At 37.3% G+C, this 72089-nt stretch overlaps 1 protein-coding gene across 1 annotated transcript; it reads left to right on the top strand.

Annotated features, from left to right (window-relative positions):
• The first annotated feature begins 44496 nt into the window (after positions 1 to 44496).
• On the top strand, positions 44497 to 69834 carry LOC113080951 (ephrin type-A receptor 7-like). Its single transcript, XM_026253023.1, has 5 exons — positions 44497 to 44685; positions 46078 to 46142; positions 47480 to 48149; positions 60653 to 60808; positions 69324 to 69834. Exons 1-5 carry the CDS (start codon positions 44592 to 44594, stop codon positions 69701 to 69703), a joined length of 1365 nt encoding a protein of 454 aa, XP_026108808.1. The 5' UTR covers positions 44497 to 44591; the 3' UTR covers positions 69704 to 69834.
• Positions 69835 to 72089: the final 2255 nt, after the last annotated feature.

Here is a 72089-nt window from a genome sequence, read left to right as displayed (position 1 = left end):
GTGGCTCAGGCATCAGTAAGCAGAGCTGACAGGCAGCTTGGATGGACTCTAACGGATCTCTCTCCTATCACCTCCCCTCCATGAAGTCCGGCCAAAAGAGAGGTGCCAGACCTCTGCTACTTATTCGAATGAAGTCACAGCCCTCGGTGAGGCCCAGGCAGAGGACAAAAGACATGCGGGCCGGCAGCGTGAAAAGAGATTAGCATTTCACAGATCGAGACTCAGAGCAGAGCCTCTGCTTTTGTCTTTAAACACTGGATGGAGTTTGTTTGTTTATTTGCCTGTTTCAATGGCAGTTAGAACAATAAGGGTAGCCTCTTTCCCGTTGCGGAGTGCAAGTGGAAAAAGCTGATTTTGTTACTTTTGTGTTTTGTTTTGTTTGTCTTTGGATAGCATGTCAATCGAGAAATGTGAAATCTGATGTTTGTTAATTTTGTCTTCAGCTGCCATCAAAATCTTTGAATAATCAGATGTTTGTCACAGGAGTTTTTATGAAGGGAGTTAAATTTTTGGTTTTTGGAGAGGACTGACATAGTTAAGATATGATGGCCATTAGGATTTATTTATTTATTTGATTATTTTTAATAATATGGGCAATTAAACTGCTGTATGAGTGCTGATTTCTATACAGCCCAAAAGGTTAGAAGATTTAAGGTTAAAATTAAAAGGTAATTGTGACTTCACCATTGGTGCTTTATGTCACATAATTAACTTTTTATGTCATAATTGTGAGTTTATCTCACAATGTGGCTTACCAAAGTACCAAATACACTTCAACGAGGATGTTGTTCCATATTTTAAACTTTACTATAAAAATATTTATTTATTTAGTGATTTATTTTTTCTCTGAAGTGGAAATATTCTTCTATATTCTAATTTCCTGTGTTGATGTATTTAATATTGAGACAGTAAATTTGGACAGACATCGAAGGGCTTCTCCATTTTTATTTTAAAACTAGATGATGTTACTAAAGCTAAACTAGCTGCTTTCAGTGGTTTAAGGGTGGGGCATTCTCATTCTAGAGAGAATCTGATTGGACAAAAACCTGATTAGTACAGGATTTTATTCACAACAAATCGGCATATTATAATGATTTCTGAAGGATCATGTGACACTGATTATATTTACATGGACATCAGTAATCTAATTATTTACCTTATTCTGAATAAGACAATATTTATAATAGTTACTTTTAGAATATGCCTTTCACGTTCCTGTTTTATATGTCATAGTACATGGAATCGATTAATGGCTCACATCAGTACGTTCCCACATGATCCCATCAGACGTTCCCTCCAGAATTTCACATATCAACATACAGTTTATCTTCGGTACTGACAGTTTAGGGTATATGGTGTTTCATTTTAAATTTTATGAATTTGACGAAAATGATTTCGAATTTTATGAAAGCTTCAAGTGCAGTTAATTATCAAGATGACAAAGGATAAAAATGGGCCTTCTTGTTTGAAGTCATGCTCTTTTTTTTTTTTTTTTTTTGCCGTCAGATGGTTGACCACTGCTGTGTGCTGTAATACTGTGATTAAGGTGTGTACATGTCTATTCTGCACGTCAATAATGCGACTAAAACAGGAATACTCCACATTTCTTCATTTGATTTGTGTTTACTTCATGTATGACTTTTTGCCGGATTAAGGTAATAGAAAATCTCTGTTTACTTTCTTATATGGTATAGTATTGTCTTAATCATGTTAATATTGGAATATTGTTATCTATGTTAACGTGCTCACTGTAGACTGAACTTGATTGGAATATAAATTGCATGAAATTGTATAAATTATGACCCCAAACTTCTGAATGTGTATAACTTGTAAAAGTGAATTTTGTCAACACTTTAAGGTCTTTCAACTGCCCTTGGAGATTTTACAAGTGGTGGATGATTTCCAACACAAGAAATTTTCTTTTCAATAATGAGTAGACATCAGACAGCTCTGTTAAACTATTGAAATCTACACTCAGACTGAATTAATGTTTTCAAACTGCTCTGTGGAGACTCTGAATGACACACTTTAAGATCCAACAATAACAAATCTGCTCATGATTTCCCCGGTGACTTTCTTTCACCTCAGATAACCTCCTCTAGGAGGAAGTTCAGGAGATGAGCTGTGACTGAGGGTCTATTCCCTCTCTTCCCACATCACTGCTCTGTTATATTTATGTATGTTATATATATACTGTATATATGTATGTATGAACTAATTCATATGTATGAGGACCATGATGTAAATATGAATCAGCTGTGTTTACATAATTCTTGAATCTTAAACTGTAGTCCTTTCTCATCTCTTTTATGAATCTGATGTAGAGATACAGTAACTCTTTAAAACCTACAGGCCTAGAGACTCATCTCGTCTGTCACTCTCAGTGGGTTTTTCCTTTCGATCGCACAAGGCTAATTTGCAACCACAGCATCACTCTTCCAGCACAATGAGAGAGAGAGATAGAGAGAGAGAGAGAGCAGCCAGGCCAAACGGTTTGTGTTTGCTGGCCAAAGCTTTTGATGGCTGTCTTCACACACACTGACCCGTGTCCAAAGCTGGTGACTTTGTTAATCAACAGAACACATTAAACTGCTATTTATATAAACACTGCTGATTTATTCATCTTTACCAGTTTGTTTTTGTCTTTGACCTCCTAGTCTACTTTTTCCAAGGTAGAAATTGGAATATATACTTTTGTTCATAGGCTGTGAATAAAACACATGCATAGGTTGTGTCATGCTCTATCGTAGGTTAAGTTAAATGTCCAATAAAACAAACATTTAGTTTCTCTAGCAGTTGTTTTGTATGCTGGTTTCAAATATCCTCTATATATAGTTCAAAACCCTCTACAACTAGAACAATTATATATTTTTTGTATGTAAATCTTATGTACATACAGTAAATGGTAAACAAGTGAACACAATACAATTGATTATTTTAAATTGAGAATTTAATTGTGTTGTCTTATTTGGCCAAACTGTCACATGTGCTTTAAATACATTCAATACTTAATTTAATTAAAATTAATTTTATCAAATATTTGTTGGCCAAAACAGTGTTTTGATGATTGTAATATTTGAATTTGACCCGAAATAATGTGTTATCATGTCCCATTACAATTCCAAACTCTAATATAATATTGCCTAAGAAAGGGGTCACCAGCTTCGGTCCTAGAGGGCCGGTCTCCTGCAAAGTTTAGCTCCAAGCCTAATCAAACACTCCTGAACAGAGCTAATCAAGGACTTAGGTATACTTGTAACTTCCAGGCAGGTGTGTTGAAGCAAGTTGGAGTTAAACAATGCAGGGACTGAGTTTGGTGACCCCTGTCTTGGGCGATTTGGGAATTTGGTACCTATTTTACCATTTATTTTATTAATTTGGTTGTTTAAAAAAAAATATATATATCTTTTCCTTGTTCTAATTAAAAAGGTTTGATACTTGTGACGTTCATGTTAAAGGTTTTTTTTTTTTTTGGTACAGGATCACAGTGCTGGCCCCAGGGTGGGATGTGGACTTTGTACAAGCATATGGGGTTAATTAAGAGGGACTTTGCTCCTGGACAAGATTGAGTTGATCCACAATGGAGACCGTCAGAATTGGTGGTCTGTGGTCATTTGGCAAGGCCAGATTAGCCAAGATGTAGGGCTGATAAATGTATCAGGTATTGGCCAGCAAATGATCAAGAACAGAAGAAACAGTGAGACCAGACTGGTTGGTCAAGCTTTCAGTCACCAGAGGATCCTTTGTTTTTTTACTGTGAAACACAAAAAGAGAAATGTAAATGTATGGTTAGTTAGTCACTCTTTTCATACAATTGAATGGAAAAAGAGATTTCCAAGGTTAAAAAAGAACACAAAAGTACAAATAAAATTATCATACAATGGATCACATGACTTGTGTACTTACATCTTCTGAAATTGATGGCATAATGTGGGAAACAGACCAAAGTTGGGTAATTATTGACTGAAATCTTGATATCCGTGCTAGCTCAAGAAAGAAGTTAAATTCTTGAAAGAATAATTAATTTGAGTTCTTTTAAATGATTCAGTGGATCAGGTCTCAATGGTTTCTTTTACACCAATTTTGATTCCCTTCTCAAACTTAACGATCCAGTCACAAAGGTTGACATCACACTGGAGGGGAAGATTTTCAGTTAATAAATTACCTAAATTGAATTCTATATGATTGTATGACTGTAAGACATGGGACAAAAAATTGACAACTTTTATGATACTTCCTTGCCACTTTTACATGATTTTCAGGTCTTGAAAGGCCCCCAAAAAAATTTGTTTCAGGTGAACTTTTCCTTTATGGCCAGACTTTGCAAAACATGTCAGGTCTTGCTGATGCTGTACAGTTAAATGTTCCCCCCACCCCACCCCATCCCCCGGTGACCCTTTTATTAATTCAACCAGGCTACAGATATTTGCAGTCTTCTTTGTGAGGTCCCCACAGGGAAAGGTCTGCGCAGAATAACTAAAAACATCCCCAGTAGCAGTAAATGTAATTTTTTTCCCCATTTGTGGTGAGCTAAATTCTTTAATCAAAACTCCAAGCTCTAGTCAAACGACCCTACATAATATTCTGCACATGCTAAAAGATCTAGCTCTGGCCTACAAGAGTTGCATTTGAGGTAAACCTAATATATAGTAAAATAGAATAATGTATTCCATGAGACGGTAGTAGAGGATGAGAGCATATTTTTGGACAGGGATCAGTTGGGTGACTGCGGATTGAAATCAAATGCACGGCCGCATGCCATGCTGTATGTAAATATTGCCTTCCACTGAAATGCGCCAGCATCTTTCCAAGTTCACGCAAACAAGGGACTCATGGTCTCTGTGAGTGTGGCATTCTCTTACAGAATTGTTTAAGAAACAAAACTAATTCAAGAACGACGTGCCACTCGATGAACTGCCAAGCCAAGGGGTCCCCTTTTACAGCTCACTGTCTCCTTGCCAACAAACTGTCAGCGAGACAAAAAAAGAAATAAAAGACTAAATAAAATTACCATTCTCTCTCGCTCGTGTTGTGACAAAAAGACCTTTATTTATTTATCTACTTTTTTTTTGCAGCGGTGACCTTTCTCTTCCTCATGCATCTTTCATGCTCCCGCTGAAAACACCTTTGAGGGAAAAAGGGCTTGGGAAGGAAGGAGAGGAAAAGAAAATGTCCCACAGTGTACAGTATTTTCATTATGTGTCCGTTACACCATGTGTGTGCTTGAAAAGAACAGAGCCGCATACATATTTGTGTGTCGGAGGCTTCCGCTGGATCAGGTACAGCTGTCCCTTTCAAGCTTCCGCCATTTATGTCGCTTCTGGTCTCCTGTCATCCCAACCCGACCCAGAAAAACGCAATATCCCGTAAAAGAATAATGAAAAAGTGGCCCAGCACATGCAGGTAGAGGTGGACCAGAGAGATATTCTGCTGGACTCGGTGACAATCCCGCAGGCTTACATTCTGGGTAATGTCTCCACTTCCACCCCCACCATCCGCCACGGGCAGCTTTGTCTCAGGATCACACTCTGTTCTAGGTGACCGCTCAGGAGATGCAGGGGAGCGGAAGGCACTGCACTTCCCTGCTGACATTTAGATCTCTTTATTTTCCTCCGGTTTCAGTCCACCAACAACAACTGGCCACAGCAAAGTGGGAAATGCCAGGGAGTCTGGCCTGGACATGGAGGGGGAGGAGGTTCTCGCTTTCTCATAGGGGGTTAGAGTGACAGAAAGTGCAAGAAGTTCCTGGTATATGCTTGTTTGAGCATGTGTTCATCAGTGTCTGTACATAAGTGGCGATGGGAGGGAGCATATGATGCTTGAGTTGGACGCAGTGTCCTCATTTTAGGAATATTTTCAGTTCAGAATGTAACAGCTATTCCTGTTAAGTTCTCTTTTGCTGTTGTTATGCTGGCTCATGGACAGGCAGCACACAGGGGTATTTATTTCTATTCCTTTCTTTGCCCTCATCAGAACAATCCTGAACTGTAAATAATGCCGCTCTTATGATCTGCAGCTGTGCCTTCCAGACCAGGACAACTAGGACGAAGAGCAACATCCTGCTCAAAACAAAAGATATACACTGACAGCTATTATGATTTTGTATTAAAAGTAGGGATGTCAATTTAATGTGTTAATGTAGTTAATTAATAGTATAAACAATGCACTCATGCCCTGTGACCCGTAAACAAATTCTGTAATAATGAATTTTCCTACAAGTATACTGTAAGTTGACCTCAGAGATTGATTGCAAAACGGATCATTGTGGACTGTCGCCAGTAATAGGCTTATGTTCAATGAAATGGAGATAAACCAAAAATATATTGACTTTTAAAGCCAGTTTTTGTCTGTTCAATGATTTACTCATCTGCTGAATTAATGTAATGTCTTTATCTTCATTTGAGGGTTTTTCTCAGCAAATGCAGCAATATATGTCAGGGTAACCAAAGAAAAACACCCTTAAAACCCTCAAAAGTATCAAGTTTCACAGAAATGTCTCAAATGAGAAAATGTCATTAGAACAAAAAAGTAAGCCGGGTTAATCAGCATACTATCAAATTAATTTAATTACATTTTAGCCAATTGACAGCAACAATCACAATATTTTACCTCATGCACTGGGTTTAATAAGCAAAATGGATCATTGTGAACTGGCGACCAGCAATAGAATTATTTACAATGAAATGGAAACAAAACAAAACATAATGTGTTTTTGTTTATTTGATGAACTCATCTGCTTTAATAATGTCATATCTTTGAATTATCTTCATTTGAAGGCTTTTCTCACCAACTGTATTAGTATGACTCATTTTGATTATTTTGACAGAACATTATGCTAACGTTTTCATGAACGCTAGCAACCAAAGAAAATATTCTTAAAATAAATAAATAAATGAACACAGAACTGTCTCAAATAACGTAATGGGAATGGTAAGAAAATGTAATTAGAAAATAACATTTTAAGCTGGGTTAGTCAGCATTTGATCAAATTAATTTAATTCAAAACAATTTTGTACAGATTGTGTAGCTTTTTATCCAACTCATATCTTCAGTAAGGACAATAGTGCCAAGACACACAGCATTTTCCTGATAGAACTCTGGTATTAGTATAGAATGTTCTGAAATTGGCCATAATTAATAACCAGATGTGTTGATTCATCGCTAATGAATGGAAAGTACACAGATGTGATCTTTCATTCCCACATCCATCGCATACTTGTCTTGATGTTGGCTAAGGATTTTACACACAGTCTCTCTCTTTCTCACATAATTTCACACACAAAAAATATTGAGGATTTATGCAATAGATACCTAGAGACTTGTTCTGAAGAACTGCAGTATGAAGATTAAACTAAACACAAACAAATGAGTAAAAGGAGGGAAGAAAACGCCATAAAAACGAACAAGCTGGAAATACCTCATATCCCTTGCCAAATACACAACATTCAATAAGAATTAAATCATATATATCTTATCTATGGTGACACTTATATCTACATGTATAACTCAAAGAAAGACAATAAAATACATTTTCTTAATGCGTTAATGTAAAACATATCTGTGAGATTTAAATCTTCTGCAGTATTTACAGTTGTGAGCTTCTCAACCCTGTTCCTCCAGGTCCACCCACACAATCCCTCAGACAGAGAAATGAATATGAAACAGACATGAGAGTAACCATAGTCTGAGTGCATTCAAATGAACCAAGCATCGAATTGCACCTCTCTTCTGCTTCGAGGGCAGCTCGGTTGACACAATGGCCTCCCAGGAATGCCTGCCATCTTGAGTGCTATGCTGACTGCCGGATTAGTTCATTCTATGTTTAATGTAAGCGCTGATGGAGCGCCCATTCACATTATCACATGAATCCTTCTCTCCACATATATAGCTGTGTTGATGCTCTACAAGTCATTCTGTTATTTCAGTTGATCAATAAGGAGAAAAATATTTTGATATTTTATAAATATTTTAACATTTTGTACGTTTTATGCTTACAAGAAGAAAAAAGTATTTGCCAACAGAGTAAAAAAAAAGAAGAAGAAAAAAAAAAAATAATATTTAACTAAATTCAATTTATATTTTCGGAAAACACAATGCTCCTCAAGTAAATATATCCTTTAAATATATAAATAAATACATTAGTAAGATATTTTTAATGGAAAACAAGAAAAAAAATCTGAATGAAAATTCCTGAGAATCCTGAAATAAAGATATTATAATTTCCACAAAAATATTAAGCAGCTGCTGCTTGATTTTTGTGGAAACCACACAACTGTTTTTTTTATTGATGATAATAAAGAAATGTTTCTTCAGCACCAAATCTGCATTTAAGATTCTTTAAGAAAAAAATATTACAAAATATTTCTGACTGAAAACTTTTGAACAACAGTGCATTATGACAGAGCAGAGCACAATATAGTATGGTATAGTAGGCTATGTTATGGCATAACATAAATGGTAAATGGACAGCATTTATGTAGCGCTTTCAACAGACCACATGGCCATCCAAAGCACTTTACAATTTGCCTCACATTCACCCATTCACACACCAACTGCGGTGTCAGCCATTCAAGACACCATCCAGCTCGTCGGGAACAGCTGCTCAAAGACACCTCGACACTTGGAGCCGGGGATTGAACCAACAACCTGCCAGTTTGTAGACAACCTACATGAACCACTGAGCCACTACTGCCCCACAACATAACGTAGCAAAATACAGTACAATATAGTAGTATAGACAAAACTGTTATTACAAATGCTTATTTATAATTAGATGATCAAATATCCACTCCGCCTTTACATATAAAGTATTATTATACAGAATTAAAATCATGTTAACTATAAAGGTTAAATTGACCATATAAATGGAGTTACAGCTACTGTTAATCATATGGAGAATTAACCGTACAGTTTTTTTTTTTCAAGGACAAAATGTAAGAGAAATCATGTGGAGTTTCTGTATTGGAAACTAAGACAGAATGATGCTCTTGAGGATGACAAGCAGGAATGTGCATAGCTGAAAAGAACTTATACATCTCAATTGCCATCAGCCTGATAAGGCCCCATTTCACGGCCTGTTGAATGTGTGTGCAAAGCAGTAAGCATATCTGTGTGTGTCCAATGTACATAGGTGCTTATTTGTGTGTGTGTGTGTGTGTGTGTGTGTGTATCCACTGCTCTCCTCTTTCAGAGCAAAGAAACAGAGCAACTTTTCTGTGGACAGACCCGTGGAGCTGCCGAATGGAGTCTGGTGATAGGATTGGTTTACCTTCACAAGCCTGCCTTTGTTATCCAATCTGCAGCACGCAGGGAGACGAAGCAGAGTCAACCCCACTTTAATTCACACAAGATGTCCAATCAGCACCATCCGTCATTATTATGTTCTTGTGTCCCTGTGTCCTGGTCCCTCAATAGCCCTAGATGAGAAGGGATCCGGTTCTCCTTAGAGGAACGTCTGGTCCTGGCTTTATTTCTGCAAGTAAACACACACACATACATAGACACATCAGCTTTGTTAAATGTTTCCCTCGAGCGTAAAGAGCAGCGACAGCATGGGCCAGGCTTGGAGGAAGGTGATATCTGCCATTTGTCTATGCCAAGGCTCGCAGTGCTGAGGCTGTTGAAGAAAGTGAAGATTTTCACTCTGCAGAAGAGGCTCCTTTGTGTCTTTCCCTGCCTTGCCGTCCCTCTTCATTTTCTCTCTTTCTGCATTCCCCTCTCCCTGGAGGCTGAGTTGTAATGATTGAAATGTGTGTGGATTCTCAGCATGCTCAGCGCTCATTATCAGACTGGATTCATCAGCGTCCACTCAGCAGACCCACTCGAGTGAAACAGCTGGCCCTCATATATACCTAATAAGTCCACAAATATTCAGCTCAGTCCAAAATTTCGAAGTTCTGCTGTAATCCCGAGAGATGAATACTGGGAGATGAATTTAAAAACGTGTTTCATGAATATTCATTGAATAGTTAAATATAAAAGTCTTAAATATCACATCAAGGCCAGTAAGAAAGATCTTTATAAAATCAAAGACACCACTGACAACTTTTTTCGTTATAAAATAATGAATCTTCCTCTTAAATCTTAAAGCAAGCAAGTTATTGTTTTAAAGTGATTAGGTAAACTGACTGAATGGGATTAAATATGTTCTGTGTTATTCTCTTCTAAAGTAAATTTTAAAAGATGCAAATTAATTTTAAAAAGGGAAATTAACATTAATTAATTGAGCAGCAAATTCAATCATGAAAAAAAAAAAAAAAAAATCAGTTTTACAAATTTTTAGATCTCCCACTTTAATTATTCAGCTATGAATTGTGATTACATAAAAAAACAAAAAAAAAAACAAACAAAAAAAACAATTATAGCTCAGTTTTTCTTAATAGGAAGCAGGCTTGATGAAACAATGAGGATAGTTAGATAGATAGATAGATGGATGGATGGATGGATGCACACACACTGAACACTTCCACATCAATAAAAAGTGTGTACCACTCTCAGTACACGAGTGCATAAATAACTGGAGTGCATTTCACTGCGAATGAGCCAGATAATATGACACAGTAGCCAACCAAAAAAGGAAAATGACAAAATCACAGGAAGAATAGTGAGCAGTGGAGGGAGGGTGTGCAAATTAACGAAAGAATCAATCACAAACCCACATCTGATTATGTGAAGCAGACCATCAACACAGCTCATGATCTCTCTCTGTCAACTCCATGGCCACATTAATCACGTCAGGCATTGCCAAGCCAAACACGAGAATACTAATGATATTGGATTAGGGTTCAGAGACCGGGTGCCTAGCAGGCTTGATTTCATTCATTGTACGAGAGGGGAAATATAGCGAGACAGAGCCCTGGGCTGGTGCAAGGTTATCCCCTCCTCTCTTCCCTCTGAGTTCCCCCCGGTCTTCTAATTCGGCTAATACCGCGAGTTTCCAGGGATGTTATTAATCAATACAGTCCCTAATGAGACAAACAGCCTGGGGGAAGTCTACACCAGGGGGCCCCACCGCGACCCATCTATTGTGTTTGAACTTCTTTCGTAAGCACTTTTTTTGACACTTTTTTTTTTTTGGCTCTCTAATCCACAAATCATTTTTTTTCTCTCATTGGTAAAATTTGAGCCTCTATGCTTTGCTGAGAAGCTCCTGATTACTTTGACTCTCAATTTACATGTACATCTCACCGCAACGATCCGCTTACTGGCATCCTCGCTTCCCTGATTGCTGTTTGCTGGCAGCCACATGACGATTGTGTGCAATGAGTGCTAACGGCCCCCTCAATCCCTTCGTAACGGTGCAATATGTGTTTATTTGATGCCGTGCGGAACATGAAGAACGGCACCTGCAGTTCAAGGAGATACAGTTGCACTTGTGGTTGTATCGGACGTGGGGGAGACGCGCGTGTTCTCTGATGTAGTGGGAGGGCTGAACATTTTCAGAGGGGTTCAAAAGAATAAAGCCCTTTAATGTTAGGAACACAGCTGTGTTTACGTAAATGCCATTAGAGGAAAAAGAGAGAGGGTTAGAGAAAGACAGAAAAAACGATGTGGATGGGATGATGTAATGAGCCTGGGGAAGAAATGCTGGGTGACCTTTGACATCTCAGCTCTTTTCTTGTTAGCACTGTCCTCATAGCCGTGCAGCATACCTTGAAACTTGGCACACCTGAGCAGGTGAATGAGGTGATGTGAAGTTCAGGTACTCGCTTGTGTACTGTGGATGACGCTGAGGAGATGGAGGGGGACAGAGAGAATAAGCTGGAGGATTTTGACATTGTGTCCAACTGGGGAACAGGAAATATTTCCTCTGGTGTCAGTGCAATCCAGGTATACTGCAACCAAATGTACAGTGCAGATGCTTTTTTGCAGAGATGAAAATGTATGCAAAAATTACTGGTTGCTTAATAGTGAAACATCAGTTACAGCAGGCAAACAACACTGACTATTGTGAATAAGTGAATCTATAATAAGCCTAATTTACATAAAAGGAGGCGTGATTGCTCTGAAAAATTGTAGCGGCTTAACTATTTAAATACCCATGGCACAGTACTAGTTCAGCGCATTTAAAGCATTTGAAACTAGATTATGCCTGCTTATTGAGTAAAACTGAAATATTACATGCAAAAGTAGTTCATTTGCAAAAAAAAAAAAAAAAAACATGGTAGGTGCATAAAATTACAAAGTATTTAAAAAAAAAAAATCTATACCTATGAACATGAAGCCATGGGGGCAAAAAAACTAAACAAAACAAAACAAACGTGCAAAGCAACTTAATAATCTGTTCCCTCATTTAAGGTAAATAGTGGTAATAGGCTAGTTTTAATATTGTGGCCATGATTTAACTAAATTAAATCAAGAGAACAAATTAGTACAACACTGACATAGTTTCACTAAAATAAGAAAACAAGTTAAAGGGTTAGTTCAGCCAAAAATGAAAATTAAGCCATAAATTACTATTCTCCTGAAGTCATCCTAGGTGTTCCTGACTTTCTTCTTTCAGACGATTTCGGTTGGAGTTATTTAAATAATTGTCGGTTGGATGCTGACATCATACGTCATGCTCCCTGAGCTGCTTCCGTTTTACAACTGTGGGCACAAGCTAGATTAAAGTGATTATTATATTTTGAATATGGATATTTTTCTTACAAAAACTCATCGATGCACTACAGAAGGCCTTTGTTCACCCCCCAGAGCCATGTGAGACACTTTTTTTCAATGGATGTGCTTTATATTAAACTCATCATGGGCCGATGGAGTGCAACACCCGCTGAGCTTGAAAGATCAAAGACAATTTTTAAAGAAACTCCAACCGAATTCTCTGAAAGATGAAAGTCATCAAGACACCTAGGAAGACATCAGGGTAATTTTATGGCTAATTTCCTTTTTGTCTGAACTAACCCTTTAATAAGACATTGCCACTAATTAATAAGTCATGGGAACAAAGTCTTATTTATTTATTTTATTATATATATATATATATATATATATATATATATATATATATATATTATCTATATTTTTTTCCTCAAACTGAAGATATGAACTCACAAAAATAGCAATTTTGCAAAGACATTTTTCATCCATTTGAGGGAAATAGTAATATCACAAAATGATTTCGCCTGTTTGTAATTCACAGGTCATTTCACAATTCATAGGTCTTATGGTTAGTTATAAAATTTTTAGTAGGCATAAAAAAACATCTGCACATAAACTTCCACACAGACAGACAGATGACAGTAATTCAATAAAGGACAGCGAGGGCTTTTAAAGATTTTACTGAGGGACCATTATTCTTCTTGGAGAACACAGAGAGAGCACAGGAGAGAGAGAGAGGGAAAAACAGACAGGGACAGAAAGAAAGAGGGAGCTTAAGTCTGGACAAATAGGTAGACTAGAAGGCAAGCGGGTTAGAATCAATAAAAGAGAGAGAGAGAGAGAGAGAAAAGATGAATCTAGGGAGTCTGTAACATGGGCTAAATGATGTGAAGGAATGTTGTTTCAATAAGAAGGACAGAGAAAGAGAGCAAGAATGGATTAAAATAATAGTTGTGTTAACGTGTACGCCGATGCTTATTTTCTGTAGCCCTGTGTTTATTATCTATCCATTATGTCTTGCTGTGTTTGCACTGCTGAACTAAACAGCTTGACCGTCCCCCTGCTGTCTATTGTACTGCTGAGACCACAGTAACCCCCGACCACACACACACACACACACACGCGCACACATGCACACACAAACAAACACAAAAATGCACGCATGTACACACACACACACACACACACACACACACACACCCAGTGCAGGTGCAATGAAAGACCCTAACAAACAGACTGATCTCTCATCTCTTCTATCTGTAGCCCATTCCAGCGGTGAGTGTGTGCCTTCATGTGTTAAATTGGCCGTACACTGTCCTCCCTTTCCTCCCAGAGATCCTGATAAGGCGAATTAACTCACATAAAGGGGGAGACACACCGTTTGATCCACACACACACACTCACAATGCCACTGTGATGTCATATACAGTATGCGCCAAACGACATCTATATTAATGTACTCCAACCTGCACCCACCTTCATTTTATTCGTATTTTTTATTTCTAAGGAAACTTTTGGTTTTTTTGGTTGAATTTACTTTTTTAGTGTTATTTATAATAATAATAATAATCGAACATTAAACCAACATCGCAAATAAATATGTCTGAAAACCTATAGGCCAAGGCTCCAAGGTTCCTTTTTATTATTATTATTATTTTTATTTAATTTATTTATTTTGGGGACATTGTGTCATTTTAAGATGGAAAACACAGGAAACAGGAAAACATGAGATGAAGAATTTTAAAATTCTTCATCTCATAGGAATAGGAAATGATAAGGTGAAATACAAAGTCACATTTTCCATATGAGCACACACTCATCATCTTCTTTTTTTGGCTGTTGTTTCACTTTTATTTATAACAACCGCAAAGAGAAGATAAGAAATGATTAGAGAAAACAACAGATTCCAGTTCACAATTCCTGCATGTGCTCTGTATTTCATTAAGATACTGTGTCCATTTTTGTTCTATTGTTTATCACATTTTTAGCCATTGTGTGACTTTTATTAGTAAGGACAGTAGAGAAAACACAGGAAATAATGAGCAAGGAAAGTCAGATTCGAAAGAAGATTCCTACATAAGCTTAAGCATAAACCAATAGGCCACCGCTCTAATGTTTTGTTTGCAGGTGTATGTATTACATAGCTCCGGACAAATAACCAGCCATATACAAAACGGAACACACCACAAATCTCACTATCTCAAAAATATTTTACTCCTCTGCTCAGTCAAGCACTGACAGCATCTTCCAAACACCTTGATTGTTAGATATCTCTACACTATTATGTCACACATGTACACAAATCTCACACACAGACAGGCCTCTCACTCAAGGTCGGACTATGGTACTCATCTGTCTAGTTCACATATTTCTTTCGGTTTCTGGAGCTTCCAGTCGAGGCAGACGGCTCGGCGAGGGGCTGAAGTCTCTCCAGTCTGTCTGGGTGTATTTTTAGAGCCTCAGCACCAGAAATTCTCAGAGACTTGACAGTTTGAATGTGCACACAGGCTTTCAGAAAATGTTTATAAATTTCTCTAACAATTTGGCAAGAACGACAGGACGTGACCATGTAGCAAGTCAGAATAAAGAAAGAAATAATCCCTCACAAAGCCAGGAACTCCAGACTGTTTCAGAACAGAGTAAAGATTTTCACACTTTGAGCATATAAAGCGCTCTCTGGGGACGGATAACATTAATATTTTAGATTTCATTGGGGAAAACTGATTTTCTGTTTAGATCTATATAATATCCTTAACCCAGGAACACTTTTTTCAAAATTGCATCAGTAAGCAAAGACGTCCAGGTAACGTTTATCCAAAGAAAGGGCTGAAGATGATGGATTTTTTGTCAGTGGCCAGAGTAAAAATAGTAATAGTAATGTTTAAACTTAGCCTTTCAGCGGTAAACGGCTGGTATGTGCTGCATTGCTTTTCATATGATGTTGAATTGAGACATCATAAACAAAGCGATGCTGTCTGACAGGCCCACAATGGAAGCAGAGAGGCGAAGGATTGGATCAGCAGACTCAAATATTGGCTTTGAGACACATTAGCAAAACCATTCACCCTTGCTCTAAAAAACCTCTAATTTAGGGTCTGTCATTTGGATGACCTTTTCCTAATTTGTATTTAAATCCCCTAATTACAATATCCAACGTGTTTAACCCTCTGCCACACACCACGGCAGATTAAGACATGGCATGGAAAAGATCTGGGTGTCACACAACAGGTCAATAATTGGATATTATTTATTAAAAATTGCCTCTTAAGTGAAATGTAATGCAAAGTTTAATCAAATAAGACCACTTAATCCATCCCAATTTGGAAGAATTTTCTGCTCAAGAAAAATGTATTATTATAAATGTTGAAAACAGTTTTGCTACTTAATATTGTGGAAACCATTACCTTTTTTTTTTTTTTTTTTTTTTAGGATTCTTTGATGAATAGTTCAAAAGAATAGCATTTATTTGAAATAGAAATCTTTTGTAACAATGCAAACATCTTTACTGTCACTTTTTATAATTTTAATGCATACTTGCTGAATAATTCTTTAAAAAAAAAAGAAAATAAAAAAGTAGTATATAATCTAATAATACGTCATTTTTTAAAGCTGTTTTTAATTAAAATTGTTTGCTTAGCACCATATGTCTTTTCTTCTTTTTTATCGAAAAATCTATTTTGTCTCATACAGTACTTTGACTTTTGCCAAAAACAGGGTTGTCCCTGAGACACTAACAGCCGCAGTAAAATGCTGTACTCTCACACTCTGGAATGTCGGAGGCCAGTTCTTTCTGGCAATGAGGAGGGCAGAAAGTCACACTCTCCAGGGGTCCTTCCAAGAATAATTTGGCCACAAGGTTGAGTTTCACTGCAGTGGAATCACGGGAGGTTTGGGTCAAAGGGCTGTCTGAAGGGTAATAATCCATTAGAGCCCAAATCACTCATATCTCACATATTTACAAACAACAAGGGTATCTAAAGTGAACGTGGCAACTCCCGGTATACCTGAGCACTGATATGAAATAGCACACCACGAGTGCTATTCTTCTGGGGAATGAATACGAGCAGGCCGAGTTCACAAAGAGCCGAGGCTGGAAGAGAACAAACAGTAGGCTGCAAAAGAGGCGCTTTTATTATAATTGAGAAATGAGCCTCACCGTCTGGTCTTTACTGCTGGCCTGAGATGACTTACACTCGTGCAGATGTAAAATGGTTTCATTTTGCATGTTTAAATTGCCTCCATTCTAATCTGTTTTCAAAGCCAGTCCCTTTAGCCTATCAGGTGAAATATTAATTGTCTGAGGGGGAGTGTATGCCTATCAGGCTGAAATCAGATCCTGTAGTTACTCCCTTCTGAAACAACAAAGGGTATGGCTTTTTTGCACAAGCGATTGTTAGGGCAGCGTGATTGTGAGACGACAGAGGAAATGAGAGGGGAGAGATTTATGTGTTTATATGAGTTGTCAGTGACGCACCATAATAACACATCATTTCCTCAAAGATCGTATGGACGGTGCCGTTAATTTGATATGTCATTTGTGGAGGTCAGAAATTTTATATTGCGTACGCAGATGATTTAAAAGGTACAGGGCACTGAGCTGTAAACATTCAACCATAAATATCTGACCAATCATAAACACCTCATTAGAGCAAGTCATCAAGCTAGAACATTAAATATGAATCTCTGCAATTATGTTACTATATTAAAAGCACATGTGCAGATTTATACAACTGACAATACATTTAAGATTTAGCCAATAAAGGTCACATCTAGTTTTTTTTTACCCTAAACCTGGTTATTATGGCAATGATTTGTATATTATAATACAATTAGCATGCAAGCAACAGTGAATAGGCCACTTAACAATACTACTCAATTTATGCTATGATGGTGGCTTGGAAATAAACACTACTCATCAAATTATGTACACAAACCATAATTGCAAGACACACACACACACACACACACACAAAAAGCTATTCAATGATTTTGGCATAATTATTTTATTTATTGATTATTATTTTTGTTATACTTAATACTTAAAGCCTTTATATATAATGCATTATAAAAGTAGTTTTAATGCATTAATTATGCCTTATAATGCACCATATGATGCATTGTATGATCTCATGAATAATTGTAATGAAAGTTTAAACACATAATGACCTGCTCATTTAGAAAGTAAAATGACTTATATGTGATCACACACACACACACACACACACACAAGGCTTTTTTAAATTGTTTCAATATTTACAATAGATCAGTGTTTCAATATATATATTTCAAAAATATATCACAATACATACACTGTAGAATATATATTGCAATATTTTTGTCAATGGTTCTGGATTGTAATATTTTAAAAGCTACAGCTGAAGTTATATTCACCATTTGTAACTGAAGTACATGGGCCGTTGTAACTCTTCAAACATAAAATACTCCACAACACATAAATCACAACAAACTAACAAGACAAGCAAAGATACGCTATGAGATGTACATATTATATGCGCGTGTCCCAGCAGATTTGAACTCTATGCCACAACAGATTTTAGAACGGTTCGTGTTTTGCTCTGTCACAACGTGTCTGTAACATCCATTGTTGCAGACTGAAGAAACAGCAGGAATGACAGGAAAGAGCTCGGCGGGGCTTCTCCAAACTTACTGCAGCGTATGAAAAATTTTGTGGATTGCCATTGATCGCTAAAATGTTGTGCCTTAGAAATTACTTGGAGAACATTTCCAGGAAGGCGTCCTCGTGAGCGAATCAATCTCACTCACACAGTGAGCCAACCTGGAGCAGTCAGCTTCAATTTCATTCACAATGCTTACCCGCCAACCTAGCGCTGAGTTCCCTACGCTGGTAATTGAGGAACTTGTGTAAATTGCAAACAAAGTTTGCCCTTTTGTCTTTTCATCAAGAGTGAACATAATGGCCTTATCTGAGCCTTTCCTATATAGAAATTCAAAGGCTTCTTTTTCTACTTTCACAGTCACTTATTAACTCCAGAAACCGGCAGCCATTTGTTTTACTAAACCGTTTTTAACACTGAGATTGACAGGTTTGACACTGTTATTCTGTGTGGACAACAAAAGCCAAAAATGAGATTCCAGCTCATCTTTATTTTGTTGAGCTGACAGTGTGCAGTGAGAACAATCGTTGAATTGCTGTGAAAGAGGTTGTGTGTGTATGTGTGTGTGTGTATGTGTGTGAAAAAAGAGACAGTGATGTTGTGGTGTGCCCCAGGGCCTGGCTAACTGCAAGGGATGAGGCAGTGAAATTGCTGCACGGGAGATCAACCGTATCTGGTGTGAAACATGAACGTGTCTTCCAGGTTAAACTGAGATTTTCATGTTTCCTGTGGCCTGGGCGAGTAACAGACACACATCACATACGCTCTTCTCCCCTTCAGCTATTGTCAATCAAGAGTAAAGGTAGTTGTATAAAAACTGCCTCTGCTCGGGGGAGAATGTAACACAGTTGGTACAACATTAAACAAAATGACAGAAAATGGAAAAGACTTTAAACATCTGTTATTGGAGATCCAGCTACTCCGGGGCGAATTCACTAAATAGTCGTGTCACGGTATTTTGGCACAAAAAAGTACTATAATCCGTAAACACTCACAATCAAGTTTAACCAGATGCTAAACGCACTATAATAGATGTACGCTGGGTATTTACGTCATTATCAATATTATACTGTTTAGTCTAAATAAATGTAAAAAAAAAATAAACATTAAAAACAAAAATCACTGATCAAAACATTTCAAAAGTACAGTATGTATAATACATTTTTGTGGTTTTAATTAGAGGGTAAGTTCACCCAAAAATTAAAATTATGTCTTAATTTACATGTGATTTCAAAATAATTTGACTAAAATAAAATAAAATAAGTGTTACAGTGTTTCTTTCTTTTTTTCTTTTTTTTTTTTTTGATAAAATTACTGAAATTTCAATTTGGAGCAAACTATGACTTGAAATGAATGTTAGATTGATTGTACATGTGCAATTAAATATAAAATATTGATTGATACAGATTAAAAAAAGGTAACAATTACCATGAAGCCAATATTTATAACACATTATAAGATTATTCTTAAGTCATTATAATGACTGCATACTGTATTATAAAAGACCTTATAATATGTTGTATCATCTCATGAGTAATCATAACAATATTTGTAATGCATTATAATATTTACTTACTGTATTTGTGGTTATAGATTTTAGGATTATGATGATTTATAACTTATAAATGTATCACTTCATTTACATTGGATTATATTTCCCATAGTTATAATGCATTATAAGTCTCATATCTTGCCATTGTTAATGTCTAGCTTTACTTAAAGCAGACAAAGACTGATAACACTTTAAAATAAGGTTTCATTAATTAATGTTAGTTAACTACTTTAGTTAACATGAACTAAGCAAGAACATTCCTTCTACAGCATTTATTAATCTTAGTTCATGTTAATTTCAACATTAACCAAGAAAAATAAATGCAGTAATAAATGTACTGTTCATTGCTTGTTCATGAGAATAGCCTAATAATTTGTTATAAAAATGGGCTTCATAGAAAGTGTTACCAAAAAAATCTCTAACATCAGCTGATAACCTATGGTTCTGGTATATTGTGCATCTCTACTGATTTGCATTGCTCCTTTTTTCCGACTATGTGCTCACATTCCTAATGTCTGTTTTTATTTCACAGTGGCTCAGGGGAAGTGTAATGTGACGGAATAGGCGAGTAAACATACTAATCTTTCCATGATCAATACAGAATTCCAGTGTTTCTCTCTCTAAGTTTTTTTTCTCTCTCTCACCCTCTTCATATGTTTTCTTTCTTGTCTTTCTTTCTGTGGAGACCTGCTGCAGTTCAGTGGCCTTGGGGACTGGATGAAGTGCCAGAGGCTCTTCTCTTCCTGACATCCAGAACAGATGCCTTATACTAACAAACACAAGCGCCAGCCTCAGCCTCCCCAGAAGAACACCCTCACACTCTCTCTCACCTCACCAGCGATACTGACACTCCAGGAAGTCCCCTAAAGCCTCTGAATGTGCAGCTGGCACAGTAGGGAGGACTCATCCCAAAGCTAATCTGGACAGGTGACGTGCAAAACAGCACAGCACCTCTGGACATGTTTCTACTTTATGTTGCTCTTTTCTAAATCCCACACTGAACGGCTGTTCTTTAAGTCTCTTGGCAGATATTCAGGGTATCTGCACATGGATGTCACTCAAAAATGTAATGGCTATTTTTGTTTCTCTTTTTTTCTCATTCCTCTCTTTTCAAACAGTACTTTCAAGTGCAAATCGAAATTTTATGTGGGAAGTACAAAGGGGCTACTTGAGTATGTTTAAATATGCTTATCATTAAATTTAGTTGAAAGACCAACGCACACAGCTGATGACTTTGATGTCAATATTTGCAACATGCCGTTTTCTTTTAAGTTGTTTGTCTTTTGTTGTAGTTGTAACTGTTTGACCCTATGTTGTCTTAGAACGTTGCTGGGAGTGTTTACACTTGGGTGCTTTGTGTGTTTTTACTGCTGGGATGCATTCGAGATGGAGAAGACCTCATGAGATGGTTTCGAGACCAGAGAAGCTCAAAATACACTACAGTTCAAAAGATTTGAATGAAATTAAGTCAGCAAAGATGCATTTTGACAGTAAAGACATTTGTTACAAGATTTCTATTTCAGATATTCAGAAGTTTTTATTCATCAAAGGATCCTGTGGAAAAAGTATCACAGTTTCCACACACACACACACACACACACACGTTTGTTTTTGTGAAAAGTGGGGACATCCCATAGGCGTAATGGTTTTTATAATGTAGAAACTGTATATTCTATCGCCCTTCACCAACCCTAACCCTCATAAGAAACTTTGTGCATTTTTACTTTCTCAAAAAAACCTCATTCTGTATGATTTATAAGCAATTTGAAAAATGGGGACATGGGTTATGTCCTCATAAGTCACCCTCTCCGTGTAATACCTCTGTCATACCCATGTCATTATACAAAGTTGTGTCCTGATATGTCACAAAAACATGCCGACACCACACACACACACACACACACACACACACACAAAGAAAAAAAAGCATCTTCATTACCACATAGCTTCATATTATAACGGTTTCTAAAGGATCATATGACACTGAAGAATGGAGTAATAGAAGATGGTAAGTAAAATGCAGATTTGATGAGCAAAACAGATTTCGTAAAAAAAAAAAAAAAGTAAAAAAAAAATTAAAACACCCCTAAACACTATATTTCAGACCCCGAAATATAACATTAGTTATAGAGACTGTTATATTAATGTTAACTTTTTTCACATTAAGATTACAGTATACTATTTTTGTCATCTAAAAAAGTTCAACTTTTAAAACACCAATAAAATAATTAATAACACTTTTAAATTGACTGAATATACATTTTCATAGCCTATAGTTTTGTGATCCCTATATTCACTTGTAGCATTTAAAATGACTTATGTTAGTTTTTACGGTTTTATTTTTTAGATAAAGTAGTATAGAATATTAATGTCAGCTACTTATTCTCACAACAAAAAATATGCTTATTAGCTCATCTGTATCACACAGACAGATTTCAATATGGCTCCATCCCAGCTGGTGACAGATACAAGATGTAACCCAACCAATTGTAAATGCCTCTGATTGTTCACTCAAACAAAACCAGCTCCCCCATGGAAGTTCAGGAACTCAAAGACAACAGGAAAATAAGGCACATAACAGCTGTTGCCTTTGGTAAAGCAATCATCAAAGCAATTTTTGCAATCTTTGCCACCTCCTGTTCTTAGTTTTGTGAGACACATCAGCACAAACATGTCAACAGCCCAAATACTGCTCACCTGATAATTTACACTCAAAGTATAAAACCTTGAATTTATCAGGTTCGGCCAAAGTTCACAGAACCCTCAGAGGCATTAAAAGAAGCCACAAACACATTTAATTAATCTGCCGTGAATGTGTTACATGTATCCTCCTTTAAAGCTGGGTTATTATTTAGTATCTAGCGTTATGGTTAAATTAAGAAGAGAAACAGGCGCAGCTTGTCTGCATTTTAATTATCCCCCTCTGCAGGCAAAACAAACCCACTTCTCATCCTCTGCCAAGTGGTCCATCACCTACAGGAAAGCTGCAATGCTTCAGTTCTGGAGAGAGCTGCTCAGCTCAGCTCAAGCTCCCAGAGTGCCATTGCAAATGTGACCTACAGATGGGCGGGATGGAGTCAGTCGATGGTCCTTGGTGACAGTCGTGATGTTGTTGGCTATCAAAACACACAATGAAAAACACAGAGGATTGAATTAAAGCAGCGAATCACGAATCACCTAAATGAGTATGCAGAGACTTTTTGTGCATGTAATATTAAAATGTACTCCAGCATAGCTACACAGCATCATGTGATACAACAAGCTGAGATTTTTTTGGCAACAGTGGTACGTTTAACAGTATAGGAAGACAAAAACCATTGAGATATCATTAAATGGAAAGCTCAGATTCAAGCCTCTGCATATCAGATGTCTATTCTAAAAAAAACAAAACAAGTAATCTTTCACGTGTCTCCTAGAATACAACTGTTATGGTCTATGAAATAAAGGCAATGAAGATGAAGATAATCCACAAAATGACTTATAATCCACATGAATACAAGTAACTCTGCATAAACACATTCCATTACACCAAATACGCAAAATAATGTTCTTTTTAGCAGTGTTCATATTACCCCTTTAAGTAATGGCAACTACATTTTTTTTTTTTTTGTTTACGTACTATAGTTTCAAGTTCATCAAACATAAACATTGTTGTTTTTAAATTAATATTTGCGAGTTCCTTGAGCCACATATGTTTTATTACTATTATTTTTATTATTATTATTATTAAAAAATTTATTCAATCTGTATTTGCATATTTATAGATTTATATATATATATATATATATATATATATATATATATATATATATATATATATATATATATATATATATATATATATATAAATAAAAAAACTGGGATTCTGTCATAATAACCTTCATGGCTAGAGAAAAATCTGCCCCCTCCCCCTTTACTTCTTTTATAAAGAAATGAGAATTCCCTTCACCTTGTTTGGAGTCTTTTTTTTAATAAGTTATCAATTGACCCAGCTGCCTGCTTGAGCCCGTGAGCTCTTGCACAAACATGCGCCTCGCCATGTCTGAGATTTTCAGGACAAAAGCAGAACTAAAAGGAGCAGCAGAGGTCGGGCCTGAGTACTTGTCTTGTTCTCCTTCTGTTTTAAGCTGATTCACAAGCATTCTAATCAGCTTAAGACCTCAGACTTCTCCCGAAACCTTTGAGAACCAGGCAGGCTCCTTAAATTCCCAGCATCCCTTTACAGATTCTCGGTTCCGCCTGGTTTGATTGAGACGTAAACCCACAAAAGTGTGTGTACGAGTGCTCGTGAGTATCTGCCGTCTGCACTCAGGTCATCAGGTGTCATGTCAAGTTACACGGCTGGTCAAAATGTCTCTCTGCAGCACTTTCAAGAGTGCCGCGACTCGGTGGAGGTTTAATTGTTGGCTAAGAGGAATCACAAAGGGGTGAGAGTCAAAGAGGGTGAATTAAACTATGACTCAGTGCACTGCACAATTATTCCAAATAGCCAACAGTACCACAGTGCTTGAGTATGACCTCGAGCACGAAATATCCAATTCTTGATACTCTGTGAATGAAGTACTGTGACCACAGATGAGCTTTTCACTCACGAGAGTTTATTATCTCATCTTTATTGAATTGAATATCTTAGCGGTTATATCAAAAGATTGTGCTGCTGGTGCTCAGTTATTGCTCAGATAGTGAAAGACTAACAGATTTGTGTGTTCTGTAAAACAGGTCCCATCACTTCCGGTTCAGGTCTTTTATATGTGCTTTGTTAAATATAGAGCTGTTTAACTTGAGATGCCTTCAAAGCATCTACAAGAGATGAGCATGACCGATGTCTATTATTCTTCTCATATTCTTCTAACATTCAAATCTTGAAACTGAATAAAACACTGACAATCAACAAAAAGGTTAGCTGATTATATGAAAAGTCCAGTCAGTTCATACTGCTGTTCAAGTGCCGGATTGCAGTCCTTTTCGATCCCACCCTCCTCTCTCCTCCATGCCATGTCCACGTCCACTTTCCGAATTGTCCCATTTGGAAAAAGGTCAAAATATCCCAAAAATAAACCCACTGAAGACCATAAAAAAATACAACAAGATGATAAAAAGGCAGACAAATGCTATATATATTGCAACCTACTGTATGTGTCAAAAGATGACAGCATTTACTGTAAAACTATTGGTTGTGTTTTTTTTATTATTATACAGTCGTAACTGTGCACAGAGAGCTAATGTACAAAACGTGCTGGATGTTTCTCAAAAACAGCACCAAAAATTTAAATTTAATAGACTGAAAAACACAGAGATATTAATTTTAGAAACTGCTATATAAAAATAAAACTAGGGCTGTCAAAAATAGCGCGTTAACGACGTTAATTAGGTGTTTTGTCGTAAATTACGTCAAATTTTTTTACGCATTTCACGCATGCGCAGTGTGACAAATTATTCAGGTCAGGAAAGTCTCGTCGATCTCTGAATTCTCAAGATAGTAAAAACATCGGCGAGCGCCGCGACGAAAACACCGAAGAAGCTTAAGGTTTTACCCCAGTTACTCTCAAATACATTCATGCCAAGCTCGATAAACAGAGACGACTTTGGTAGTTGATACGCTGGAGCTTCTTCCTGTTATAGCGTCCTGTGTTTCACACTGCGCATGCGCAGAACGCCTACATGTAATGTAGTGAAAATTACAGCTGTTTGGAGAAGCATATGCATTTTTACTTGGTTTTACTGGCACTTGAAACCTTCAGAACGTGAAAATATCGATCCTAAAGTATTGTGGCAGAGCAAATGAATACCTCCCAAAAACAAGAGTGCCCAGAGTGCAGAGGGCGCATGTTTGTGTTTCTGAGTTCATTCTTTCGAGTTTCTCTATGCATAATTTCATAGATATGTGGCTATATTTAACCACTGGTTCACCTAAAACTCTTACACTATCTGTAGTTAAATGGCGTGGTTTGATATAGTGCTCAGGTAAATTTGATCTAAGTAAATGTTAAACTTTTGAAATTCAGAAAAAAAGAACCACATATTGATGAATCAATACATGAAAATTATGTATCTGTGTCCTGTTATTTATCTTTTGGTATGCATTTCAGAAAAAAAAATGGTTAGGATTCAGGTGTAATTGCAAATAGTGATTAATCCTGATTAATCCACTGAAAATTCTGATTAATTTGATGAAAAATTTTAATCATTTGACAGCCCTAAATAAAACCCAAGAATTGTGTGTAAACCAAGGAATGTGCTTGTAAGAAAGAGAAAAAAAAAGAAAAAAAAAAGAAAGAAAGAAAAGTAACTGAAATGACTGTATCTCAAATTTAGGATGTACATTGTGAACCACTGGACCAGCATGTATTAAAGTCATGCATTTTTGGCATTTGTCTATTTATACCCTCTTATTGTGTAATTTACAGCTGTAAATTAAAGAACAGTTGCGTTATATTAATCCTCTGCTATAGTTAGATCTACCTGCTTCAAATTATACAAACATTCAATTGTAATCTTGACTGGGAAAACACAGCTTTCTCATTTCCTCCTTTTCTTTCCACTATCAGTTATATCCGGACAAAGGGATACTTATCATGTTGCAGTGTTTTGACTAATGTTGTGGCTGTTTTTTTAACTGGTCATGCTGATCAATCTGCCATCACGTTTTTTAAAAAAACCAGCTTGACCACTTTACTAGCTGCAAGCTTAATCTAGATTTTCCAGCAGGTGAGGCCTCATTTATTAATTAACACCCTATTGTCGTTGTTTATACACATATCCTCATGTAGGCAGTCTCAGTATTCAAGCCTCGGCCTGCTCAGCAATTTATTCCAGTATTCACTGACAGCACACCTTTAAATTACAGCAAGATCCTCCAGTCTCACACACACCAGCATACGACTATGGAATTCTAAGGTGCACTTCTGAGACAGGAAACAGCACTATGCCATGACAACCACAGGCCCAGTGCTTGATGTGATGTCAGCCACAGTGACAGGTGGGTTTCGAAGCTCTACAGGGTACAGACAGGCCAGCCTCAGCCCCTGACAGGATCTGTCTTTAGGGGAAAAGCCGCTTCTGTCCAGACGGTCTGGCAGCCTGACCTCTGTGCCCTTGTGCACGTTGTTTACCTTCAGAACTTGGCACCCGGACAAACACGGGGCTCTGACTGGTCGGCCAGGGCTAGAGGCTGGAATTGACATGGCAGAAGGGGGTTGGAACACCTCTCTTCAGGTCCCCTCGGGTCTGACAAAAACTGGAGGAGAGAAGTGTAGACTTACTGACCACAGGGTCAGCTCAGACTCACTACTGTGCTGCATTTGAGAATAGCAGAAAATACGTTTGGTCTGACTTTGAGCTGGTGAACGTTTTCACTAATTAGATCCATCCCAATGAACAGAGCTGGCTGAGTTTGTCTCACCGGCTGCATTTACATTGCCAACCAATTCAGACTTTTTTTTTTTTTTATACTGACATTTGGCACAGATCGGTACAGAAGCATGCTTCTGCATCAGAGTAAAAAAACTAAGCAGGTAACTGTGAGATAAAGTAAACAATAAAAAACTATATTGTGACAAAGTGATTCTGAAATATAACCAGATTTTTTCCCCATTCTTAGGTGGAAATAGGGTTCCACTTTTTTATAGCATTAATTTTTTGCCTTAGAATTACGAGTCTGAATCGCTAACCATTAGGCCACGAGTTGCCCGACTTCCCCTCTTAAAAAAATTAAATAAAAATAACACGCAAACCCTCTCTGTTTTATGGGTTTATGATCCATGCTTTAGATTATCATGGGGAACATTAACACATAAATTATTATGCAAAGTTATTCAATAGATCCATTATTATGCAAAGTTATTTCAAATGACATCCAAGTCTTTTGCTTCATGTTCATTGTTTTGCAAATGTGGCTGATGATTCCGTTATCTGTCTCTTGCTTAGCAACACCTGTTAAGTGTAATTAAAACAGACTTTGACATGGGATTTTGACTTGGCAATCAAGACAATCTTAAAGCACACTCAAATCTCGATAATGATGGTGTAATGGCTTCCCTTAGATGAATTTCCAAACATTGCATTTTCAAGCCTCGACAAAGCTTTCATAGCTCCTGCCTCGCAGAGCGAGAGAATGAGCTGTAGAACAATTCACACAACTTTGCTCTAGTTCAGTGATTGAGTCTTGCTTTTACCCGAGGCAGCAAGTTACACAAACTGAACAGTCACAGACAATGAGTCACTGTGAGAATGTTGGATTATGTTGTTTTTAAAGCAAACCTATTGTGATTCACCTTTTTGGCCTTGTCTGGCCATTCTTTGAAAAAGTCAGTGGTAAGTGTTACTGGAATCCAATATTAGTTAGCAAGTCAGAAACTAGCTACAAACATATCTTGATTTTGTCAGTAAAATTATTCATTAACAAAGGGTTTTCTATTATTGTTTTGCAAACAACAAGGATGAGATGAAAATTGTGTATCACATGGAAGCCCATTTCTTCCACAGAATAAAAAAAAAAATGTAATTACGACTTCTCGCGCAATTTATCCTTTTTCTTGCAATTTAATAAATATCTTTTTTTTTAAGTTAAGTGCTACATTTTATCTCACAATCCTGACTTTTCTCCCTTAGAAATACACTCAAGTCTGAATTCTGAGATAAAAGTTTCCTTAAAAATAAATATAATTAAAAATAAAAATTATTATTGTTTTTTTTTTTTTAAACAGACTTCTATTGTATCATAAAAAAGAAATAATTTTAAATAAAACATTTAATCATAATATATTAACCAAGCTCTAACAATGTTGTTTGAAGAATTTGATTAAAATTGTCTTAAAGCAGTGAACATGACATGATGGAACAGAAAAAAAAAATGTTTCTCACAGTGCATTCTGGCACTAAAAAGGCTGGTTTAAATCATATTTATCAAACATGACTTAATATCATACCAGCACACTCCTTTTATTATCATCGGGCATCTGTCTTCATTGCTTTTCAAATCCAGTGCTTTCTAATAATCCTTTTGTCAGCTTGAACAGAGTGAGAAATATGATCAGGGATTGTGCCAGTCCTGTATGAATCAGTTAAATTGGTACTTGGTTAGGGAAATGCTTGATGTCCCTTTAATGAACTGCAGCATTTAAACACTGCTCAAATAGCATGCAACCCCATGAACTTTCTTGGCTCTCTCATTTACTGCAAGCTCCAAATGTAGTCCAAGTGTGAAACAGCATCTTTGAGGGTAAACATCTTTGAGGGATATCTCTTTATAGTTTTCTAAGGATGAAGCACAGTAAGCGAGAACAGAAATAAAGTGAAGTTTGATAATCCCACAGGCTAAACGGTAATGTAAGTTAAATCCGACCTAATAGCTCATGCCCAGCTCTCAAAGGGTCAAAGTCAATAACCTATTACATGGATTAAAGGAAACCCTCCCTCTCACATACTGCTCTTCACCAGCCAACAAATAGCTTTTGATTTTTATTCATTAGTTTCTATCACAGGGAGATAGTTGGTAAAGAATGTGTCAGAATCAATCTATGGTCAGATACAGAGACTCCAAAGCATGCCAGTCCCATGCTGTTCTCTTTAACACCGAATCCTCCACACATGCACAGAGAGGCAGACAGAGCAAGAACTGAATGGAAAGAGCAAGAGAATTTCCATTCAGTTTACTATCTTATGTAACTAAGGACAAACCAGCGGTGAACACAATCCCAAGAAGATCAGGCAGTTGGTGAAATGCTGAAAAACACCTAGAGTTTAAAGGTACAGATCACTCAAAAGTAAAAATAAATAAATAATAAATAAATAAATACGATGACATTTAGTAGAATGTACCAGCTGTTCTTTTCTAAATAATGACTACAGCTGTCCTGGTCCTGATTATATGTCAATGTATGGAAAATAGCAGCTTGCACATAATATTTGATTTTTAAGAAAAAATATATTTTATAAATAATATTCTAAGAAAAATACCCCTATAAATTTTATAAAGCCCTATAAATAATATATATATTAAATTTAACAGATAATTATATCTAATTTTTATAAGTTACTGTTTTCAAACTGATGAAGATGTTTTCTTCATTTGCTGGTGTTTTTTAAGTTTGCATGTGTTTTCTTAAGTTGCAGCGTGTTGAGGTCTCTCGGCCACCGTAGTTTCCCCTGGGAATCAAACCCATGACCTTGGCATTTCTAGTGCCATGTTCTACTGTTGACATCACAAAAAATGTTTGAAAATTATCACATTAAACAAGTTGCATCATTGCTTGTAGGCAGAATCTAAAAAACAGAAAGGCATATCACATATCAACAATTATTGAAAAATGCAGTAACGTATTAAAAATCCCCCCAGTAGGACAGTGATCATCAAGATTGCACACTTGTCATTTTTTGGAGTTTAAGCATCCATAATTACAAAAGCCTCTCAGACACAAACACAATATTGGGCTCCTGTAACTGTTTTATTGCACAAACAATATACTTAATTTGTGCAAACAGTTTATTGTCCACTGGGCTTGTAGTGGCCTATAATTGATTCATGTGAGTGATTTTCTTAAATGACTCACTGCTCTTCTGGGAAAGGTGCTACTATGGGCTAATTAAAGGAGGTGATTATTGCATAGCTACAATGGGATAGTCAGGTTGGGAAAGGGTTGCAGCGCATGCAAAGGTTAATGATTATCTTCTCCAACACTATAATGAGATCACTAATCACCTGAGGCAAGGAGAACTTCAATACGCTCTCACAACTAATATAAGTATGCCTTGCTGAATCCAGATATCTTATCGAACAACTAAACTATCAACATCTTGATGTAAACAAGCTCTTTGTCATTCTAAACTCTAAATTTAGGTGTGTTTACCTTCACGAGGGGATTTCGCTCCATGAGGGGTGTAATATATCCTGACATCCTGTTTACTACTGTCTGATGATTTTTGCGAGATGAGTTGGATTAAAGTTTCAGATGAAAGGAGGAAACATAAAGAAGGAAAGTGTTAGATTCTGCAATGCTCCAAGCAGGAACTTCTTGGCAGAGTTCCGTCCACAGGAAAATGAAATACATTGATGTGCTTGAGTGGGCGCCAGGACTTGTGCCTGAAATAACAATCAAGCTTTGCTGACAGCCATCCACTTTTCTACCTGTAAACATGCACATCAGAGTCCAGATAGAACGAGCAACAGTGGGGTTCAATGTCTTGATATAGTCAAACCGGCACAGAAAGAGGGAGAGAGCAAAAGAGGTCGAGAGAATGCTAATTTTTGAATTCGGTAATGCTCAGAAATTGATTTTCTTTCATAAAATGTCAGCAAAGAGCAGTCGGATTTGGGCAACCATTAGCGGAACTCGAATACTGGCACAGTTTCTCAACCGCACTCGTATGAGCCAAAGGAAATGACAGGCTCCATTCGCCAACATCCCTTATAAATTGACAAGACAAATAAGCTGGAAAATGAGAATGAAAATTCAGAGCTCAGAGCATTACCCAGGGTCTGAGTCAGAGTAAGAGCACAAGATAGGAACCATGGGGTTGGGAGATGGATGTAGACCACTGAATGGGAGAATGTACCTTAGCGATTTGTACCTGCTGGGTCATCTGGCAGGAGGAGCTTTGTTTATGCAGTCCACTTCCTCAACAGCCCCACCATGTCTAGAGCAGCAGGACTCTCTAAACTACCAACGGGTGCACAGATGGAGCATTGTTATGTTCAGCCTCAGTGCTGTGTGTATGGCTACCAGTGGCCTACTATATGGCCTATGGAGCAGGAGAGGGCTGGAAGATGGGATAATGATTATAAGAAAGTGTTAATCATCAGAATAATAATAAAAAGGAATATTGTTTTTATAAACTAGTTTAAAGTAGTACACATGTAGTATAAAGGTGTACACATGTTTTTTTTTTTAACTAGAGTTATGATTTTACAAAAGATTTCCATAGCATGTAAATGCTGTTCTTTTGAACATTATATTCATCAGACACCTAAAAAGTATCAAATTTAATTAATAATAAAAAGAGATTGTTCTAGAGCACCAATTATAATATTACAATAATTTCTGAAGGCACTGAATACTTGATATATAGTAATATTTTAAAATGTGTATTTTAAAATAGAAAACTTGCATTAACTTTTGTAATAACAGTTCATTAATTTTGCTCAAATAATTGCAGTCTTGGTAAGCATAAGATAATTCTTAAAAACAAACAAACAACAACAACAACAACAAAATCTCCCTACCAACCACAAACCTTTGAATAGTAATACAATTAATATTTTACAAAATAAGGAATTCTTAATTCATAATATTTATATTCATAATTCATAATTCATAATAATTAATTCATAATAATTGTATTAATTCATAATAATTATATATGTTATTATTATAATAATTATATATATATATATATATATATATATATATATATATATATATATATATATATATATATATGTATATATATATATATATATATATATGTATATATATATATATATATATATATATATATATATATATATATATATATATATATATACACAGTGTATATAAGCCATGTCATAAAATTTTCAAAATGATCTGAAATTTCATGGACCTTTAAATAAATTCACGAGGATCTGTTTCTGTCCTATATGACATAATTACCTTTTTTCATGTTTTAGAACTTCCACTTTGTCCATTGTAGAAAAGGCAATACATATCAAGTCAGTGCAAGGTAATACATATTCAAGTCAGTGCATGTATAAATTGCTTTATTTATTTATGTAAATAAATGTTTATAGAGAACAAAAATTGAGCGCTGTGTCACTGACCCTGTTACTTTTTTGAAACTGAACTGGTACTTACCAGGCTATTCTGGATTGATTACCTGCTAAATACCCTCTTCTCCTTCCTTTTCAAAACCTTATCAGCGTCAGCACCAGTCACAACCTGAAAAACAGTGGCTACTTTTCAACTGGACAGAGTTTCCGCCAAGCCTGAATTATCTTATTTGCCAAGAGCGCTGCATATTGTTTACTATTTTCATTTGTTTTGCTATAGCCATGTTCTTCAGAGTTTCCAGGGCAAGAAACTAATGAAGAGTTAATAGGTGGGCAACGAATGAGCAGAGTAGACCTTATGCATTGATAAATCTGTGAAGTCTCTCATATCTGTTGGATTGTCGAAACCTTGCCTCCAGCGGTCTGTAATAAAGACACAGGGGAGTGTCATTATAAATAAGATTCTTCCTGACTGCCATATGCCATCACATTTGAGTAGATATAGCTGTTTGGTAGTCAGTGTGCTTTTGTTGTTGTCGCAGAGAAACCCAGCAGGTCATAATTATGTGTTGAACACTTTATTTCCAGGTCTGGAGGTAAGGGCATTATTTTGTTTATAATAAAAATTAAAGGGATACTCCATTGCAAAATAGAAATTTAGTCATTAATCACTTCATCCCCATGACGTTCTATACCCGTAAAAGCTTCATTCGTCTTTGGAACATAATTTAAGATATTTTGGACGGAACCGATAGGCTTGAGATGTAGTGCCATTTTGACAAATCTGAGCAGTACACAGGTGGCGTACGCTCTTCTGTGTCAGCCGCGCTATAAAGGATATGTTTTTTATGTGTATTTACACTTTGGTCTGAATGAAAATCACTCATTGGCCATAATGGCACCACAGAGGAGACACAGAGGAGACAAATTGTTGAATAAAGTCATTATTTTTGTTTCAAAAGTATTCTCGCCGCTTCATAACATTACGGATGAATCACTGATGGCAGATGGACTATTCTGGCAATGCTTTCCATACTTTCCTGGACCTTCACAGTGGTAAAGCCTACTGTTTTTCATCCAAAATATCTTAAATTGTGTTTTAAAGACGAACTAAGCTTTCATAGGTTTGGAACGATATGGGGGTTAGTGATTAATTACAAAATTTTCATTTTGCGGTGGAGTAACCCTTTAACATTTTATACTAATGGTACAGGTCATCATGTGAAATACAACTGGTGAGAATATTTATGGGTGCATGTCTGTGTTTAACTATTAAAAATTCTTAGGATTTTACACTGATTTTATTTTAAATACTGCAGGCCTTATTTCAAAACTGACAGCAAATCAATTTTAAATTTAAAAGTATTTTCTCAGATGGTAAGAGTAAAATGTGACCGTAGAGCATTTTTTTGAAATATTGGTGTGGTGGTATAGCCTTTGAATCTTAATATCAGTCCCACCCCAGTCTGATTTCAAATGTCCTTCACTGTTTTGTGGATCAATGCTGGTTGAAAGGCATACTTTCTACTGTTTATGTAGTTTCACATGCCACAAATTCCATGCTTTCACCTCTCTCTTGCACTCTCTTTACATGATACATCCAATTGTATTTGTTCAAAGCAGCATATCTCCAGTCTCTCAACATCATCATAAATACAGTGATCCGGATTCCTGAAATGACAGCAACAGCAATGGTGATGAGTTGATGTTAAAAAGAATAGTTCAACCAAAAATTCTGTCATCATTTGCTCAGCTTAATGTCACTCCAAACCTGTATGACTTTCTTTGTTCCAATGAATATATATATATATATATATATATATAAAAAAAAAAAAAATTAAGAACATTGGGGTCCGAATATTCATTCTGGAATGACATGGGGGTGAGTAAATTAGGACACAATTTTCATTTTTAGGTGAACTATCCCTTAAAAAAAACGTGTATTATTTTGACTGATAAAGCATGTTTGGTTTAAAACACATGATCTATTGTCACACAGCTTTACAGCGGTTAGTGCAAGTATGTGACTGCAGTGCATCATGGGAAAGAATGAGGTGTCCTCTGGACAGCCTTTGCCTTTTCACAAGCGCAGGCAGAGTAGAGAACACAATGAATGTTGACAGAGATTGCTATCAAGATCTGAAAGAACAGAAAAGAAAATCCGAGAGAAACATTGTTGTTTTATGTTTTCCTTTTTCTTTTTGCATGGCTGCACATAGAACCAGACGCGTGTGAAACTATGCAAACATGAAGAGAACTCTTAAATTGCTTGTTTTCGTAGCAAAACAAAGAACCCAACGATGTAAAATATGACCATGGCTGTATGAGTTTCTAGCATTATTTACAAAGAGTTTTATTCCAAAAAAATTTTATCCGTCCTGTAGTAGTGTGACTTTTGCTAAGATTGAGGTCAGATATTCCACTTCATGTCATCAAACGTATCATTCGCTTACAGATCCAGCTTTGATATAATGTTGTTTAGGGCTCTGTTTCTAAAGCATCCAGGGGAGTAAACACTTATCCAAACAAATCTATTTTCATCCTCTTTTTCCTCACAGCCATCTACAGATAATAACTCAGGGATGCATGGGTGGAAAATGAGGCCTAATACCTGTCTCTGCATGTCAATCAAGTGTCGAGATTTGACAGATAGTGCATTATCCTCCTGGCCTCTGAGGTTCACGATGTCCACGGCCCTAGGACTAAGCTTCCGGAAGGGGAATGGCTGATGAGCTGTGAAAATGACTTATTAAGTTTTCAGATGCCATATCTGTTATGTCAGGGGATCTGAATTTAATAAAAAAAAAGAAGGTATTTTATACCTATTCAGAGGCAAAGTGCAAACTTTGAGGACCTACATAGCCGGCAATGTTGAAGAGCTCTCAGAATAAGGAATAATTGCTAATCTTGCCCTCCATGACAACGAGCTCTCTGATTCCTCTGATGCTAAGTTATCCCTGGGAATTAAAATGATTTTTTTCTTTTTTGAGGCTTTGTGTCTCCCAGAGAGACTAAGTCAGAGATGTTAAGAAGACATAAACCACAATTGTTTCTTGATTTAATTATCTGATATCATTGTGCGGCTGATGCTTCTTCAATTAAATTCATGTTTCAAAGCAGCTTTGCCACTCGCTGCCTAAACCGAAATCATTTTACCATCCCTATAAATCTCTTCGTCCTCAAGGTCCGGCAGATTATTACTTTGCAGTGCCTGTCATTGCATTTCTAGAACATTCTCCTTGTCAGGAAACACAAATCTACTTTTAGATCAGAATCGCACCCAAGGCTAAGCTTTGAACATTTGTGCAATTGGAATGTAAGTTTTAGTATGTTCTACAATGATGTGTTCCAGTACATCACCTGAAGCTCCCTCATGTAAATAGTCAATGTTTGCCTGCATTGCTGCAAGGATAAAAAAAAAACCTATTAATAATTTAGCTGTGCAGCACACTCCACTTGCTACATCTATTATGACTCATCATAACTAACTCTCCTAATATTATAAAGATTTTGAATGATGTGGGGGTTAACACAAGGTTTTAATAATTTAGTTTTATTGACCAAAAGACTCTCTCTTGATTTAACACTGCCCTGTCACTTTGAAAGAACACACACACCTGCTGAATACATTAATTACTGCACACAAATACAGGCCTGGACACCATTTAGAATTTAGGATTCATTTAAAAAATGAATCTTATATATATATATATATATATATATATATATGTTGAAAAATTTCAGAGTAGGTTTAGTAAGCACGGACACTTACTGTACAGTATGTGGTACAGGGTCAACACTGCCTATTTGTACACAGTAGTGTGTTTGGAATACACTTGGGAAAACTAGCTGCCAGCTAACTGGGATGTGGCTCTGGAGTCTTCCTGTCAGCATCAGTATGTTATGCCCCACTGTGATGGAAAGTGGGGTGTAGAGAAGAGCAAACAGTGAAAACAACATGTGAGGTGACAGCAGCAACAAAAACAAGAGAAAGAGTGAAAGAGCACTGCGTTTGGTAATGAGAGAGAAAGTGTGAATGAAAGACTGTCAGAAGGAGAGGAAGAAGGGGTGAGGGAAGAGTGAAATGAAGGAGAAGGACGAAGCGGAAGAGCACAAATGAAAGAGAAAGAGTATTTTCAGCCGGCAGTCAGCGTTTTCACCTCCTCCTTTACCCTACAAAGAATTAACTGAATCAAAAGATGAAACAAGGCAGAGGAACTGGGATGCATGTGCTCCAATCCCCTCAAAGCTTATGTAATCCCTCTTTTCTTTCCCTCAAGGAAATTTCACCTATGCTTAAAGTCAAAAGTCCATGTGGGTGCCTTAATGATGGAGATGACTCCAAACTTTGCTGAGAGCTGTTGGCATCTCATTATGGGTTCTCAGACTATCAATAAGGGCTAAAGCAGTTCTCTTCCCCTCTCCCTCGCCTTCCTGCCTTTTTATGTGTTCATTTTCATGTGTTCATCCAAGAAGATACAAAAAAAAAAAATATATATATATATTTTCTATTGCTTTCCTTCTAAAGTGGCATAAAAAAGAGAAATTCTATGGCAGTTGTAAAGATTATGAAAGTTTGTTCAATTGTTTTTTTATGAAAAATGATTAATTAAAAAAAAATGCTCTACACAAGCATATGACTTGGGCATATGACTGCTAGGGGCCTCAAGCTTAGATTGGCACAATGTGAAGTCAATATAGTTGGCACAGTGTGAAATAAACAAAGCTCTTCTGGCAGCTTTGATTTTGCGTACTAGATGTACTCTGTCATCTCTCTCTCTCTCTCTCTCTCTCTCTCTCTCTCTCTCTCTCTCTTAAGCACACAGTATGTTCATTTTTATGATGAGGATTTTGATCTTGTGATGGTGGTATATATATCATGTATATTATATTATAATAATAATAATTGTTTGTTTTTTAACTGTTGGACTATAGCCTCCATATTGGCTGTTAAGACTTCTCCCATTAATTTTTATATGAACATCTACTTTGTCTCTGGATACAACTAAAGCAATGTGTTGATGTGTAATGAGCTCATGGAAACATAATAGCAGTCTTCAAAACCTGGATTGCTGGGAATCAGTGTTGTTTGCTTTCAACACTACAGATGCTTGAGTGCATGTCATTGAAATGTGTGTACATGTGTGTGTTTGTGTGTTCAATGGCTTTCCCTGAAGTCAGCTCATTTGGACCTGTGTTTTATGTCATTAGCCTTCTGATTGAACAATAATTGCTGAAGGTTTGTGGATCCCTATTGGTTGTGCTTTTGTGAAATTAAAAATCAATATGCTTCATATTTGCTACACGCCTCAAGGACAGCAAATTCACACCTAAATTTCCCTCTCAGCCTGATAATATCAGCTGTTTTTATTACATGATTTGAAGTTGTTATGTTCATACATAATAAATTTAGCTAATAATTGTAGTCATAAAATGAAACGTATTGTGTTGGTTCGTAAGTCATGGGGGAGATTTTATGAAGCCTTTAATGTCTAATTATACAGCATTTGCACAAACAAATTAGCATTAATTCCAAGGGATAGATGCATGGATAACACACACATGCGGATGGCAGGACTGCGATGTGATGCAACATGGCTGGTGGGTCACGGATCAAAAAAATTAAGTACTGTCAGCATTTAAGGGCTGCCTGAGGCAGCTGGGGCAACACTGAAACTATACACCTTTCTGCTAGCCATCCTTCACATTCAAACAGGGGCCACCGTCTACTATTTCACACCATGGAATACCCACACAGGCCGTTTTCTCTCTCTCTTTCTCTCATGCCTGGTTGATTTATAAGAGTTGGCTGAGTAATGTTAGACCGTTGCTACATTTGGTTCATGCCTGTCTGCTGTACCTGGGCAGGAGGTTTGTATGAAAGGTAAGCTAAGAGCTGAACAGCTGTGTCCTGTTAAAGATCTAAAGAACATAAGTGCAAGACTGAACTGATTCAAATGAACCCTTGTGTTGATATTTAATTGTGCAATTATATCAATATAATCAATATAACTTGTATAACAGTTGTGATGAGTTGTGATATTTTGATGCTTAAAAAATATCACATAATCTTTTTGGAACATGTGGTCATGGAAGTGACACATAAAAGGCTGTTGGCCAGTTTTCTCCATTATACTATTAAAATGTCTCAGTAAGTACATTTATATGTGCAGTTATAATTACGTGTGCTCCGATCACGATCGGCCGATCGTTAATGCGCATCTTGTTAGTAAAGCCGGTTCTCTAATCAGCGGTGCGTGATTTCACATAGAGCAGCTGTTACTACACAGAGCCGTTGTTAACTGAGAAGATGCACCAAAAAACGCTGAAAATGAAGTGGATTTGCGCATCTTCTCAGTTAACAACGACTCTGTGTAGTAACAGCTTCTCTATGTCAAATCACGACACATGAATCCTTAAGAATGCTGAATTCACTGAATTTATCAGTTGATACTATTTTTTAGCTATTATTTTATATTTTTAGCTTTATTTTTTCTAATCTTTATGATTATATTTTCCATTGCATTAGTTTAACACAGTTGACTTGTTTACTTGAATTGAAATTGTAACATTTTATTCTGTTCTGTGTGACTTCTGGTGCCAACTAGTTTCAAACAATTACGTAATGTTGACAAGAATTACCATAAAATACACCAAAAACAAATAAATTAATTTGAACTGTGCATTCAGACATTCAGAATCCATATGATTGCATTATGTGAGGAACAGACCGCAATCAACGTTGAATTAATCAGTCTTTAATCAACAATCTTCATCTCCATTCTCAGTAGTGACTGTAATTGTCAAATCCGAACCTTATAAAGTGTTACAAGGTTTTATGTCAGTGATATCAAATGCTCATTAGCTCTCGTCTGCTTCGACACCAATTGCAACAGGTCGATGTATATGTTTTAATGAAATGTGTGCACATTCAAGGAATGGATTAGGAAAAAAAATTGGATGATTTAACAACAAAAATTCTGCTCTAGACCTCTAGGCATGTTTACATACACTTCGATTTCAGTCCGACTAAATAAATAATTTGGCTTCTTTAAAATATTGTGTAAATGCTTTAGTCTGACTGAAATTGTACCAGTATTTGTTGCAAAAATGTCAAAAAGTAGTACCAAAGTAGTCCAAATAACATTGCATGAAGTCTATTTCAAAGAAATTCTGTTTACAATGCAGCCATATTTGCAGTGCTTTTGGGAAGCCACTTCATTCAAGACCAGTTCTAAGATGAACATTCTTGAATGAGGAAATACCAAAATTTCTAAAAATGCTTGCCAAACTCACATTTGACCAACATGAAATGTTGTTTATTGTATGCTTTCTTAATGCTAATTGAGCATATTTAAGGTTGTTCAAGGTGATTGTTGCAATGAAGTGCATTTACACATAATTTTATCAACTGGCTTATTGGCTCATTTATTTAGAACATGAGACTTGCACTTTCTCCCATTCAGAATAATCTGAGTAAACCGTCTTGGTATATAGATGCAATCTTTGGCTCCATGCTTCCTTTAGCACGAGTGCTAGGTTTTACCTTTAAGCTAAAAGGAATTTGTGTTGTAAATCACTCAGGCAGTTTTACTTTTCGTTCCTAGCTTTCATCTCCATTGACTGTGAAGGGAGCAAGACACATGAGTTGGAGTAAAATCTTTTCATACAGTCATCTTGATGAAAGTCCAAATTTCTGCTTGTGATTTTGAAAGCCTGAGCACTATTCATCTCCAGATGTGCGCATCAGACGCCTCCACACTTGCGTTTCAAGATGTGATTTGTCTGTTTATCCTGGGACTAAGTGGTAACGTAGCACGCTAAGCTTGTAGAATGACATGAAAGGCCAAAATAGGCATCATCAAATGGCCATAACCCTGCTTAGTTCTACATGCTGGACTAGCGTAGCAGGCTAGTGTGACTAACTCCGCGCAGCCATCTGGATGTCTTCATCTGTCAACTACAAAATCTGTGTACAACTGCGCAAGTGTCCCTGTAGTCCGAACAGACCAGCAAACTGACACATAAGGAAATAGAGATAGTCATGTTGTTGACATGATAATCACGAGAGCAGTGCCTGGGAAATTATATAATTCTGACATTTTTTTAATCTTTTCATAAACAGGCATTTCATTTCAGGGTAAACCGAACAGCTCCCCATAAAGAGTATATTTAAAGACGCAGTTATATATAGCGCTTATACATGCCTGTGACATGAATCCACAGAAACACTGAGGCAGGACACAAGTCTTAAAGTCGCAGGGGAAGCTTCGTCTGACAAACAAATGTTTTTAAAGACATATATAGAGTATGACAGATGACAGATAAACTCCCCATGTTGTATAAAACCGCAGATTTCACTCTTTCACACATATTTTGAGTACAATACAAGCTGTGGTTTAAAGCTTTTGTTTGACTAATAATAATGCTCACATAAGAAACAAGAGCAGGCTTTGGTTCTTCACTTGAATGGGCGCAGATCAATCAATGCATGGAGTTTATTGCCGCCTCTGGTGACAGACTCACATAGCTCAAGATACAGTCCCTCTTCTGTCTCTGATTTGTACTGCATGGCGACTGCTTCTCTGTACATAATTCAATTACAGATAAAAAGAGCTTTGTTTTTCATGTTACTCTGACAATTAGTGGAGTTAAACAGCTTTGCTGTCTAAACTGACAGATCACTGCAACATGCTTTCACCGACACAAATGAGGTGTCATTGTCTTTCCTCTAGACAAACACTGTGGGAGTGACCTGCCACAACAGACGCTTGAAATTGATGCACATGTTAAATTTCATTAATTGTTCTTTTTGAAAAGGGTAAAAGGAGATATGATTGAATTCCTTCAGTTCGCTTTAGCCTGAAAAATAATGGTTGCTTTCCGAAAATGTGTACAGTCTAAAGGGCAATCTATAATTGAAAAAGCTGATAGGCCATTTGTGATAGTGGGCCCCAAAAAAATCGGAACTATGCTGTTCAAAAGTTTGTAATATTTAATATTTATGATATCAAATATGATATAAAATTTATTCCTGTAAGGCCAATGTTAGTCAGCATGCAACAATCCATGAGTAAACACCCTTGATTTTGTCTGGATCTGTTGGGACACTATATTATTTACCAATAAAAAGGACCAAAAATTTCCCGCAAAGTGCTCACCAAGCCCATTTGTCCAGCAAGCTTTCAGTTCCTCTGGATATTAAATCTCTGGGTGGTTTTCCCTTCAAGTCCTCAAAGAATCCAGACAGCCCGGCTGTGCTCCGCCCTGCCTGAGTGAAGGGATCAAGCCGACAGCCTTCCGCTCTGAAGGTGTTCCACTCTCGCTATAAACAAGTGGAAAATATATATTATCGTATTTAATAGTACTTTTAGCCTGGTCATCCATTTATTTCGGCTCAGTTGTTCAGATGCTGTAGATTGACTAAGAAACTATTAAAAAACATGCAGTCCTGAAGGAAAATAAAGGAATAGATTCGCATGTTATTGCATGCTGATGAATCTAGATCTAGTCTATGTCCTTCGTGCTCTGAAAAACGCCACAAATAAATGCCAAAAAGATCAGACATAATAAGAACACCTTGAACAAGTCATGTCCTAGTTTTTTTTCACGCCTTTTTTGTTAGTTACAAGCACTTGAGTTTAGACTGACATTTATAAATGTGGTAATTTCGCTCGCTTCAAGTGGTATCCCCTGAGGGTCATCCTGTTTGTCACAGTTTTTGGAATAAAATTGCCCAATAAAGTCCCAAATAAACATTTGTAAGACCTCATAGTGGTGCATGATCACCACTTGAGCAATGTAGGTCATTTCTAAAATACTTTAGTAGTCCAGTACACTTGACCAAACATTTTTATTTCAAATAAATTTTGGTAAAATGACAATAATGGTTTGTGTTATCACTGACAGATGGTAATTCTTCTCAGGGAAGACGTACTAAAGACCTACTCAGAATGAAGTACCCTTTAAAATGATTAGCTCTTTGTGAGGGCTCAGCTTAGAGCTCTATGTGGAGTCAGGTATAACATCGCTTACACAAACCATCATCTCCACATGACTACTACAGCCTAATCCCAATTCAAACAAAAGAATTCAATTAACTGATGTCATGGCGACATTAAGCTGATGAGGAGGACTCACCAACGTAGCTTCTAAACGCTTATTCTGAGTTGCAATGTGAAGATTTTTTTTTTCTTCAGTGAAAAAAAAATGAGGAAAAGTGCAATTAGTTTGTGAACAACCTGGAAAGCTTGGCGCTATCACTCGAGATTCAGCTGAATGACAATGTTAATGCACATTTTGTTAATTATAAATATCCAAACATGAATTCATACATGCATACATGGCTCGTTTCAATCTAGCTCAGACGATGATATTCATATGAGCAAAACAAATGCTGAATATCTCGTCATTTTCAGTCAAGTGGGCTGATTTGAACTATTTTAAGATATTGGTTACTAAATTATGTCCATCCAAAACATTACTAATTTAAGCTGGTTTAATAAGCCAATAATAAGCAACAAGGAAATGTGCAACACAGGAGCGTGCACCGAGGGTAAAGAGGATTATAAATAATTTGCATAATAAACAGGACAAAAAACAAACAAAGAAATAAAAAAATAAAAAAAACAGAGGTAAATAAACCTTTAAATGAGTCCTTGTCTACCTCCATCTTTCCATCAAGTTTATTAATCAATATTTGTGTGGCATAATTACAGATGTTTTACTCATTTTAGGAAATGGAGATTCATAAGTGACCTGTAACAAATGCATTATACGTTGGCGGGGTAATGAGGGCCCTTTCATGCTTTCATTTATCAGTGATTTGGCAAGTCATCTGAGCAGCAGGAAATTAACTTTACACTTCTTAATTGTGTTTTGTGTTTATCTTGATTCCATGGTGCAGCTTAAAACCCCAGCAGCTCAATCTTCACAGTGAACATTTCTTGAGCAGTAACGCATATAATGAATCAATGCGTCCACACCCATCGCCCATCAGCAGGGAACTTCCTTCATCAGGTGGCCTTCTAAAAAACACAGTAGTCAATGTTTATCTGTGTTTGTCTGTTTGGATGTAGACCCCATGCCCTTCATTTCACAATCAACAAAAGTTTCACTTTTATTTTCAGAAACAATGTGTATATTTGACAAAGAAATGACACTTGTGAAAAATCCTTGTCTATGAGTTCCAAATGCCTAAACTTGTATGCATACATGCATAAATAAAAAAAATAATGAAGTAATAAAGGACTTAATAACACAAATATTAATTGACTAATTAAATGTATATATGATATTTATATATATAAATATATATATATATATATAATTTATTTATTTTTATTAGACCATAAACATAACACACAATAAGTACAACAATAACATGACATCCAAAAAGATAACAATCAACAATATTGATTTTACAATATGATATTTGCTAAGGATTTGTCTGCTGATGATGCAATGACTTCGGGAAAATATAAACATTTCCTCGGATGTCGTGACATGCTTGGCTGCCCTACCCAAGGTTCAAGTCTTATCTTGATAGGCTTCCGTGCAAGTGGTGTTGCAAGGAAAAGTATCTCACTAACGTTAGTTCTCAAACTTTGTTTTGATGTAGCCTACTTAACTGTTTTCATTTAACCCATAGCTTTTAACTTAGCATAAAACCCTGTACAGTATCTCGAGCCGAACATTATAATATTATTTATTTTTCAGAATATAAACTATATTCTACATTATCCAATAAAGTTAAATAATATAGTTTGTGGATCCACACGGTCGGTTTCTGACTACATTTGAGGATCCGCCTTCGCATCGAGATGATTCGTCCGCGTTTTTACACCGACAGCCTTTCGCGCGCCAAATGTGGGTGTGTGCTCTGTCAGTCAAGATGAGTGACATGCCGAATGCTCTAAGTCCCGCCTCCCAGCTACCGATGCTATTTGAGTGAGAGACGGCTGTTTTATTCACCCAGAGCTGGTTGCCGGAGCGTCGTCAATGGGAAGGAAACGCCGCGTTGGAAAAAACGCACACTGTTTAGCCAAATTTCAACTGCACCATGGTTTGCGGCTCAGTTCCGTGTTTGTGGACTATATTTTGCCTTCATTTATGTTTTTATGTGAACACTGGAATAGCACAGAACACAAGAGAGGGTGAGTGCTAAAGTTTCCTTCATTGCATCCTGACAGCGCGAGAACGAGCAAATCAGTAGTTAGGGCAGATACAGTGTCGACAATCTGACAGACAGGATTTGTATTCATGTTATTATTATCATCACATAAGACAACGAAATACGCCTGACTGTTTGATATCATGAGTAGCCTGTGTATTTCCTTGACGCACAGACTTTCGCTAATCACGCACGAAGACGAGTGTTTTATAACGACCGACACAATTTGATCCTGTTAAGGGTAACCCTCTTAGTCCTCTTTCTTCTCGTTCATTCTCGTTCTCGTTCATTTTTACTGCAAAGAGACATCAGCAACACCAAACTTGAAAAGATCGCTTGATGTGCCTAGTTAACCCACCGGACAGCAGGTAATTCTGCAACTTGACTGCAACATGTAACAGTTATCACGCTTATTATTCTAAAATAGCCTACTCATGGGATCACCTTCAGTTAGTAGTAGTCAAATTGTCTGGGATGAAAATCTCCTGCAATCATTAAGCAACAGAAGTGCTTCTGTATTAGCTTAAAAAGTTATCCAGTACAGATTTAGCAGAGCATTGTCTTTCTCTGCACTGCAAGTATGTATATCACACATCAACATCAAATATATTAGCTACAGCCTGAGCCGAAGGTATCCTGCCTCCTCTCTGAAATATGAAATTAAAGGATCAAATCTGTATATGGTACTATAAATACTGGTCTAGCTGATCTTATGCTTGTGTGTTGTAGTTCAATACATTTCTGTAGTTCAGAGATTTATTGATTGAACACACTCAATGACGAATTTATTTAGGCTGTCAAATTGATTTTAATTATTATTATTATTATTATTATTTAATTAAGGCACTGATCTCATAATGTCCTTTTGAGAGTTTGTAATTACAATATTTAATCAAGTTAATTATTTTATTATTTAACCAGCTCAATTTAGTCATATGACTACGAAAAAAGAAAAAGAAAAGATAGCGCTTCAACGAAATGTATTTAAATAACAAAACAGCGATTAATTTTTGCACGCGACGAAGCCGTTCTGTGCGCGCGCGTGCGTATCCGCGTAATACTCAGCGGTTCAAACGAAGGAACTTTACCGATTTCTCGACGTAGTTACATCAAAAGCGAAAGCGTGCCCGTCGGTTATATTGACTCATGAACAGGTGTCGCGCAGGTTTCAGATGCGCGAGGTGCTTTTTGCCATAAATCTCCACCGCTGTCTGCTGAAAAATGGGTCAAACTCGCGCGCTCTCTCTCATTTGGTTTGTATATGCGCTCGCTCACGATGTAAAATGCTTCTGGAATTTGAGCGAGATGTGTGCCAAACATTAATCCCAATTAAAGATGCATTATTGTAAGTGTGCTCTTTATGTGTCGTCGGCAGTGATCCTGCTGGATTCAAAGGCGCAGCAGACAGAGCTGGAATGGATATCGTCTCCTCCAAGCGGGGTAAGCTGGACACTTTCCAACTTTTATTTTACAGCAAACATTTATGATTTTCACCTCTTCTGTAATGCGTTTACTGCTCGCAGTATTTTGTGTACCCTAAAATTATGTTTGTGTTGTTCTTTTTCCAGTTTTGAGGCTTTGCACCACATCTTAATGTTTCTAAAACGCTAAACAGTGTATACTTTGGTTTTACTTTATGGTTTTGTTTCTCATAAAAGTTGTTTGTCGATCCTAAACTAGTTTTAAAAACTTTTAAGGAAGGCGTGTAAAACACAGACGCGTTTGTTTTGGAGTCGTTCAACTAAGGCCAACAACGTGATTTTCTACTGAATTTAGTGTATTAATTAATTTTCTTAATTATGTTTAGTTTTTTTTATAAGTCTTAGGCATTTAAACAATTAATTAGTACACAAAATAACTTTTAAAAGTAATGACTTAAAAAAAGTAACAGCAATTTAAACGTTTAGAATGCAGATTTTATGTTGTTAGTCATGTGATTTGAGTGCATCCAATCTTATTTAGACTTTAAAAATGTTTTTATCTTTTGTAACAACATGTTTGGTTTTATTCTTTTAACTTGTCATAATTTCTGTCAGTTCTGCCCTCTTTTATTTTTAACTTGCATTCAGTGTGGTAAAAAAAGTAGTATTTTGTGTTTGTATAAATTAAAAACTTTTTAATGAGTTAAAACAAATAATAAAAGACACACAACCATTAAGTGTCCAGCATACATGGAATATAAGTATCCCAAGTTCTTTAAAAGAAGCCCGGAAAATTACTTTTGCCGGTGTAACCTAAAGTAGTCATTCAATCCTGTTCATATTAAATAATGTTTTTGACTGAATTAAGAGCAGTTAAATTTGATGTCATCACATGTTAGCACACTTTTTTTTTTTGATACTTTACAAAATATTTTTATAGTGAAGTTTGAAAACATTTTAATTGGTAATGCACATTGTTACTTTTGGACATGATGCATTTTTTATGTCTATTTTTTAAATGTACTTATTAGTGTTTGCATTGATTGACAGATAACAACAATTATCAGAACTGCGCATATAATTCTAGATCACAAATAATGAATGTTTTAGGTTAATACTCTCAGCAAGAATTTCAAAGTCTTAATTCATGCAAAATATGTAAAATAAATAAATAAATAAGCACCTGGTTGCAGATTAATTCATGTAGATCATCTTATATCGAGGAGCATTTGTGCATTTGTTCACACGGAGGCCAGTTTTAACATGCTGCAATATTCTCTCTTGCGTTTATTTCTTAGTATTTTAGTACAGCACATGGTGATAATGATGAACAACTGCATTTTGCTTTTTTCTCAGTGGGAAGAGATCAGCGGCTTAGATGAAAACTACACACCCATTCGCACATACCAGGTCTGCCAGGTCATGGAGCCAAATCAGAACAACTGGCTACGGACTAACTGGGTTGAGAAGGGCGATGCCCAGAGGATTTTTGTGGAGCTGAAGTTTACCTTGAGGGATTGTAACAGCCTTCCAGGGGTGGTAGGCTCTTGCAAGGAGACGTTCAACTTGTACTACCAGGAAACCGACGTGGAGGTGGGCAGGAATATAAGGGAGAGTCAGTATGTGAAAATTGACACTATAGCGGCGGACGAGAGCTTCACTCAGGGTGACCTGGGGGAAAGAAAGATGAAGCTCAACACGGAGCTGCGTATAATCGGGCCCCTATCCCGCCGAGGCTTCTACCTGGCCTTTCAGGATTTAGGTGCCTGCATCGCTTTGGTCTCTGTCAAAGTGTATTACAAGAAGTGTTGGTCGATTATTGAGAACCTGGCCACGTTCCCAGATACAGTGACGGGATCTGAGTTTTCATCGCTGGTGGAAGTGGAGGGCACATGTGTCAATGATGCAGAAGAGGAGGCCGACAACTCTCCCAAAATGCACTGCAGCGCAGAAGGAGAGTGGCTTGTACCCATTGGGAAATGTATATGCAAAGCTGGATTTCACCAGAAGGGAGATGCATGTGAACGTGAGTACTTTATTTTCATTTGCATACATCTGTTGGCATGTACTAGAGCACTGCTGATTAACCTTACGTGAGACAGAAGAAAAGACAATGAAGCAATCAATAAGTTATTATTATGTGTAAGACTCGCTTATATGTCCATTTACCAAGCCAATTCTTGTTCCAATTGTTTGACTGAGAGCCTAAGCATAGAATTACCCCAACGCGGGGTAATTCATCCGAATTACAGCAAAGCAATGCAATAACAAAACAAACCATGCTGAAAAATACAAAGCCGATGAGGAACGGTTAATAAAATGAAAAGTAGAGTAAAAAAAACAAAAAAACAAAAAATGCGCTTATTGGGCGGAGATAATAATGATGGATTAAATGCGGGAGCAAAAATCCTTGGCACAATAATTGGAATCCCTGTTAGTCGTTTGATTTGTGGGCTCTTAATTTATAACCTTATGCATGTTGACACTAGAATTAAATGATAACTAGCACCCCAGCCTAGTTCTCAGAAGCAGCCCGCTCTCTTTCTTCTTCTCTTTTATTCTCTTTCCATCTGGCGGCGAGCCAAACCATTCGCTCGCAAGCGACACTGTGTCTGGAGGAGGCTCAGCTCGTTGCCCAGTTTCTCTCTGGACCTTTCAAATGACCCTGACAGAGAGAGAAAACAAACAGCCAAGGCCTGGGGTTATTTAGGAACTGCCCAAACCGGAAACGGAATTACAGTTGCCTCTGATATACTCTGAAATTAAGACTAAAACACTCCAAGTGCCATCACTGTCACTAATGGTGCTAAGCGTTGTTTTTTGGCCGTCCACCCTTTCTTCTGCCGATCTGGGTCACCTCGCCTCCACCTCTATAGATTATCAAGTGTGCAAACCAGTAATGATTTATCAGTTATCTCTGGAAGGTTTGGATAGCTTTTATGCGGTGCACATACACGTCTGGATTATTAAATTATCATGTAAAAGGTGCTTCAGAACACTATTATGTTATCAATAGCTAAAATGGGCAAGGCAGCTTCACGCTGAGAGGTTGTTGCAAAGCTGAAAGCCATTTCAAAAGCCAGAAAGGGAGCAAAGGAGAAAGCTGATGGTGCTTCTATGTAATATGGGCTATTTGGCACAGATTAAGCATAATAAAAGGATGCATTTTATGTCTTTTTTTTTTTACAGTTCCACCCTTTTTTAACCTATTAAACATGTAAAAGTTTTTACTCACTCAATTGAAAAATACATAAATAAATAAAAGTGAAATATGCATGCGGTTTGAAGCAATGCCGAACTCTCAGAAAGTCTCAAATGCTTTTCCAGAGAATTAATCGCTGTTCACGAAGCCATCTTACATTCCTCAAAAACAATGTTGCGTTTTTTCTCGGCAAGCCAGCAACAAACAAACCCTGTCGCCCATTTAGATTCCTGACCCCTTCCATTGTCACTTTATGAGTTGTGCGTCGCTCCTGGCGTAAGTGGCTGTGATATTACTGCTGTAGTTAATCTAAATAAAATGAGCATGAGACTGCAGCATCAGCACTTCCTCTTAGCGATCCTCCCGATATTAAATTGCCTGTTCAGTTTTCCCCTGAGCACCAACCAGACTGAAAAATACTGGTGTGTTTTCCCCTTCTGTCAGAGAAACAGCAATGCAGTGCACGGTATCTGGGGCTGAAGGCCTGTGAGTGACAGGGGTCTTTTTAATATGGAGGACTGATCTTTCCAAGAGTATACAGCTCATGTTGCAGCTCTCTCTGTCTTTTTTTTTTCTCTTTTCTTTCTCTTTCTCCCCTCAGGAGCTTGGCCAAGGTACTGTGACCCTGTTGCCTTCAAAAGCTCCTGATTTTACACCACCTTATCGTGTTCTGTTATAAAATCTGCACTATTTATATAAGGATACGTACACAAACAGACGCTCATGCATAGAGGATAAAGTCTTAAATTTCTTGCATTAAAAATTGAGTGGCGAAACTTAAGGAGGGCCATGAAAATGTGTTTTGACCATCTCAGTCATCAGATGCCTGATGGAGGATTGTGTGTCTTTCATTTCTTCCTCCTTTTTCTCATTCCTTTTCCTTTAAGCGGGCATTCGCACAACACACTCTTGCATCTGTTGGTACAGTATTTTAATTGTTTTCTTACATAAACACAAATTAAGCAGATGGTTTTGACGAGTCTTGAGCCATGAGTGTGATATGTTTGGGACGCCACCAACTTTTAAACTGTCAAAGTTTTTAAAGACCTCTTAAACTGTCTTTTGTGAACAGTAAACTTTTAAAGGGATGGTTCACCATAAAATGAAAATTTTATCAATTATTTTCTTTCTTCTGTAGAGCACAATATAAGCTATTTTGAAATATATACAATAAATATCAATGGGTTCCAAAGACCCCACTTACTTCCATTGAATAATTAGAAACCTTCTTCACAATACCAACTTTTGTGTTCCACAGAAAAAAAGAAAGTCATACAGGTTTGGAATGACATAAAATTTTGTTCATCCCATAACTTTTTTTATTCATTCCTTCATGCTTTTCCAGGGATCCGCTCATCACAGTAAAAATAATTAGTGTTACGAATGTTGAAAAAAAAAAAAAGCAATTTGAAGTATTCAGCAACATGCCACAGTTTATTTGCATAGAGCTCAATCAAAAATAGCATCTATTCAATTGCAAAGTTCTGTTCAACGGTGGTTACTCTGAGAAAATGGAGACACTAAGTCCTTTGGAAGCAGAAAAAGACTCCTTGTAGACAGACATTGATCTCTTTGTTTTCGTTAAGCTTTTGCGAACAATCAGTGGAATGTATGTTGCTCAGTCACATCACGTCATGTTAATAACCATATCTCATAAAGAAATGGGAAATATTAACCGATAGTTGACCTACTCTCACAGTTTGCGTTATTTACAAGGCAAGTCTTTGTTTATTATTCTAAAGGGGAAAAGACGAGCTAGCGTTGGCTAACATGCTAACAGGAGGAGGTACTGGCAACGACAGGCGCTGACACCATCCATCTCCCAGATGTCAAATAGTTGGACAGAAGTTAGTCAAAGCCTGATAGATTGCCAGATCACAGAAGGATGGCACTAGTTGTGGAGACAAGCTGCAGAAGTAGCTGGGGTGGAGGGAAACAAGAGCAAGACCGTGCTTTGCATTTCAAATGATCCTACCAGGAGCTGGGTGCGGGCAGATTGTAGAAAGCCCTGACACACAAGTGATTGATAAGGTGTGAAAGTAAAGGCTGCAAACGGTCATCTGTTAGAGAACTGTAAGTGGGCTTAATTATTCAAACTGAGGCAAGTTCCTCAGGGAAGCCCGTTGGGTCTGAAGCTGTCAGGGTTAGAATCATGCGCTGATGGATAATGGCCTCCTCGCCCGGCCAGGGTCTTGGAGAAGAGCGGCGTGCTCCCGGAGCACTGCTTGATTTCCCCCCATGGTTTAGTCAGATAGAAGGGGGCTTTGAACATGAGCAGAGCTGTTATTTTGTTGTGTCGTCAGTCAGGCCTGTCAGTTGGCGGCAGTCCAGTTAATGATGTGTTGTAAGAGCTTCATGTTCGCAATCACATTTCCTGTTGTTTCATTGGATCAAAAAAAGTTCTTAGGTAAAATGCAAAATGGTTATTAAACTGTTATTCATAATTAAAACACTATTCACTAGATTCTCACTAGATTCTTCTAAAAATAATTATATAAAATAATAATATTTAATAACAAACAAACAAACAAATAAATGAAATATAGATGAGATGGCATTCACACCATGTTTGCAAAAAATAAAAATAAAACTAAATAAAAAGCTTAAAAAATAACACTGTGCTGTAATTTCCTATTCTGGAACAAATTACTCTTTTGAACGGGTTCTTTTTTTTTTAATCAATCCAAACAATTCATGTAATAGTCTTGTACTTACTGGCAACTTAGTGGTTTAGACTCCCTCGCTCAATGATTCATGCAGCTAGTAGCTACTGGGTTCACTGAATGGGTTAAAAAGGGTTATTTTCTAGCATAAAGAATACAAGGTGATTTGAATAAAGTGAGTTGAATACACAGAATTTTTGCAACTGTTGTATACTAACTGATAGTCTAACAATTGTAACCACAGCCTGATCACAGCAGATAATTGTGATTAACCATGAGCATTGACAACAGCACTTCTGAACAACCATCTATATCGAGCAATTCTGTAATTTGTCAGCCAATGACTCACATGTCAATTTCAGGAGTACAGCTTGTGATATTAGCACAGTAAAAAATGAATTTTTTTTAAATACTAGAACAAGCATCCTAAGACTTCCTTCCTTCCTTCCTTCTCTCTCTATCTCTCTCTCTCTCTCTCCCTCTCTCTGTAAAAGAGAAAAGTGTTCAGTTATGTAATAAGTTATTGATTTTGCTCTTAGGGAGAGATTGAGCTGCTGAGTCTCCTGCTCTGCTGCTCTCCCAGAGGAGAGTCACTCTGACAACAGACCCTCCCTGATGCTCACTGAGTGTTAAGGCCTTCAACCTGGTCACATATCACTTTCACCCGGTCGCCTCGGGCTAAAGCTCCTCTGAACACACACACACACACACACACATGCACGCACATGGCTGCTTTGTTGCTTTTAACACAGTGTCCGCTTGTCCAATTGCATCCATTAGCACGGATGAGCAGATAGCAATTCGAATAGAGAAGTGTGTGTGCCAGCGTTTAGGCAGCTAAAGGGGGTAAGCCTGCCATAGTGTGTGAATGCATGCATAAAAGAGCGTTTGCTTGGGTTTGTCGGGCTAAAAAGACTAAGCCTATCAAAATCTATTTGCGTGTGTGTGCATGCGTGCAAGGGTTGATGGAGATGTCGGGACCTGTTAGTGCTGCTGGAGTTGCAAGGCAGGGTGGTTGCTGGTAGGGGGTCTTTGTTCACAGGGGAAAGAAGCCATAGAGCTGGCTCCTCAGGCAAGCCAAGGGTCAACTGCTCGGCTCATCCATCTTCCAGCCTGGTAGTGACCTGTCAGCTCAGCTGCTCACGTTACTAAGCAGAGCAGGCAGGCCTGCATTGTGCAAGCTGCTCTGTTTGCAACCATGTGTAAATGAAGTTAATATTCACTGACCCCATGCCCAGCCCGTGAGCGACCCCGGTGACACCACGGAAATCACAACGTTACAACAAAATGGCAAAGATTCCTGGCTATTCACCTCGACATATTTCACATCGCTTCAGTGTTTTTGTTCTCGCTGTAAAAATATGCGTGCTTGATCTAATGCTGCATTTCCCTGCTGAGTCAAAAAAAAAAAAAAAATTCTCTGCTGACTGAGTCATGTTCAGCTTTACTGTGGTGAACTGAAGTTGTGCATTAAACATAACAGAAATAACTGGTTTTCAACTCTGGTGAATCATGAAGGCCCATGCAAAAGCAAAGCTGAGTTTGTGTACTGTATTTTAAAACAAAAAATGGCTGGATATTTGTTATCTGATGTTTTGTGAATAAGAGAGTAAAATTTATAGAATTTAAGGTTGTTGGGTAAATCTAATTTAATATGCAAAACTTTGTACACAGGACATTGAAGAAATGTTTTAGAAAATATATTACTATGTAATACCAAAGTAAATGTTCTAAATAAAACATAAAAAAGTAAAAAAAAAAAAAAAAAAAAAAAAAAATTGCTGGGGCAGAGATGCTGTTTGTTAATGAGAAGCAGACTAAATTCTCTCCTGCTCATAAAATGAGATTAAAGAGAAGAAATGTCACAGACACAGAGTGATGTCTCTTAGCCAAGTTATTACTGAATGTAACTCGAAGTGAACACATCGTGCCAAAGAAGAATCAGTAAAATTAGAATATAATGCTGTTCTTCTACTTTTGTGGGGACAGCTACGAGCGTCATCAAGACTACATGAAACGATCATTTGTCTGAGGAGATGATTATTGGAAGATAGAAATGTGTGCCACATGTTCGTTTTTCATGGATCACCAGCGGTGATGCTGGGAAGTGATTGAGTGCTGTATCATTCAGTCTGTAGGCAGGGATAGAGGCGAGCGTTAGAGTGAGCGTGGGTGGCTTTGGGTGTGCGTGGATGTGCGTTTATTTAAATGGGTGTGTGTCCGTGCAGATTCGGACAGGTCACGGCTGTGTTTGGCTTCGTAATGAGGGACCTCTGCCGGTTTGCCATTGTGCGTTCACTTTGTCACCTCTGTCAAAGCTGCAAGGTCATCCAGACTGCATGACTCTCCGTGTCTGTGAGAGGGTTGTTCAGGAGATCTTTCACTTTTTATCTTTCAAGAAAAGACCACATTTTGGGGTTGTGACAGCTGTGCTTCACTTCAGAACAAAATCTTTGTTGAAAACAAAAAAAAGATGATTATGCAAAACAAGTTTAAGGAGGAGGAATGAAAGTGTCAATATAATGGCTGGAAGCTAAAAATGTGTATGTTTATACTAATGTTCGTCAATCTGAATGAATACAATCCAATTTCGGATTCTGAAAGTTCTGCTGATGACGTGTGCGGTCATTTCTTTAATGTTAAAATCCTCTTTGTTTTCCATTTGCTAATCAATGCAGTAAATCAGGACGAATGACGTAGAAGGACAAGTGCAGTTGCCTCAGGATGTGCTTACATTTTCTATTTTGCAACCAGCTGCAAACAAGCAACCAGCATTTACACTTGGAAGGAAGCATTTCATCTGAGGCATTTGAAATTCTGGTGGAAGCCCAAAACCTTATTTCCTAAAAGGCTGCTTTTTTTTTTTTTAAAGCGCTTCTTTTCACTGTAAAAGTGACATTTAATGTTTCCTTCTTTTCTGCTATCACAGAACATATCATATGCCAGGAAAGCCATCTGGGTAGATGCTATAGGGATGCGTTGAGCTGTTGTACAGTATTTAACTGAAATGGATCTCTCCTTCTTTTTTTGGTCTGTTTAACAGCAATAACATTTTACAGATTCCTTCTTTCAGTATTTTGCCATAATTTTATGTCCATTCAGACCGTATTTCCAGTGTAATCACATTTTTTTAGCATTCTGCCTCACATGAGAAATGAGGAGCGCTGAAAGATCTCTTCTTGGCAGTGATGATGTCCACCTCCAGCCAACACAAATGTGACTGTCAAAGCATAATGCATTCAGCAGTAATTGCAGAGATAATATGTTCCTGTCCTATTCTGTTTAAAATATACATGTAAAAGAGAAGCATTGTTGTGCCATTGTGTTATGCACAAAAGATGCTATTAAATATATTTTAAAATGTATTTAGCTTAGCAGCATGCAAATGATTTTAACAGCTGCTTTTCCTGAAGGTTTGTGCCAGATCATTTTCCTCAGTGTTTGTTTTTACCCCCCCCCCCTTCCCCCCAACCCTTTCACATGAAAATTTGTTATCAGTGTTTCATTCATAGACCTAATTTTCTAGAAATCATGTAGTCTGTTTTTGCACTGAAGTGTCTTTTTCAAGCGAACAGCTGTTTTCTGGCACGTTTCATGATGTTAACATTTTAACTATATTTAGGAGAGGACTCTGACAGGCTTTGATCTGTTCTTTCTGCACAAGTCTCTCTTGTGCCTCTCCGAGGGCTTCAGAGGGCATCCCGATGTGTCCTTCAGCACAGTGAAAGAAAATGCTAATCTTCTCTTTGTTTCTGATGGAAAGCTACTTATCTCTCCTCGACACAGGTAGCTGCCATGAATGAGATTCTTGTCTGCATGTAAAGGAACACACCCCTAATCCAACCTGTTCACTCCCGGTAATGTGTGGGGCACTGTGCGAATAGCTCCGAACAAGATCCATCTTTTAACATTTTAAACTGACATTTTCACAACCCTCTAATCCAACTTTCATCTTTCTTTCTTTTCTTTAACTGTTACGGCTTCCAGTCTCAGTCTAGCAGTTGTATGAGAAATGCAAAGGCTGCAGGGCCAAAACTAGACTTTTGATTCTTTCCTTTCCTTTGTACCCTCGGCCTGTTTCCTGTAGTTGGGTAGATTTCTAACCCTCTTAGGGGAAAAGATTAAAATGCTTGCCACAAGGGGCTGAGAGTTTGAAAGCTATTGATTGCTACTTCTTTTCATAGCCAAAAGTGCGCTATTCAAGAGTAAACATATAATGCTTATCTTGTGTTTGTTTACTTTTTTTTACAGCATGAAGCAGAGAAAAGTTTTAATATAATTAATTTTATGACTCCCATAGATGTCAGCAGATAACCCGTAAAATGTATTATTATGGAAATAATACACTTTCTTTTAGAAATTATACAGTTTAATATACTTGCTAACTGCAACACTAAATTGCACTAAACTACAGGTTACGTAAAGTAAAACTTAAAACGAAAAATCTACTGACTATTACAAAATGGACGACGTTTTAAAAGTGTACTTAAGTGTGTTAAGAAACATAGTCATGAAGGTGTGTACTGTGTATCCTGTAAGTAGCTGTAACTGTTCCATTCTGAACATAGCCTGAGATCAGAAAATAATATGCTGAGGTCTAAAAAGGGATGTACAGAGGTTTTTAGGAAATTCATCGAAAGAAAGCCAACAAGAGAAAACTACTGACAACACAAGACCAAGAGAAAAAAACTGCACTTTCTTTAGGAAAGCCTGTGATCAGGGCATTTCTTCACCCTCCCTAGAGGGAGAACTGTTAGAGAATTTCGTGGTCAAAACGCTAATTTTAGACAAGTCAGCAGTCTGTGCAGTTCAGCTGGACATTGTCTTGAATTTCACTTCTGAGTTGCTATTACATTTCTCGAATAAGTCTTTAAAAATGAGGAGGGATTTGTTGCCGCAAAGGCCAAAGCTGATTTTGAGGAAATCAGTATCTAAACCCTTCAGAAGTTTCGTTACAAATGTCTAGACATGCTTTTTGTGTGACTGGCTTGTGCAGAATACATATTAGAGATTGAGATATTAATGTTAAAGTCTTCCTCTATTATCAGTGCCATGTAAGGAACGCTGAGAGACTTGTTTTTTCCCCTTTAGCTGAACCAGAGGGCTTGACCACTAAAAAGGTAAATTACAGATGCTGGCACCCGCCACCTGCTAAAAACTCTGGGAGGACTGTCAGGCTGTTTTAATCTCTTTCTCTGTTGTTCTGTTTAACCTCAACCTGTGTTTCTAAGGGGCCGACTAATTTCTTTGTGCAGTAAATGAGGTTGCTGTTGCCTGCTCTGCGTGCCCATGTCAACAAGCACATCCCATTAGCACGCCTTCATGCTAGTGACAGCTCCAACAAGCCTGTGCTCACCAAGTCCTTCAGCTAACTTTTCAAAACCTGCCTAAGCTATAGTGTTTTTCCTTTCTGCTTCACCATTTAGCAGCCAAGCGTTTATGTTGGCAGGACATGTTTTCAACTCGGAACCGAAATGGGCAGTTAAGTGGAGGATATCGTCTCAGTGTCACGTTCATAGATCGGTTACCATGCTCTCAAGAGCCTCTGGCACACGGGGTCATGTAGCGCTAATTCAGTCATGATTACATGCTAGCAGGCATTATGCAGCGTGGCAGAAGAAGGCATAATTGGGCAAGCCTCATCTTTTTACTCCCGTAGAAATAAAGCTGTCAGGAAGGGGAAAACAAAGCTATCATTTATCTCTGCAGTGGTGGGTTACCACATTAGCACAATGGTAGTGTGTTTCTTTGACTAGTTCAGTGACAGTATTTGCACGTCTGTGTTGGGAGGGCAGGAATTTGGGCTTCAGAAATGACTGTGTTTGTGCATGTCACTCGTAGTAAAACCAGAGCGGTGGAGTGGAGACAGGTTCTCAGGCAGGCCCACATGTCAGCGCTACATTTGATTTGAGGCCTAATTTGCTGGTTGGTTGCTTGTGTAAACAACTCAGGGATACTTGGGCTTCTCAGACACCGTGCTAAACAAATCCTGATCACACGGATGTAAAAATAAACCGTCCCTGCTTCAGAGACGTAAAAAGCCAGTCTAGTCGGCAGTCGAGAGTCCTCCTGTTTTGGTGATTTGCGATGGCACTAATCTTAGTATGTTCACGAGAGAGCCATTGAGTGCTCGCAGCCAGCTTTTGAGCTCTCTAGCTCAGGCAGGATCTTTTCCCCATACAGATTGGCTCAGAGCTGAAAACTAAAGTTAACAGACACACTGACTTACCAGGAAAATGGTTTCTGTCTTTCTTGTCCTATTTCTTTTTTCTCCTTTCCTTTCCTTTCCTTTCCTTTCCTTTCCTTTCCTTTCCTTTCCTTTCCTTTCCTTTCCTTTCCTTTCCTTTCCCTTAAGTGTCCTGTTTCTTTTTTATTATTTTTCTTTCAATTACTCCCGTTCATTTTCTTTTCTGGTTTATCATTTTACTTTATTTTTGTTCTTTCTCTTGTTTATCTTCCTTACATGTCCTTTTTTTGTTCATATTGCTGGCATTTCCTGTTTCTGTACCTGTCTTTTTCATTTTCATTTTCATTTTCCTATTCCCTTCCCTTCCTTTCCCTCCTATATTCAACATTTCATTGTCCTGTTCCTTCTCCTGTTAATTTTACCTCTGCTTCTTTCCTCTCCTTCTTTCCTCTCCTTTCAAATGGTTTGAAACCTTTTGTTCAGTGATAAATGGAAAGAAATCTTTATATGTTTTGACTATACACATGTTGTTGAGTATTTTCATTTACACATTCAAAAATGAGTCAAAACTATTAATAAAATGAACACTACATTGAAAAATACAAATATACCATTAAACCATGGCTATTTCATGGTAAACTCTGCCAGCACCACCTCCTTTCAACAAGAACTAGACCTGCTGCATTCAATTACAAGTCCTCACTGGTTGAGAAAGATCCCAGATAAAATCACATCTCTTTCCTCCACTTCTCAGCCTCAGAAGGCTCTTGTCCTTTACGTTGCACGGTCACACCATGCCATGCTTCCAAACTAAATACACAGTGACAGGGCTTTCGTGTAGCTGAAATGGGGATACGGTATTCATCAGCCACCCCTCATCTCAACTAGGTGGTGTTTAAAATGAGGAATTCAGCTGCCCTCCTGCGCTACCTCCGTTTTAGTCGTGTCACGGAAAGCTGCAGTATTTTTTTCCCCTTTTTTTGCAGGCCTTGAAACAATAATGCAACTACTTAAATCCAAAAACTGGGTTTGGATTTGAAAATCAGTAGTGTTGTGTCCCTGGTAATAATCATTAAAATGCATAGCTGTGAACAAAGTAATATTTATCCAGGGAATGCGGGTGTGGTTGGGGTTTAAGAAAAATCATGTGGGCCAGATTCCCTCTTTAGGCTGAAGGGGGTTTTAAGCAAACAGCTGCTAAGTGTGGATTAGTGGCTCTCAGCAGTGCCGACCGAAAAGCCAAACCGAAAATAGCTTATTTCTCTTTGCTTACTGATGTGAACCAGAAAAATACCTCAGCCCGTGGAATCACCCCAGACTTGTTCTCTGCTGTTTTTTTTTTTTCGCTTTTTGAAAGGTTGATTAACACCAAAGTTTGTAGTGATGAATAAAGGGGAAAAATAATTTTATTATGTATTTAATGTTGACTAATTATAATGCAAATAGTAATACATGATGATGGCACTTCATTGGCAGTTCAGCCCGTATGGGCATATGAAAAACAGTTTGGGAGTAAATGACTCGTTGTCATTGGAACGTGTGATGGTGATTCTTGTGCATAGCCTAAAGCGATCTGGCCCTAATTTCTGCTTTGTCTCTGATCCCTGGCTGCCTGTGGGATGTCCTTTTTTCCCCTCATAAAAGGTGAAATACTGAAATAATCCATTTAAGTTTCATATTTTCCACAGTAACCTTGCCTCTAGGACATTTCTAGAGGTGGTGTAACAGCAGGCAAGCTAGTCCTTTTGGGGTGATCAGGAATATTAGACCCCTGCTTGATGCAACATATGAGTCACTCAGTGTTGTTAATGATAGTGCTCAGAGATCCATCCTTTTATATTTCTTAATTATTTTCATTTATTTATTTGTATCTAAGTTTTACCTTTCGTCTCAAAACATCTTAGGTGGAAAAAAAAGAATAATATGAGAAAATTATTGACAAAATACCTGCTGTAATATTAAATGATATTTAGCTTTATTTTATTTATTTTATAGTAATTTTAATTACAACAATTTAAACTTACTCCAGGTAAATTTCCGAGGAAAAAATTCGAATTTCAGTTTTCAAATTTTATTTTATTTTACAAATATTATTCTCAGTTTTAGTTTTAGTTAACTATCACAACACTGGCTATAAACATCAAACTATCATTTGTTTAGCACATTTGCACCAGAGAAAACTGAATTCATATTAAAAATCTATTTTAAATGCATATGCTGAGATCTGTTCTAATATTAATATCTGAGTTACATATGACCATGGTCTGAGAATCTGAGAAGCTGAAAAGTCTCCATTTGCACTCCGCTGAATCCCAAATCCCAGTTGTGTCTATGAGAAACAATTGAAATATTAAAGAGATTGTTTTATTATTTCATTTTTATGAGAGTGCTTAAGGGGCAGTCTGATCCAAACACTTGATGATACAAAATATGAACACATGCTGATTCTCCCTCTCTTTCTCTCCATCACCATACAGCCTGTGGTCGTGGATTCTACAAGTCTTCATCCCAGGATCTTCAGTGTTCCCGTTGTCCCGCGCACAGTTATAACGACAGAGAGGGCTCATGGAGATGTGACTGTGAAGACGGCTATTACAGAGCCCTCTCCGACCCCCCTTCAGTCGCCTGCACTAGTGAGTGAGCTGTTTGTGAATCTCTTCCTTTTCTTTTCTTCCCTTATATATGTCTTTATATCTGCAAACTTGTGTATCTCATTCCCAATCCCAAGCAATTGTCTGTTTCATGTCAGATGAGATTTTAATTGCTAGAGGCACCAGGCACCTCTGTATTTTAGGGGCAATCATGGTCTAATGATTAGAGTCTGATTTGTAACCCAAAGGTCGTGGGTTTGAGTCTCGGTATCAGCAGTGATTGTGGGTGGAGAGAGTGAATAACCAGTGCTCTCTTCCACCCTCAATAACACGAATAAGCTGAGACCCTCTAGCAAAGCACAGTACCCCAAACAGCTCCCTGGCACCACTGAAGAAATGGCTGCCCACTGCTCCGGGTGTGTGTTCACTGTGTGTGTTTTTTCACTACTCTCTAATGTGTGTGTGCACTTGGATGGGTTAAATGCAGAGGTCAAATTCTGAGTATGGGACACAATACTTGGCTAAAAGTCACGTTACTTTTATTTCGAGGTGCACTGTGGCAGTCCTGGCACACTTGGCACCAAGGCAAAAAAATAAATAAAATATATATATATATATATAAAATAAAAATAATACCTTTTACCTGCTGAGTAGTTTTTACTTAATTTAAGAATCAGACATGATAATCCAGTCTTATTGTTTTAGTGTAACATGATTTTTTTTAAATAATAAAATCAACTTAGCTCAAACATCTGAGTAGGCAGGTGTTTGGATTCAGTTTGAATAGGCATAATGATTGCGGTAATTACAGTCGGGACGAACGGAAGCAGGTCTCAGCAGTTCTTTCCTCTCCCCTCCCTTCTAATAACCACCTGTCCTCTTCTTTCCTCTCCCCGGCCATCTCTCTTTTTGAATAGCACAGCTATTCCACAGCCATTGATGACTTATTTACACAGGCCAGACAAGGGTGAAGAGAGGCGGGGAGGGAGTTCAGGGCGAGTCGATCTGCCTGGAAATATGCTCAAGGACAGGTTCAATCAGGTAGGATCCCAGGATGTGCTTCACTTCCTGAAGACAAAAAGATAGAGAGAGTGAATTAAAGCAAGGATTAGTGCTGTACAATACAAAAAAGAAACAAACAAAAAAACTTTTTAAAAAGTTATTTTGACAAACATTGTGAATTGAGCTGCAGTATAAACACAAAGCCATAAAATAACATTGAAACAAAAATTACAAACTAAAAAGTGCTTTTGACAAAGAAGTAAGTTATATGTTGCCCACACTGTGCTGCCTATAGAAATTACTCTTCCCATCACAATTACTTTTTTAAATTAATTATTTATTGGTATATTATATTATATTATTGTAATATAATGTTGTCTATTTATTATTATTATTATCTATCCCGAGTCCCTTTTGTATTTTAATCATAGCACAAAGGCATATGGTGATGATTTTAATTTGGTTAATTGTGCTATGATGCTACAAGAGACAACAGAGAATGACTAATGGATTTGTGTAGATGAGAGGAACATATTAGACCCTAGCTGTGCTGTTTCGGATCAGGGCAAATGTGCAGATGACACATATGTCATGCATTAATCATTCAACTACACTTTACCTCTGCAGTACTTTCCACTCTTCTTTATTCCATTACAGTAACTCTCCAACATTTGTCTCACCACTGCCTTCCAAAAAGAGATGATCACACTAAAACACGATAGTCTAATTGTTGCCCATTGCCCCCCCTCAGTCAGAGAACAGAAATTCACCACACAATTACTCTCGTCACCTCTGTTTTCCTCTTTCTCTTTCCCACCAAATACACATCAGAACTGTTACTCGCCTGACCGCGGTCTGGTTGTTGTTACTCTGTCTGGGCATGAAAACGTTGCTGAAAAATGAACAAAGAATGCAGGCATCTAGTTTCTCTCGATGGCTTACAGAGGGAAAATTAATGGTGAAGTCATGCGAGTTGTACAATGTGGAAATGAGAGATAATACACAGGTGTTTTTTTTTTTTTTTTTTTGAGAGAGAGAGATAAGTTTTTCCACAAAGAACACAAATGTTTCTTGAGCACTAAATCAGCATATGCAAATGATTTCTGAATGATCATGTGACACTAAAGACTGGAATAATAGCTGCTGAAAATTCAGCTTAGCATTCAATGACATTTTAAAATATATTCAAACAGAAAAAGACCACAAAGATACATAAAGAATTAAGGGAGGATTCTAAATCAGAGTGAGTCATAAAGGATGTGGCAGGAGTTTGAGATAATGAGGATGTGAATGGAGGTAAAAAAAAATGCAGATCAAGGGAGTAAAACAAAAAACTTTTAACAAACAAAAATTGCATCTCTTTTGAAGTGTTGAGCATTCAAAATACTGTCCTCACCAGACTTGTCTTAATTATCTCGGGATTAAGTTATTGTGACCATCTGAATTGTCTGGGCTGAAGATTTCTTCTTCTTTTTTTTGGAGTGGGTGAGGGTGGGGGGTTTGAAGCCGCATGGAACTGAATGGTAATTGGGGGTGAATTTACATTCGCTGAATAAAGACCCTGATGGACAGCTTTTTAAATGAGCGAGGTGTAAACCTACCGGATCTTAAGCTCTGTCAATACGCACTCAGCTCTTCAGAATGCGGATTAAGAGTGGCCTAAATTAAATGTAGATTTCCAGAGTGAAAGGAATTAATATTCACTTGAAGAAAGGTCTGTCATTGTTGAAAGGAAGAAGAAAAAATAGCACGACGTTTTTCTGAAATATTCACTTTTTTTAGATTTTTAGCTACAGCACAAAATAACGCCAATGGCATAGCATAAATTCACCCAGTTTACCATAACCTGTGAGGCATCAAGATAAATGGGCGATACTTAGGAAAGCCTGCTGCATACTAGAGAAGTTTTTTTATTTTATTTTTTAGATAGAACGAAAGAAGGGAGTTCTTGACAGCTTTCCTAGATAACATCAATCACTCGACAGCTGCGTGTGGTGTCGGCACTAGCAAAGGTCTGGAATGGGCGGTAGGAGGGTGGGACTTTGTGACAGAGAGAAAAAGAGGAAAAGGGAGAGCAGGAGACATTGTAAAAGTGAGAAAGTAAGAGAAAGAGATAAAGCGAGAGCGCATAACCTACATCCTTTCTTTTGAGCTCTCTTCAACCCCATGGAATCATCACCTCTATTCGTTGACATGTCCCTGAGGGTGAGACTTTCTTTTTCTCCCAGTTGCTAAGGGACAGGAGTACAGTAATAAAACCAGCCTCTCTCGACCATCTCTCTCCAGCTCCATCCCTCAATCTTTGGTGCTTGGTACCAGTGAAGCCAAAGGTCAGGTACCATGTTTGTAGATTAAGGTTTAGTGGCGAGACTGTTTAAACACGGTTCATCTGGGACCCTCATCAGAGTGGATAGTCCATCAAAAAATGAAAATTATGATTTACTCACCCTATAACATAATATAAAGATTTAATATAATGTATGTATTTTAAATAAATGCTGTCATTGTGAACAGTATATACATCAAAGTATTCTGAACACAAAATTTCAGAAATGAAAAATAAAAAAAACAACAAAAAAAAAACATTTTTTGAGCAGCAAATCATTATATTAGAATGAATTCTGAAGGATTGTGTGACACTTAAGACTGAAGTAATAGCTGTTGAAAATTCAGCTTTGCCATTACAGGAATAAATTTATTAAATGACATTTCACAATATATTCAAATAGAACAAGTATTTTAAACTGAAGTAATATCTCACAGTATTGCTGTTTTTATTGTATTTTTTATCAAATAAATTCAAAAAAACAAAAACAAAACAAAAACAAAAGAAAACCTTCCAATATCATTTGAATGGAAGACCATATGTTGTTATCTTTTTGTGTAAAAAGCAGACCAAAATTAAAGTCATTATTCACTTTAAAATTGACCACAAAAGACATGTAGTCAACAAAAATGTAACATGAAAACCATTAACTAATTCAATTGAAAATATGATATTTCTAAATTTCACCACCTGTATTCCAGAGAAAGTAATTAAGTCAAACAGGATTGGATCGGCATGTTTGGGAGTAAATAACACAAACTTGGGGTGAATTCTCCTTCACTAGGAGGACCACCAAGACAGCCAAGAGCAGCTCAGTAAGCAGATAAAAACTGGATTCCTGAGCTAAGCTCCAGTGCTGCTTGGCGTAAGACTTCAGGCTTCACACACACATACACAAACAATCAGCAGGTTGACCTAATTAACATTCTCTCACAGGAAAACAGCAAGGGTAAGAATCGTGACCATATTTTCCATCTTTTTTCACATTAATTATCTCAGTTTTTGGATTGAAAGGATATTCAGATCCTTTACTTAGTAAAATCATTGTTAAAAATGTGCCACTTAATCTAATCTGCCGGACTTTTGATTAAAGGCTTAAAGTTTGATCCACATCGCTGCTCATTCTGGCCAAGAACTGCCTACTGAAAATGTCTATCATAAGCTATTATACACTACTGCAAATCAGGATCAAGACATGCATATAAAGGGATCATTGACATTTTTTTTTTTTTTTTTACATGCCATTTAAGGGCGGGTTTATCCGAAATAGATTATACCACAACAATAGACCATTGTTGAAAAAAATCATTCAAATGGCACGGCCCTTTCCGTGAACGACTGTACACAGGAAAAAATTGAAGTTAGCCGTTTTGTTTATAATCTTCATCAGATATTCCGTGAACAGACTGTGGGAGGTTTGAGGCTAAACAATCTATAAAGTGTGGGTTTAAAAACACTTGCAAAGAATGCAAAATGAACGAGTGTAAAAGAGTGTTCCCGGGCTTTAAGCAAACTCTATACCCATTAAAAGAATAGTTTGGTTTGTGGTGTAGAGAATCAAGCTCTCTGTGGCAGATATTTGTCCCAGTTTCCCCCAGACTTCCTCCAGTGTCCCTGCAGAATCAGTCTCAAAGCAGACTGCAGAGGAGGTGACAGATTACATATATAGAAACACATATGCACTTGTGTGTGAAAGAGCAAATGAGAGCAGTAAACTCGGACAGCATTTTGTTGTTAACCAGCAGACGATGATACTGTGTATGAAAAAAAAAAAATGACTACAGGACTGACACCAGATGTACACTCAATAGGAAGGTCTTGCTTCAGCCGTTTTCACTCTATACTCATTGTTTTACCCTGTACTCTAAAGAAGAAAATGAAAGAAAATTTGAAGAAAATTGTTTCATTAATGTCAAATGTTCTATTATGATTCTATTACAGATAAATTGTACTGTTTTAATCATAATAATAATAAAAAAGTTACATTATGCATTTGCAATATGCATTTACAATAGAGAAATGTCTATTGCATTCATTAAATATTTGCTTGGATGTCTAAAACCCGTGGCGTGGTGCCTTGTAAGCCGTTTGAAAACAATTTCCCTTGAAGCTATCTTACCTTCATGCAGAAACATTGTGCATTAAGTGACTGACAGACTGGCAGTTTTGTACAAAGCTTCAAATTATGAAATTAGAACAACATCATGGGTTGTTATTGGATTACAGCAGAGATGGGCACTTGAGTTGCATGGTAAATAGGATTTTTAATGATGAGCATTTCTTTGCAACATGTAATGAAATGACTCCAGACTTATGATGAAAGACTTCAGACCTGGCTCTGAGTCCATCTTAAAGATTTCAGACTTGGTGGACATGTCTGGATTATAATGCTTTTATTTAACGTTTTGCGAGAATTAAATCAATAGGACCACTCCATGGTGATCATTGAATAGTGATTCATCTCAGTGCTACCTTGTCACTTAAATAAGTGTCAATACCGTTAACATTAACGAAAACTATGACTATGAAAATGTTCATTGACAAGCATTTTTCCCATGACTAAGACGAGACGACAATAAGGTTAATAAATGATAACTAAGACTATATCAACATGCAGTTTCGTTGACGAAATAAGACGAGACTAAGATGTATTAAAAAAAAGATAAAAACTTTACCAAAAACCTATTTAAATTTTCGTAAAAAAAAAGGAGACAAAATGTTGTTGCAGACTGCTCTACACGCCTCTACTACGTGAGCTTTCATGAGTGCGGTTGCAAGATATAAAGAGTTCAAATCCCCAAATCAGAGCTTCACTGTTAAATTCATATATTTTCTGCCAGGTGTGTTTTGCTTATTTTAAGCAATCTGGCAACCATTTGCAAAATTAATACTGCTGTTTGGTTAATTAATAATTATCTTATCATTAAAATGTCAAGTTTTCATTGACTAAAACTAGACTAAAATGTTAAGACTTTTAGTTGACTAAAACTCGACTAAAACTAAATAGGATAAGGTTGACTAAATATGATAAAAACAAACAAGGACATTTTAGCCTTGGAATAAGATTAAGGCTAAAATGAAAATAGCTGACTAAATGAACACTAGCTTGAAAAGATATGGTCAATCACAGCTTGACTTGAGGCCCTTCTTGTCTCAGCTGTCCATATAACGATAAACAATCCCTTGATCTCTTCCACTCAAGAGCAGAATGAGAAGGCCCTGCCAAATGGAGCCATTAGTGTTATTATTATTATTCTTACAGGTATCCATAGAAATAGAATGACAAGTCATTGGAGGATGAGTCTCCCCATGTGTGTGTTTGAGTGTGTGTGTGTGTGTTGCGGCTTTCCCAGAGGGGAATGGAGTAGGGGGCACATCATTAGCATCAGTATATAGAGTTGTGCTTAGAGCTCGAGAGATGGATGCAGAGAAGAGAGAGATGGAGAGACAGACCACATCTCTTCACCTTCCACAGGTGGCCCTTTCATCTCCTCCGTTCACTCGTTCCCCTCCTACTTTGATGAATATGGATGGATGTGTGTGCCATTAGCTTTAATGAGGAGTAAACTTTAAGTGTCATATTAACCATTCACACAATTCTAATGCTTGCTCTTTCCCCTCATGCATATGTAGCAATTGTTTTGTTAGTAAATGTCCCCTGTTTTGCAGACTGTTGGCACTGGTGACACGACTCAAAGGGGCATTTACATTGGCAGTGTTTTGTAGCGACAAAACAACCCTGACATAAGTTAAAAATTGCAAACTTTATTTCAGAATGCCCAAAGAAGTATACTACACAACATAGACAGCATATGCACAATATTCTGGTACAATATTATTTATCAGTCCATATTAGAGATACAGTATTTAATTTATCCGTTTTGGATGATACTTTAAATTTGCTTACTCATACTCAGTTACACAATTTTTACATTTAGATGACCTTTGCCATCCTCTAACACTCACTTAAAATTAATATTTAAATGAACAATTTTAAAACAACCATTATTAAAAATAATTTAGAAACAGTGCAATGTTATCTTAAAAATCTCTATAATAAAAAAAAAACTCAAAATGAATATCAATTTTTGTCCATCATATTTTAAAGTTATTTTTATTCATTAATTGCATTTATTAATATATTATAAATGTATTTAGTCAGAATAGTATAGGAGATATTTTCTATTTTGATAATCCATCAAATATATAAAAAAATGATAGAGTTTAGTTTTAATGTTTCATTTTATGTAAACAAAACAGTATAGTTTTAATGTTTTATAAATGATCTGTAAACTAAAAAAAAAAATAAACACTCATCAGATGCTCTGTTGCCAATCCCACAATTCCACTCACGAGCCTGTTTCTCAGCTCCCATAGAAAACAGATTGAAAGCACCTATTCAGCTCCCCTTTGAGGTACAAAATCGAACCTCTCCAAAATGGCAAACCCATGATGCAAGACCATCACAAAACAAGTTCTAATAAAAGAGATATTGAACAGGCAGCGGTGCCTGTTATAAAAACATTAGGGTGATAAAAGCAAGGGCTTGGTGGTTGGATAAAAGTAGCAAAGTATAAATCATTGCTTTATGAGACGTGCCAAATTCCTTGGCACTGGCGGGGATTAGGGGATGATGGGTTGTTTTCCACTGTGGTCATCCGTCTGTGAGCTGGTTATTGTAGGCTGAGCGGAATCCTGCGCTGTTGCTATTGTCAGGGCGATAACTCGCTCATGATCTGACTCTTAAATTCCGAAAGTGTCTCAGACTCCCTGTCTTCCATGGCTTAGACTTCAGCCCTGGCAGTCAAAAAAAAAAAAGTGTAAATTGTTTTGCCAATTGTATCACCTCTTTTTTTTCCACAGGAAACTCATAACTCTCTGGATCAGTAATTAAATGCTACCAAGTAGATGAGTACCAAGTAGGAGGAAGACGGTTTGATCTCAAGATTTTCTACCTTGAAACTGTATCTCATTGTTCTCAATTTCATTGTTTTGCTACATCCCTGGTCTACATCGACCTTGGCAGTGCTCAAGTTCAACTCCCCAGCATTCTTGAGCATAACATCTCTATGTATCTAGGTTACGGTATAATTGAATGTCAGGATTTGCCAAAGGCCCAGATTTCTCAAATTTCCGTTGGGGTTTTGTCTCAAGAAAAGAAAGAGGAAAAATAGTGCTATTAAATCTGTTACATGTTCTTCTAAGCATCCCCCTCTTTTCTTACTACAGGGCCACCATCAGCTCCTCAGAACATGCTTTACAACATCAACCACACCACTGTCAGCCTAGAGTGGACCCCGCCAGCCGACACGGGCGGCCGTAATGACGTGACGTACCGGATTATTTGCCGCCGATGTACCTGGGAGCCAGAAGAGTGCTTTCCTTGTGGGAGCAACGTTGGCTACTTGCCACAGCAGAGTGGATTAATGGACACCTACGTCACCATCACCGATCTGTTAGCTCATGCAAACTACACCTTTGAGGTTGAGGCCGTGAACGGCGTGTCCGACCTTAGCCGTACCCAGCGACTGTTTGCAGCCGTCAGCATCGCGACCAGCCAAGCAGGTAAGAGGGTTTGCACTTCTGTGGCAATTCGACTGCAGATCTGAAAGGTTTTTAGATGCAAATCCGCATTTTACATATGTATATTTGCATCATTTTGCTTTTTGACTCCATTGTGTTATGCTTTGGATGCATGTTTAACGCTAGAAGGAAGTTCTGGTGTTTTCATGTTGGAAGCCTGTATAATCTCAAGCCTGTGTAATTTCCGAATGCTGCATTTACATTTCTGCACTTACCGCCATCGGGATAATTTAACAAATGATCTGGCAACCGTTTTCCTGCAGTTCATAATTTGTGGTTTTCTGGTGACGGCACTGGTGAACAGCAACAGATGATAAATAATAGAAGTCACGCACAAGAATTCTCTCCCGTTTCCCCTTCAGTTTTTTTATTGTCTGCCAGAGGAACCGCCACCTTTAAATATCACTTACAGTCGCCATGGTTGACATTTCCGCAAGACTCTTTGTTGAATTCCTGATAAATGATTTGAGCTTTCGCTTTATCCCCTGAAATTAAATGGGTGGCAAATGCTTGCACTGGTGCTGAAGTCATGGCCGCAAACATTATTAGCTCGACGAGTGGTTGCCTGTGTTTGGCTCTCCCTCTTTCTCTCATGCTCACTCTCTCGGGAGTTGGCCATAATTTAAGAGCTGTTTCTGAGACTGCACATGCTAGCGAAATGCATATTTTTTAATGAACTTTTTTTTTATGGATCTGCAAAACAAGATTTCTCTTTCATGCCCAAGCATCCATGAAATACAATTTGCCTTCAAATGCATACTGGTTCTGGTCATTAACAAGAGGTTAGTAGACAGTGATAGCTTAGCACCATGCTTTGGAGTGTAGTGTTGTTGTACATGCACACATACAAATAAGTACAGTATTTGACTATATTGTTGTAAGGAAAAATATCTAGGGATGGTCACAGTGGGTGAATTTATCTAGACGTGGTCACTAGTTTAAGACAATACATTTTTTATCTAGATGATTTATCTAGAAAATGTATAATTATTTTATCTTGACATGAGAATGCTGACTAGTTTATCTTTTATTGTCTACATAATGTGTACTATTTTTCTATTTTAAAGATACATGTAGTCTGTTTTCTCTTTTAGGAGATTATTATATATTATTCTTATCTAGGCACCATTCTAAGTAAAGCACCACCGTTAAGGTCTTTAAAACAGATATTTTTGGCTGTTGCATTGCACCTTGAGGATCCGACTTCCTGTTTTATTCTGTTGTGCTAAGTTCAGCTTTTTTAGAATGCAGGAACATGTTTTATGTACACACTCTCAAAGAAATACAAAATTTTAATTTTTAATCTAGACCAATTAGTCATCCACTCATTCAGGTAACTTACAGACTAGTTGATTCTGAGAGTGTGTCATTTTGTACGTCCCTAGTGTTTCACCACCTGCATTCAAAAGTCAAGTTCTTATTTGCATTTTTGTTGTTTTTGTGGTTTGCAAACAAAACAAGGTCAGTGACAGGATAACACAAGCAGCTCATGCATGCACTTGTTCACAGAGAGATGAGGGAAGAGACACAGAGGGAGAGGCGATAATGACCAGCAGGCAGTTAAATGAGAGAGGAACGGAGCTGAGGAGGAAAGGGAGAGGGGATGATGTATGTTTCATGACAGGGATCGTGACAGAGACACTCGCTGGAGTAAGGAGCCACAAGGACGCATAAACACCTTGGTTTGTTGGGGGGAGAAGCTAGATAAGGGACAGCGAGAGGGGGAAAAGACCCTTGTCTCAAAGTGAGAGCCATGCCTAATTATGTCTGGCATACTGACAACAGACAATTACACAAGCAACTCTGGGCAAAATTTAGTCATTAGTTATTGTCAGATTGAGAAAATGTATTATTAAAGTCCTGTTTTCTGTTGTGACAGTATTATCAGTTTCATTGTCATGTCTTCCAAACTACAGAGTAGGCCATGGATACTAAAAAAAATGGAGTACAGAATAAAATATTCCTTTATGCACTTCATTCAGCTGAATTTTGAACTTGGGAATCTTCTTAGTCCCTGTAAGAATGGCATCTGATTGTGGCCAGGCAAATATGACTTATTATACAGGACTACCAAAGGAACGAATCAACCACACGTCCTTGCTTCTCTCTTTGCACATATCTCCATTAGAATGAAAATGAAATGGATGCCCACTCAAGTACTCATAGATTTAAAGATTCACCTTTAATAAGTAAGAACAGGCTCCATTTGAATACAGTAGGATCGTTGTGATGGCAAACCGATAGGAGCCCTGGACAATCAGCCCCTTGTTTAGAGCTGAGATGAGAAAATTTAACCCTATCAGAGCATGCTCAATTCTCTGCTCGCTCGAGCCTTACAGGGGCAATTTTACCCCTGGGTTACTTCGGCAATGGATGACTACCTCATAAGGGACGAGAATAGAACTTCCTGAA

Source organism: Carassius auratus, unplaced genomic scaffold (genome assembly GCF_003368295.1).
Source record: "Carassius auratus strain Wakin unplaced genomic scaffold, ASM336829v1 scaf_tig00032617, whole genome shotgun sequence".
Taxonomy (NCBI): domain Eukaryota; kingdom Metazoa; phylum Chordata; class Actinopteri; order Cypriniformes; family Cyprinidae; genus Carassius; species Carassius auratus.
The sequence above is the reverse complement of the archived record's forward strand: the minus strand, read 5'-3'. Positions and strand labels throughout refer to the sequence as shown.

Coding starts and splice junctions, on each gene's coding strand:
- LOC113080951 (XM_026253023.1), top strand. CDS start 44,592: ATGGTTTGCGGCTCAGTTCCGTGTTTGTGGACTATATTTTGCCTTCAT. Junction 48,150..60,652: donor GAAGGGAGATGCATGTGAAC/GTGAGTACTTTA, acceptor ATCACCATACAG/CCTGTGGTCGTGGATTCTAC. Junction 60,809..69,323: donor CCCTTCAGTCGCCTGCACTA/GTGAGTGAGCTG, acceptor TTCTTACTACAG/GGCCACCATCAGCTCCTCAG.